We start from the raw sequence: 72089 nt of genomic DNA, 5'->3' as shown, positions 1-72089 counted from the left end.
TTTCCTGGTCATTTGTGGTATTTTCTTTCTTAATAGATTTCTAATTGATGCTGAACAATGTGAATTTTATTGTTGAAAATCTGATTGGCTTATCTTTTGTTAAGAATATTGGCTTTTGTTCTATTCATGAATAAATATATTTGTGGCTCATCTTGATTTTGTATAGGTCTGATTTATAGATCTTACTAATGTAAGTCTAGACCAGACTTCATTTTAAGTATATTCCTAAAATATAAAAGTGTTCTTCCCTAAGTATTAGGGAGATTAATGTAGTCTCTTGTTTTATTATTTTAAACTTGAACATATCCTGAACTTAGGCAAGCTCTAGGAGGTTTTCAGTTTGTTTTTCCATAGTCTAAAGCCAAAATCAATCTATATCATAATGGATTTCCAGGTGTTTTACTCTGTACAGCTTTCCACTATCTGTTAGTCTGCCCTTCAATTCTAGTTGCCTTAGACTCTGAATCTGGACCCCTATCTTTTAACTTCAGTGAAGTCACTGTGCTCAGTTCTCTCTACACCAGCTCCTAAAAGTATATCAGGGCAGAAAACTGGTGTGATCAAATGACTTGCTTCCCTAATCAAGTTGAAATAATAACACGCTATGTTGCTAATCAAAGAAAAAAATGTAAAGTAATGTAGAAATAAAAGTAATGTAGAAATAAATTTTTATGTTTATTTTCTGTTTAGATAATGCAGTGGAGCTGAGTATAACAGCCTACTGGTGCCCATTATTTTTGATACCTTACACATCTGCAGATTTAGCTTATGAATGCCCTAGGCATATTGATTTCTTTGAAAAGGTTAAAACACCCACACATCCCCAAATTGGCATATCTAAATGTAGAACGTTTTTTTAAATCAAACTTTTCCCAAACTAAACTTTTATGAAAGGAATAACACCATTTTGTCGTGCATTTTATGAATAAAAATTTTTACAGGAATATCTGAACATTTGTACCAAATAATTGTAAGCTGCCATTTTCTACACAGCTGAATAAACTAATATAAGCTTGGAGATAATTTTATGGAGTTAGATAAGTGGGTTATCTGGCAGCCTTTTCAAAAAAACAAATATTGACTTACTTTTCTTTATTTTTAGAATTAGGGAAAGAATATAAATTTACTAATCAAAAACTATGCATCAACCAATGTTCTGTTGACCTCAAACTTCATTTTACTTTTCCAACAAATCTGTGAGCCTTATATATTAATATATATTGTCTTATCCCTCTTTCCACATGCATAAACTTAAGATGGAAGAAATGTATTATTTTCGCCAGATCCACCGGTTGTGATGCTGGAATTTCACATAATTATTTTTAACACAAAATGTATCATTTCCTTCTAACATCATGTTTTTGATCATTACCTATTGATATTTCTTAATTGTACACCACATGTTGTAATTAAACACCCCTCATTCCTGTAAGTTTCAGTAAATGTTAGCTGCTCTTCTACTCCCCTCTACACCACTGTTATTACTGAGAAATGCAAATGTAACAGTAGAGAAACAAAGGAAGGAAGCAAGACTCTAGTGCCTAAAATATAAAATTTAAATATAATATTTTTCTTGGGATATGTGATGATGGATCCATCATTTCAGATTTATTCCTGTACTTATTATAACTCTAAGTGAGCGAAGGTATGGTGCACATGAATTGTGTCCAAGTCATTTCTATAAGGTCCTCGAGAAGTCTGAGACATTCTGAAGATGGTGTCTGAGTGAACAAAGAAACAGATGTGGGAATCCAGGGAGATCTTTGATGTCTCTAAATCAAACACTATAACACATTAAAAGCATGTTTGAAAGAGAAGAATCTACAAACTATATGAATAGAAAGGTACTTAAGAATTAAAGTGCTTAGCATTGGGAAACATTTAATTTGCTATTTCTAGAATTTCTGGGACAGGAAGTTCATCATAGCCCAAGGGCCAACTGCAGGATATTTTATGTAAATACTGCACTTGAAATGATTGGCATGACTGTTATCATTTCATCTAGCAACAGTTTTTTAAATAAAACAGAAAACTGACTCAGCTATGATGCTCTTAGAAATGTATACTTGAAAATTAGGCAATTTAGGAAGTATGACATTATATACCTTCAATCTGAGGAGAAATAATATAAAAAGTCTCTTACTTAAGACTAAAAAGGCCATTAACCAAGATTAATAATGGAGATAAAAGTATTAAGTGCTAATCTACAGGAGACCTATGAGACCTTCAATACACAGATAGCTAATGCCAGTCTGTTTTAATAACTTTTTAATTGTGTGTTAATTATTTATTCATTAAATTGTTTATTCTAGTACTTCATCTGTAGTCTCTAGTGGTCTTAGATGAAGGAATTCAAGTCCCTTGTTGCTTGTAAACAACCAAGCAGGCATTTTTATTGCATTTAAATTAGTTGTGATGGGAAAACATGTGAGACTATGCATGGAACATTCTCATACTTCATGAGATTTCTCCACCCCCAAATCATAAGACTCAGCATTTAAAGATTAACAATAAAAGTAATATAATTATGCCATTTTTGAACTTAAAAATAGAATATCTGAATTTATGATAAATGTTTACCATGGGAAGAATGGGGCAGATTATTTGTAATCAAGATTTTCTGTAAATTGGGCCCATACTTAAACAAGAAATATGCACTTTTTTCTGTATTACACTTAATTATTATGAGCCAAAATATTTTATAAAGTGAAAGATCTAGTGGAAAGTGCAAAAATGGTCAAAAACAAAGCCTTAAGATATAATAAGTATAAAAACATTACAGATTTACAAAGGAGAGGGCAAAGTTTTGGAGATTAATATTTAAACTTGTTTTTGAAGGATGACTATGATTTAACTAGACTAGAAAAGTTATTCCCAGGGGCATGTTAGTGTGCATTAAAGAATTTTTGAAGTGCATTAAAATGAAAGAAACTTGAATCTAGGAATAGATTCCATGTCTATAATATGGAGGAAGATAAAAACTGAAAGTAGGTGTGAAATCAACTAGTAAATAGTACAGTACATCAGGGTTAAAATTTTATACAGATGTTTCTTGATAAAAATGTGGTTGTGTGTGATAATTCCATCTGAAGTTGAAAATATCACATGTTGAAAATGAATTTAATGCACCTGTCCTACCAAACATCATACCTTAGTGCACCATAGTGTTGATGATTATCCTATTAATTGTGCAGCTGGCAGAGAGCTGCCAAGACCTACCATCACGAGTGTATCAAGATGTATAATGCTAGCTCAGTTACAAATTCAAAATTTGAAGTGTAGTTTCTAGGAAATTTTTATTGCTTTTGCAACATTACAAAGATGAAAATGTAGAACCATAATAAGTCAAAGGCCATCTCTATTTAATTTTACATGTAGCAAACGGAGAGTATCTTTTTTTAAAAAAAAAAAAAGAAAGAAAGAAAGTTGATAAAATTTATCTTCTCTTTAAAAAAATAATTCTGATAACAGAGTAAAATATGGATGGGAATATTGACTTCCTGGAGGTAAGAAGAACAGGGAGAGTAATTAGAGACCATAACAAGGAACCGTAAAGGTCTAACTAAGAAAAGAGTTGCGGGGTTGGCCAGGGGCAGGACAATTTCAAGAAACTTGCTGAAGTAGTTAACTGATAGGATGTGGGTGAAAAGATAATAAATTGCTAAATATGATTCTTAAAGTTTTAGCTTGAGGTTATAATGAATCTATTAACTAACATAAGAGATTTAATAGAAGTGGAATAAGTTTTAATCATTCTTGAGGTTCTTAGTTTATGTCCTTACAAATCCAAAAGTATATGCCTTATCATTTCTCATGGGTCCTGCTAAACTATGTGGGGCTGTCTTGGAATAGTAAAAAGGAAATTCACAAGTTTTCTTTGGTGTCACAAGTCTATCCCATCATATAAAATCTAAAGAAGGGGAAGTGATATAAAAAATTTTGAGATTTAGCTTCCTGACCAACTGGTGACATCACTTGATCCGAAGTGTCATGAAGAAGTTACATTTAAGAAGATAGAATGTCATCTAAGAAGATAGAATGTCAATTCCAAAGGAGTTTCTTAACCATGAAGGAAAAACATGAAACATTCAATGTAAGTCTGTACATAAGTGTCCAAAAATCAGAAGATAAAAGAGTCAACAAGGAAAACTAGGTATGTCTGCAAATCCCCACAGTCTGATAGTCTGCTTCACCTTTGTACAGTTTCTACTGCACTTGACACTCAGAAGAAGTGTTCATGAACTTTACAGTGACTTTTTGTTTGTTCATACCCACTGCTATATAATCAAGATGTCTGAGAAATGCATACATCTTTTTTGGGGAAAAAACTGGGTTTTTATCATCAACAGAATAACCATTTCAAGTATGTTAAATTCAAGAAAAAATTTTCAAATTTTCCTACTATGTCATTGATAAATTATTGAGTAAAGTGATTTTTGAAAAAAATATGAAGTAGAATAGTTTAATACAAATTATTAATTCAACTTAATTGACTTTCAAAATATACTTCTTAAAATATGCTTAGTTGTAAATGTCAACTATTATTGTGTTAGTAAACATTTCATATTAGTCAAGACAATGCAAGTTACAGTATGTAAAAACATTTTATGAATGTTGTCAAATAGATTATGAACCTTCCCCAAACTTCTGTGGATCCAAGAAATTCATTTTAAAATGATAGTTGATGTAGGTTACTTTTAGGACAAGTGGGTTTTTTACAGTGTCCTTCTTTCACCACTGTGCCATAGGTTAAAAGACACACACACACACACACACACACACACACACACGGAAATGCACATGTGTACAATGGTGTAAATGTATAAATATGATCCAGGGAAATGCACATATCTTTTTGGAAAGAAGTATCCTTACTTCTAAAAGTCATAAGATTTTAAAGAGCCAGTTAATATTCTTTTAATTTTGCATTTGCAAACTATTTGAAGATGCTCTGAAAGCTTCTGTTGTTCCTTAAATTATCAACACTGGGAGAACTCCATATCCTTGAACTGAGAATTTTTTAGTTATTATTTAGTTATTATTATTTTTTGTATTTTTACCGAAAAAAAATCATGAATATTTTAATGCCAGATAAGTTTTTGAAGAAAGTACCTAATTTATACAAATTCTAATTTGATTTCTAAGACATATATTCACATAGAAAAACTTTGGGAAAAGAGTGGTTCTTTCATATGTATATATATTTTAATTGTATATGGACACAATACCTTTATTTTATTTATTTTTATTTATGTGGTGCTGATGATTCAACCCAGTGCCTCAAATGTGGGAGGCAAGAGCTCTATCACTGAGCTACAACCCCAGTCCCCAAAGAATGGTTCTTAATAAATAAAGATCATGAATTTGATTGCATTCCTTGCCATCAGGCAGCTTGAGCATGTGAAACAAAGCTACCATGAAAACTTTCCACATATGGATGTGAAATGTCTTTTCTAATACTACTTTGGATATTGAGAAACTGATTCTAAAGTTTTTTTTTTTTTTGCCATTTAAAATGTATTTTATTTGTCCAATGTGGAAATAAGATATAATAACTTCTAAGTATCCTTGTTAGAAGTTTCATTTATTTCTCATGTCATTTTTAATATTTTTGAGCTAGGTGATTTTCTACATGTCTATGCACATAAAAAATGCCTAAGGTACATGTTTAGAGACACTCTCTTTCCAATTTGCTACTTAAGTACTTGAAGTGTTTTTGAGCAATTTGATTTTTATTTATCTCTTCAGATAATTAAAACAGTTATAATATAACTATTACATATAAGCTTCAATTTTCAGATAGGAAACAGAAGCTCAGGAAGTTTTTTCTTGTGCCTGAGGTTGCATAGCAAGCATGTTAGAGGAGTTCAGCCTCAGTTCTTTTCTCTGTAGCACAATATTCAGGCTTTTCATCACTAAGCTGTGCTGCCTTCCAACACTGAAACACAATATTCCAAAAATCAAGGCAGATGAGAAGTAGTCAATTTATAAGACATGTTGCTAGGGAACTTAGTAAAATATATTATGAGAAAACGCTTTTGATTGATATTATCAAAAAAATCCATGTAGACTTTTAAGAAATCCAGTAACTTGGAGATTTTCTTTGATTGTCTATAGTTTAGACTGGATGTAGGAATCTGAAATTTTCAGTTTAGGCTGTAGCATGCAACTTTTCCCACGATTTTATTTTTTTTTCCAGGTTATAATTACCATTTTGAGAAGTCATAATTTTTAAAAAATATATTTTTATTAGTTATTGATGGAGCTTTATTTATTTATATGTGGTGATGAGAATTGAACCCAGTGCCTTGCACATGCTAGGTAAGCACTCCACCACTGAGCCACAACCCCAACCCAGAAGTCATAATTCTAAAAAATTAAAATTGCTTCTAGAAATATTTTAACTTGAAAAATTGACCAGGACTTAATGTTTCCAATATAAATACATATAAATTCTACCTTTGGAAATTTAGTTGTTTAGCAAAACACAAAAATGTACCCAAACCACACACAAAAATTACGTTAATCTAGAACCTTAGGAGGAATGGGCACTTGCTATGTGCTTTCATAAATATGATAAAATGATCTAAATATTTCTTTGAAAATAATGACATTTATATTTATTTAAATTTTAGCTCTTAATGTTGTATTTGGCATAATTGTATCTCAATAATGATAGTAAGTACATAATTACATTTCATATACTCAAAATTTTCATATAAACAAAATTCAAATCGCTTGATTATCAGAAAACTTGTTTTAATCCGAATAAACTAGCTTATACTGAAATGTCTTAAAATCACAAGATTATTTATCATTTGCTTAAATGTCCTATGTGAATTGTCAGGATCTTCTGCTCTAGTGCTGTCTCAATTAATAATGCAAGGTGATGTCGTTTCTACCATCTGGAATACCAGTGACCATGGCAAGGAAAAGGAAGCCAATGAATTGTACCTCAGATACTTGGACATTTGACTTGAATGTTACATATGAGTCCTGATCTTATTTCTCAGTAAGCCACATGGCCTGCCTAATTCAAGGTTCTGGGTAGAAAATCTATTACTTATTCAGAAGAAAGAAAAATTATTTTTGAATAACCTAAAGAGCACCTCTTTCTTCTTTTCACTAAAGCCGAAACAACAACAACAACAACAAAACCTTAATGATAAAATATATATTTACATAAATTCAGTTAAAATGCATAGATTCATAAGACTCTTTTTAACCATTTCAGCACTGCTGAATCCAATCATGAGCTAGCTCCACTTTAATGTGCTTCATGGAAACTAACCTTACTTAGGACCCAGGAAAAATCTCTACATAACTTGCCTTTTGTTCTTGAAGAAAAATTGCACTTTAATGTTTTAAAATAAAAGTTGTATTACCTCCAAAGTTAGAGAAAAAAAACATACTTCAAGTTGCAAGGAAACTTTGAAAGCCAGAGTCTTTCATTAGAAAATTACTAATTTATTAATAAAATTATTTGCCTGTGATAGCTACATGAACTTATAGAATTTAGCATTATTTCCTGCTAATGTGAAGGGTCCATTTTTTTTGCTAATTTTACAATCCAATAAGTAGTTTTGAAAATAATATGAATTAATGTAATATAACCCAATTTGCATTTGGAACCGAAGAATTTTTTGCAATGTGATTTCACTTATTGTTAATTTTTTTCTATAGTCACCTAGAGTATAGTAACAATCCTTTACATTGACAACTTAATGAAATCTGAATAACAAAATTTTAACAGCATTATTTGTATAAAATTATTCAAAAATATTTAAATTTCTAAAAATGTAAAATGTCAATTTCTTTTACATATTTTTATTTTAAAATTGTTGATGAATCTTTACTAGAACTTTATTTTTCTTTTGTAATTTAAAATAATTTTTGTCATCTAATTATTTTAGGTGGTTTTGAGAATTATATACATAAATAATCTAGGAAAATAATTCTTTTGACACATATACAAAATGAGTTTGAGGTGACACAATAAGTTGATATGTATTTTTATTTAAAATTTATTGAAGCAGTAGAAAAAAAAAGAGGAAAATTTCTTGGTATTTCTCATTCAAATGCAAGTAAATTTTATTATAGACTTTATATTGTTATTATATTAACCCAAATGTGAATACTGAAACAAAAAAGTTATTGATTTTGTCAAAATAAAAATAATAAATGCACAATTCATTAATGTATTTGTGTGTATGTTTTTTACTTATTTAGTTGCTTGTTCAATAACATGAACAAAGCATCAGTAGAATTATGAATACATATTCTAATTACATTCTGTATTTATATTTTAGTTATTTATGGAAAAATCATGGTTTTATTTAAGTCTTATTTTGCTAACAGGGGTACTATTTTTGAAGGTAGGTGGATATGTCACTTTTTATATAACTACTACATTGATTTTTAAAATTATTTTTTGTTCTTATTTTTAAAAGTTTTATTGGTGTATTGTATTTATGCATACTAACTTATGCCATATGAGTACATACACATATTTTGGTCAATCTCCTTCCCTAGTACCTTTCCTTTCCCTCCCTTCCTCCCTTCCTCTGATCTGCTTGCTCTACTGATTTTCTTTCTCTTGTACTATTATTTCAATTAGTGCATTTCAATTAGTGCAATTAGTACACATATTTACATAAGTGGGATTCATTGAGATATATTCATATATGGACATAGCCTAATTTGGTAGATTTGTTTAAAATTACCTGAAGTGGTCATGTCTGTATTCAAGCTAGTATAGACCTGCTTCTAATTAGTCCCCATTTTACACTTTTCATTTTGGTGTTTCCTTCTGATAGTCAACCTCCCTAATTATTTCAGGCCCACTGAACTGAGATTTTGGATATCATAAATGCTCCATCGGCCACCAGTTTTTGTAAGGCCTGTGATTTCAGATGGTTTAAAGAACTCTGAAGAGGATATGAGGAAGCTAGAAAAGTTTGCACAAACTGCATCTGAATTTTTCTCTTATTAATGTGTTTTGACAAAAAATCATTAAGTGGCTAAAATGATCCATTTCTCAAAATACTACTGCTTCAATATTCAAAAAATAAAGCTAAAGAACTTTCTCATATTATTTTCCAAAACCATTACTCACTTGAAAGTTAACTTGGATATCACATGTTCAAATTATCTCAGTGCTTTAAATCCATTTTCTCTGAGATAAAATGCTTGGTTTATGAAATCAAATATGCTTCAGAATATTTACAGATGAAGGACATGTCAGACATGAACAACCTTATGGATGAAAGTGGTATACAGGCTGCCAAACAAGCTTCTGGATATAACTGAATGTACATTTTTGTAGAGTGTGGAACTCATTCCCGTGTGTCTAAAACTCTGTTATTTTTAGTAAGTGAAACATTTTTAGTGAGAACCAATTTAGTTGATATCATATTGCACTGATCCTAGAAATCATTATGTTGTGACTTTTATAAGGGCAGAGGTATATGCCACAGTGAGTTTACTTTTGACTATTCAGTTTTACAAATGCATAAAAAATATAAAAACTGTAAAATAAAACAAAACAAAACAATGTAAAGAAGGCAGATGTTCTAAAGGCTGTTGAAGGCTCACTTTATTTTTAACAAACAACAAATATACACAAAAAGTAAAAATAACCACAGGAAAAAAGCAACACACTTAAAAAAAAAACTGAATATAGGTAATATTTGCTTAATTATTCCTATTGTATTTATATTCTCTTTTTTAAAATGCTTACATGTATGATCTTAGGACTATATAATTATATAGGTCACCACATTTAATATCTAAAAAAGAGTCAAAAGGGCAAAAAGGAAAATTACAAATTATTGTTTTGCTTATTTCACACAAATTTCCTAATTTCCATTGTTAAATATTTCTACTTTTTAAGTAGTAACACAACAGAAAATTACATAACATAGTGATGTACAGTTATAAATAAATACATATTCTGATACATTTTTATTACACTAGTAAAATTTTATTATATATTATATGATCACATTTTGTTAAAATCTAGCATAGTCATTTTGCTTTTTACATATTAGTTGTCTTAAAGTTAATGTAATGGAGGTCTTAATGGAAAATTTATAGCTTTAACTTAAAGTGAAGCAAATTGAGAAATATATGACACAGGTGTTGAAGGAAAATACGAATTTGTACAAATTACCAATATCAGAATAGAAGGTAGTCTCTCAGATGATACATATATCAAATTAAAGAAAAATATTATGAATATATTTTTAAAAGTTAAAAACAAATTGAAATGTATAAACATCAAAATATATAACTTACCAAAAGTGATGTAAGGACACAAAGAAGACAAGAGCTATTTTATCATCAGTTTAATTTAAACATTACTTTTTCTACAAAAAATAATGTTCAGCCAATTTTAAAATCTACTAAATACTTAAGAAAAAATTTCAATTCTTGAATATATTTTCCTGGAGAATAGGATGGCATTCTCCAGGAAAAAAAAAAAAAGATATACTTTCCATCGCATTTGTTGAACCAATAAAACTTTAATAGCAATGATTTGAAAGAACACAAAGGGAAAAATCACAATGTTTCTTTCCAATAGGCAGGAATGTAAAAATTACAAAGTACTGGATAATTCAGAACATCAACATATGAAATGATAATTTGTGATTTTGTCTTTAGGAGTATAATGTTGGTTTAATATTAGATGATTGTTTTATTAAAAGATTTGTATTTAATGAAGAAAGCATTTGATCATTAGCTGTATACAAATATAAAGTCTGAGAAACCTCACATCTATTTGTTTAAAACATCTTGACAAACTAAATATGAAAGGAAACAGATAGTATAAGGTTAGAAAACAGAGAAAATTAACCATCATTTTTCTAAAATGATATTATTTTATACAAAGGAAATCTATGAGAATTTCCAAGTTAATGTTAGCATTAGTAAAAGAGTAAATATCAACATTTCTGGATACAAACATACAGGTAAAATTGAATCAAACTCTTTTCTATTCATTAGCAATAACATGAAAATAAAAACTTAAAAAAAACATATCCTTAAGAAAAATGTACAGATTACAACTACACAACTCAAATTTTTAAAAATGTATGAATAAATGGAGGAATTAAGAAATGGGTGCCACAAAAATAATACTGCCATGCTTCCATTGGTGTTAGCACAAAAGGACTGGGCCAAAGCAAACTTCACACATCAGCACAGCTTTTATTCAGGAATGAAGTGACACCTCTGATGGACTCACTTTCCTGGTAGAAAATGAGCCACTGGCCAAAGGGGGAGTCCATTCTTACATAGGTTACATTGAGATGTGGTTTTAATAAATGAGCATGTCAGTTTGGGCACTCAGGAATTTTGGGTCTGTTTTACTGGGCAGTATGGGAGGGGGCCTGGGGTTAGCAGTGAGTATCTATGAAAGGATTTGTATAGGGAAGTATGGATGCTTTGGCCTCTTCCTAGAGATTTTCATTTCAGATTTGACAGATATTTCCTCCCCAGGGTCTGTCTTGTCACTGGGGAAGAATGTATTGGGGAAGGATTAAGGTATCGCCTTCTCCTACATTCCCTGTCCCCAGGCCACATTATTTGGGGGTTTGTAATTTTCAATATTCAACAATTGCTAAATAGCTCTAACTAATAAAATGGACAAAAACAAAGTTTCTGAAGTGTAATGCCATTTTATTTCTGACTTGGTTGTAGCTACATGGTTTTTGTTTTTAGTGTTCAACTACACTTACATGTTTTGTACAATTTTCTGATTAACATTTTTGCATGTCACATTTCACATAAAATTTTAAAGAAAGAGAGAAAATAAAAAGTAAAAAAAAAAAAAAGTCCCTTGAAAGTCAAGTAAAGCAAATGTTTTAAAAAAGAGAAAGGATATCATTGCTGATGCATTGCTGATTGTAGTTACATTAGACTACATGACTTCCATTTATGGGGAATTGCACTTTCTAATACAAAGCAGAGAGTTTTACCCTCTTAGAAACTGAAGAACTTGACCTAGGTAGGCATTTTCTCCCATGGACAGCAGCTTTTCTGGAAAGGAAAGAAGAAAAGCATCCTCTTTGAGAACATATAATTTCAGACAGAAGAAAGGGTTCCATACTCTACATCTTCTAAACTTGCTACCCAGTTATTCCACTGGCACTGCTGCAGCAGGATTGAGCATCTAGAAGATTACAGCTAACAGTACCACTTTTTCAGGAGGGGATTTTCCTGAAATTAATTGCAAAATGAATAAGCAATCAAAGATATGGCCATCCCTAAAAAAAAATGGGTAGGAAGGCCATGAGACCCCTTTTGAGTGTCCCTCTTTATTTTCTAAATAAAATCAGATGAGGGACATTGTTAAGATACAGAATTAAAAAAATGTGAAATATATATGATATTGTTTACTCATTTTGCTTGGAAAGTAATTGTAAATATTGTCTCTTCACTTATTTTAAGTCTTATTATGTTTACATTCCTGATCTGACGCACATACTATTTCTGTTAAGTAAATATTTACATATTTCATATTATTATTTTTTCATTCAGCAGTTTTTATTGAACTCCTAATATAGTCTAGGAATTATTTATATGAACATTGCCAGTTTTTTCTTTTCAGGTCAACATTTTCTTACTGTAAATTTTACCAGGGCCCTTTTGTTAACAAATTATTGCTTTAGTTTTCGTAACACATAAAACAGATGTGAAAAAATCAATGTGGTCCTAAAAATAAACAGTGCCTCTCAATCTTAGTTCCTATCACCATGTGAAACCCATTCCTAGAGCACAAGATTAAAAGATCATGAAACAACTCAGTCTTAAATATACTTTAGCTTCCCTCAGAACACAAAGGGAAGGAATATAAAAGACCTAAAGCCATGGTTGTTACTTTTTAATGTGTCGTTCCCTCCAATTTAGGTTTATTGATGTCTGTTAGTCTAAAGTAAAGTGCTTACACTTTCTATTGTCCTGAACTATATTTTAATTAAAATGTAATGTATACTTTCCCAGTGTATTAAAAAAATGGCTTTGGAGAGGTAAATCAGTATTTTTAAATATCTATAACTACTAGTACACCCTAATATTTTATAGTTAGTAATGTTGCTACTAACAATATTTTCAGAATTCTGTCTCATGAATACTATTTGAATTCTATATTGGACCATCATTAAAGTTTACTTACAATACATAAGTATTTATAGAAAGGTATTAAGGAAATGTGTTACTTTTCTGACACACAGTATTCATTACAAAGTAATGTTTAAATAGATTTTAAAAATGAGTTTACTTAGTAACAGAATCCAGAACTTCTCTAGGTTTTTAAGCCAATATTTAGAGTCCAAATTCTTGTATTTTAATGTCATTGATTTAATATTGAAATCTGCATAGTTAATAAACATTACAGTCGATTTTTTTGCAGGTGTTACTTGCAGCATATTGAGAAATAAGATTAGTCACTGTTTTTTTTTTTTCCGTTTTTTTTTCCTATCTAAAAATGTTATGTAGGGAATCACTGGTTCAGACATAGGAGAGATGAATTCGACATGAGATATATGTTAAAAATAGTTGCTTCAAAAGAGAATCACAGTAGGATGTGTTGTGAAAAATCTTGATTTCTTTGTCAACATCTACCTCATTTGCAAAGAATATTATTAATGTTGTCCAAAGTAATTTGTTCACAAATTACCAATCATTTATTTTATAGCAAACTTTGCTAGGCTGACTGTCTACAGAAAGCACCCAGCATCACTATTTTAGTGAGCGTTGTGTCTTGTGACCCAATACCTTAGAGGAGATAAAGTTTATTTTGGCTTACAGTTTCAGAGGTTCAGTCAATGGTCCACCAACTCATAGCTCTGGTCCCAAGATGAGGCAGAATATCATGGCAAAAGGGTGTGGCAGCTCAAGTCATGGCACCAGGAAGCAGAGAAAGTTGACTTCACTATGGACAAAATATACCCCAAAAGCATGCCCCCTGTGACCTACTTCCTCTAGCCATACTCTACCTGCCTACAGGTACCACCCAGTCAATTCCTATCAGTGGATTAATCCACCAATTAGGTTGAAACTCTCATAATCTAACTATTTCACCTCTGAATATCCTTGCATTGTATCAGACAGGAGTTTTGGGAGACACCCCATAATCTAAACCATAACAGTCACCCCTTGTAAGGCTTGATCATCTGAGAAAATAATGTATGCTTTTATATAAATGTTGATCTAAGCCACATATTGATAACAAATAGGTAAAAAGAGAAAATATAGTATTATTTGGCTGTGGTAAAGTGAAATATCATTCAAATATTACCCAATGACAAAACAGCTAAGCCTATTAGGGAAAAGTAATGTTTCAGTTGCATCCACATCTATAAAATTTAGTAGCATGAAATAGTCATAACTGGTAATTTGGTCCTGATTTGCATTTACATGTGTCTGTGTGGAAATTCAAATTCTAAACTCCTGCTACAAATCCATTAAAAAACTTATGTTTGTAAAACCTCATAACATTATAGACCCACTTCCATTTATAGTGACAAATGCTTCCATCTGATTCTATAGACATGCTAAATGATCCATCTGTGTAAGGTCCCAGATACATACAGAAACTGAATTACACTGTACAAATGTTCATATTTATATAAGTAAGCATATAAATATTCTTTTGAAAACTTATATATAAAAGCCCATGAGGAAAGAAATCATAAATATAAATTCATATCCCACTTGAATCAAAGTGTGAAATATGATATATCAAGAACTATGTAATGTTTTGAACAACCTACAATAAAAATTAATTTAAAAAATAAAAAAAAATTATGATTATATAATTTTCTAAAAATTTAGGAAAATATATAAGAATGTACTGCCCTACAGAAATGGTTCTCAAATTGAACTTAAACTAGAGTAACTTTTAGGGTCTGTTAAAATATATTCTGGGTCCCATCCATAGTTTCTGATTCCTTAGCTCTAGTGCAGAGCGCAAGAACATATATTTCTAAAATGTTGCCAGATAATGCTGAAACTGTAAGCTAAGAAACTGTATTTTGAATCAAACTGCCTTAGAAAATTCAAATGTAGTCCATTTTCAGAATGCTGCTTTGTGTACAACTTTATACAGGATATTAGCAATATAAGGAAATTTGCAGATAATCTATCACGGTATTCTGGAACATATATTTCATTTTGGAGATGGTAAAACTGAGGCACAAGGATGTTAAGTGATGCTCTGAATGTATAACTCCCCATATTTCCAACAGCCATCGCACCATCGGGCTCTCTGCAAGTAGTGTGAAATTCTGCTTGGCCTGGTAGACTCCTGGTGGAAGCTGCCAAGACATCATAACTCTTACATTTCTGCACCTGTAAAACCAGTGTTATGGTTTGGATGTGAGGTATTCCCCAAAAGCTCATGTGTGAGACAACACAAGATGGTTCATAGGAAAAATAATTTGGTTGTGCAAGTTTTAACCCATTCAGTGAATTAATTCATTCATAGGGATTAACTAAGTGGCAGCTGAAGTGGTAGGGTGAGGCTGGAGAGAGTGGGAATTAGGACATGGCTTTAGGTATATATATGTATCTGGTGAGTGGAGGCTCTTTCTCTCTGCTTTCTGATCATGACATGAGCTGCTTCCCTCTGCCATGATGTTCTGCCTCACCTAGAGCCTGAGGAATGCAGGGTGCTGTCTGTGGATTGATACCTCTGAAGCCATGAGCCCTCAAATAAACCTTTCCTCCTCCCCAATGATTCTGGTCAGGTCCTTTAGTTGCAGAAGGAAAAAAGCTGACTAAAACAACCAGAATCATGTAGATGGATGACATCAAGGTCTGTCACCTGCATAACCAGTGCCTGAGCTCACTAAAATCAGGGAAATAGACACAGTGTTCATCAGAAAACAAGGAGTAGAATCCTGAGGTGGTCCTGGGAAGCAAGCCTATGAAGAGGACTCCACAACCCTTTCTTGAAACAATGCTGCTCCAGCAGGTCTCTCAACCTGAGATGAGAGGGGAACCTCCAAGTGTCTTAAGTGCCCTCAGGGCCTCTTTCCTATTATTTTGTCAATCAGCACATGGCTCCCTATATTTCACTAATCTTTTAAACAAGCATCTCTCAGCCTCATACTAACATATTTTTTCTTCTTTCCTTCCTTAGTCAGTTTGTGAATTTTCCAAATCTTTCTGTTCCACTTCCTTTGCTGTCAAATTGGGCTGAAAGTAGCCAAAAGTACCAATACATCCTCTTCCATATTTTATTTTTTTTAAAGAAAATTCTGCAAGTCTTTCATTGTTCTTAAATTTGGCCTTCCATAAAAGTCCAATGCATGAATCTAATGCAGCTACATTCTTTGCTACAGTGTCACAAATGTATCCTTTTCTCTAATTCTCAATAGAATTTTCAAATCTGAAAGCATTTCCCCTACTCTCCACATATTCTGATCCCTCACTAGAATTGCTTGTAGTGCTCTGCTTACAGCTTTCACAGCTTTTTCTGGCCTGCTTCTCCAAACTCTTCTAACCTCTGACTGTAATCAGGTTTCAAAGACATCTTCACATTCTTAGTTAAAGGTCTAGGAATGGCCCCACTCTCAATACAATTTTATGTATTTTCTTCTTTTCCTTACTATAATGTAATACCTGAGGCTCAGTAACTTTTTACAAAAATGTGGTTTAATTAGCTCATAATTTGATTCTAGTGGTTCAAGGACATCGTACTGGCACCAGCTTGGTTCTGCCAAAGACTTTATGGCAGATGGCGTCACAATGGTGGCAGCATGTGCAGGTGGGAGAGATCACATCATAGGACAGGAAGAAAGAGTGAGGGGAGAGGCCAGGTTTGTTTTTTATATGGCAACATTGTTTTGAGAACTGACTTGAGGTACCACAAGAATTATTTTAATCCTTCCTTAAGTAAAAATTTAAATGACCTCCTAGATTCTACATATTAAATGTCCTATGACCTCAACACTGCCACACTGAGGATCAGTCCTCTGAAACATGAACCCTTTGGGGATAAACCACATCCAAATCATGCTAGGGTACCTGAAGATTATTTGTTCTACCTTCTTAGTTTTCATGTGTCTTAGTCTGTTTAGAGTGATATAACAAATTATCATAATGGGCAAACAATAGACATCTGTTCTTCACAGTTCTGGAAAGGCTGGAAAATATACAATCAAAGTACTGTCAGATTCCATGACTGGTGAGGGCCACTTCATCAATGGGCATATTTTCCCTATAACCTCACATGGACAGAAAAACAAATGTGCTTCCTTGGGCCTCTTTTATAAGGATGCTAATTCTATTCATGAGGACATCACTATCATGTCACTTTCCAAAGGCTCAACTGACTAATACCATCACCTTGGCATTGAAGATTTACCATACACAATTTGGAGGGGCATAAATATTCAGATCATTACATTCTGTAATTCCAAAACTATTTTAAAATGAAGTTATTAAGAAAACATTTCAAGTGTTTATTAAATAATTACACTTCAATATATTTTTAAATCTAAAAGGTCTTATTATTCATGCCAAGGTTAAACTGAAATCAAATCTGGCTATACCCCTAAATACCTGCCATAAATGACAGTAAAATCTACAACCAGCTTCTTTAATGCATCTTTAAATTCTCCTGAGTTCAGAAATGAGTGGTTAATGGATTTGCTTTGCATGTCTCTGGCTTTTTTTAATCCTCTTTTCTTTCATACTGTAGTCCTCTAACCCTTTTAGAAGCTAAATTTTGTCATTTTAATATGATGGTAATTGCTATATGCTACTCTATTCAGTATCCGACAGCATTGCCTCAGGGAAAAAAGAGATAAGTGCCCTATTGAGTTTAAATAGATTTGTTCTGCAGATATGCCAAGATACATTTTATTTTAAAAAAAAAGAAAGAAAAAGAAAACTTCTATAAAATATATTCAATCTATTTGAATTGTTTCATTTTACTGATGCTGATACTTTTGAATGGGTTTTATTTTTGACCTAGATGAAAAAATGAAAAAAAAAAATAATCTTTCTGTATCAACTACACACATTTTGCCTTATTTTGCTGGAAAGTTTATCTAGACAGCTCCACAATTATTTTCCAGGAATAAATCGGGATATCCAAATGAAAAACAGTTGTACAGTGACCTATAGCACCTTGTTCTATAAAGAAGTAAAGGTATAAATTTACAGGTGAGTCTATGTGCTATAATCATCCAAATTATAAAAATGTTACCCTAATTACACCAGCATAACATATACTAGATTTAATAGTCAAAAATAGTATATGTGGAGAAATGAAATCAGTACAATATGCTCCATTGTTTACAAGTGATTCAGATTTTTGGGAACATCTAATGCAAAGCTTTCAAATTTAATCACAAGGCCCTTTCATCTATTAAAACTTTAAAATATATAAATAGTGTAACTGTTCAGGTGGAGAAGCAGTGGAGGAAATGGATAAATGGAGCCCTTTATCTTTAAGGCTATTAAAGAATCATTTATTATTCTTACTAACTTCACCATCTCCACCATAACAGATTTTTTTTTTAACTATCAGAGAATGAACTGAAGTTAATTACACTGTTCTAACAACTTCATTTATCAATATGCCTTTAAAGGGGTCCTTTTGAAAGAAATGTCTGAGAGAAGGAGACCATAAGATTTTGTGACTTATTGGAGATTTCATAGAGGATGGCAAAGTATGCTTGATAAATATTCAGTAATATTCAAAGAAAATGGAGACCTTGATTCCATGACTGCTTTTCTTTCCATGGTATCACACATCTTCAATCACAATTACGCTCATGAAGGAAAAAGTTGAAAGTGTACTAAAATGTATTACTTAAACAACTGGATTGTACACAATGTATTTGAGCATACTGGTTTCTAGTACAAACCTTCACTTTGTCCCATTACATTATTTTAAGGCTTACCAAGCTATTGCTCATACTTCCAGGCCTTTATTATTTTGAGAATCTTTGACCCATCTACACTGTTATTTAGCATTGCTCTTGCACCACTTTTTAAGTTTTAAAAAATCTATTTTAAAAGAAATTTTTACTTTATATTAACTACAGACAAAAATTAACCATAAACATTAAATCATTGGTGTCAAGAAAGTTGTAGAAACTGTTTATCAAAAACTTCTCCTTACGGGATGTCATGGTACTCCAGTAATTCTAGTGGCTTGGGAGGCTGAGGCAAGAGGATTGCAAATTCAAAGTCAACTTCATCAACTTAAAAGTCAATCTCAGCAAATTAGTGAGGCCCTAAGCAACTTAGCAAGAATATATCAAATATGATTTTATAATTATATTTATCCATATACAAACATTATTTTTACTTTGAAACATGGCCTCTAAACATAAGTTCAAAATATGTCTTTGTGTGATTACACAACTTTTACATAAAATCACGTAAAGAATTTTTGTTTCAGTAATTTTATACTTTTTTGCCAAATAAATTAAATGAACAAATAAATAGGTAAGAAATTTTAATTTTTTAAATTTCGATGGCTTTCTGAATTAAAAGCAACCATTAATCCACTAACAGAGAAATTTTACCCTACTCTGTAAATACTTCTACTGCTATGATCAGAACTTTTTAAGTTTTTATTAGATTATATATAAAATGAGATTGTTACACATATCATCTTAAATTATTGAAAGAATTGAAATGATCAATAGAGATTTTTATAGTAAAAATAGAAGAAAATGAAACTGTATTAAGTAGAAAACTAATAGAAATGATATCAATAAGCCATGAGACTCATGGGAAGGTTGGAGAATCAGTATGGAAACATGGGCAGAACTGGCAAAACCTGAATAGTGAGGGTAACAGCACTGCTGCAACTGCTTAGGATTCTGTTTTGGCAACTCTCACTGGATTCTTGCTGCTTCTGGACTCCCACATTGCTATCCCTGTGAGTGGCCTCTCCATTTTGATGGTGTCTTGTGTTAGTCCAACAGCTGTTCAGTCCTGGGAGGGAACATCTCACTAGTTGAGCAGGTGTGCCCAGTCTCAAGAGCTACAGAAGCAAAATGTTGTGCATTCATACATTAATACTACTTAAATGAAAAACAAAGAAAAAATATATAAAAAATTGCTAGTACAAAACAGCATGGATAAAACTCAAAGATATGTAAGGCAAAATAAACTAGATATATGATAATACATATCAAATGATTTTGTTTTATCTGAAAGTCAGGAGCAGGTAAAACTAATCTAATAGTAAAAGAAACGAACATAAAGGTTGTCTATGAGCAGTAGAAATTAACTAGATTATAAATAAATGTTGGCTTGATGGATATACTTTATATTGTTTATTATGACAATTATACATATGCTACTAGGAATAACAATAAAACAACCTTAATACGTGTTTGACATTTTGTTCATTTTATGCTTTATTATAATTTTGTTCTGATAGGCCATATTTACTAATACCAAGAGAGTTTGAATGGAAACTTATTGTAAAACATATGAAATATCTTTATTTTCCAAAAACTTTGTCATAGTTCCGTTAACCTCATTTAAATAATCAATCACAGTTATTTTTCTCCCTGATATACAACATGTTAGCCTTCTATGCTCCAACTTAGACTATTGGCTGGGAATTCTAGCTCTGTTATAACCAACTGTATAAGCATTGCTGAGTAATGTAACTTCTTTTTAGCTCAGGTTCTTCATTTATAAATTGATAAAAATATCAGTAGCTACATTTTGTGATTCACTTCATAACTGGAAAAATTGGAATATTGTGTTCTAATGGATAATTCATGTTTTATTGATTAAATTTTCCCTTCAGTATCTGCTAATCTCCTTTCTTCAATAAAGAGGAAAAGCAATGGTTTTCTTTTATCCACAAGGATTCATTTTATACTTAATGACAGTCATCATTTTGTCATTTATTTCACTTATTGTTTATTGATAAACTCAAAACTACTAGTTCCAGTTAGTGCCACACAATACCTCCATATAATTACTCATAATTTCAATCTCTGTAGGTACACACATAAGCTTTTCTCCAAAACTATTCTATAGAAAATTCTGTCACAAGATGCTACTCTACAAGATTAAAAGGGATAAAAATGTTTCTTCCTCAAATGAATTTGAACAAGACAGATTAAAACACATTATCATGTTTCTTTATGTTAAGCCTTTAGTATAAACAACTTGAAAATATATCGTTAAAATCACATTTTTATATTCATATTTTCTTTCTTTGCATTTAAAAAGGTTACAGTTAAAGATATAGGATATAAAGGGGGAGATAGATTAAGTATGCAAATATCTGATAATCCTTTCCAAAATTTTTGGTCTGAAATTTAATTAAGTTGTTATAATATGAAGTTTTTGGCACAGAGAATGTACTTTGCTAAAATCACAAAGGAAACCCAACTTTGCCTTTTCTAGAATCAGATTTCTTTAGATTACAATAGTAAAGACTTGTGGTCATCCTCACACTTGTAGTCAGTTTTGTATTGCTGTGATTAAGGATTGGACAAGAATAGTATAGAGAAAGAAAAGTTTAACCAGCCATCTTCATTGCTCTGGATCCAAAGTTAAAGCAAACATCATGGTGGAAGGGAGTGGCATAGGAAAGCAGCTCAGAATATGGCAACCAAGAAACAGAAGGGGAGCTCTGCTCACAAAATATAACCTTAAAGGACAAAATATAACCTTAAAGGCATTCCCAGTGACTGATTATCATCATATTATACCTGTCTATAATTACCAATCAGCTTATCTATATCAATGGATGATACAACTTTCATAATCTAATCATTTTGCCTCTGAACATTCTTGTATTGGCTCACACATGAGCTTTTAGGGGGCAACTCACATCTAAACCATGACATTTACTAAGTCTAAAAATTTCAGATATAGCATGATAAATCTAGAGAGATATAGTCACAGGCCTCCCTAAATCTATTTTATACTAATTAAGGCAAGGAAATGCAGAAAGATCTTGAGCTCTGACTATCAGGTAGAAAAGAATAGCAACACTAAAGTGCTGCTGGGAAGGTACATTAGCAGTGCTGCTAGAGACTCTATAATTGTTTTTATCAGCTACCTTAAAGTCCACTCAAACAAAATACAGTTCAAATGAAAAACATGTGTTCTCTGTGCAAATCCAGTTTCAAGAAAAATTTCTTAGCATTTTTTTCTTCCACCAAAATGGTACCATTTTCTCCCTCCCATACGGAAATTAAGATTTTAATTTGAATTAAGATTTAATTTAAATTAATTAAATTTAAATTAAGATTTTAATTAAGCCATTTCAGAGGGCCAGTGACTATATTGGGGCAGAAGAGAAACACTGGACATAAAAGCCACATGGACATATGGGGACAACAGATACTTCAAAGACAAGCTGGACTCAAGGTACATGTCCAGATCTTCTTCCATCACTTCAGATTTTTAGAATTATGAAAGAAGAACTGAGAATTATAACATGACCTATATAAGGTTAAAGTCTCTAGAAGGTTTGAAATGAACTATTTGCCACCTATGTCATGTACAGACTAAAAGTGCATAACTAATACTTTATAAAAAAAAAGATGTTTTATTGCCATTTGAGTTATTGATTATATATTCTTAATATTGAAACATGTTTCTAGAATATTGTTTCTAGAGAAAGGATTTACTATAATGAATTTTCCAAGTTTCTTTCATTCATTCATTTACTAAAATTTGACCAGCTACTGTGGTTATGCCCAGTGATTGGGATTAAGAATACCAAATTAAATAAAGCAGATATCAGTTTTTTTCTATGAAATACAAACCACTTTTCTTTGCATGGCAGTGCACATACCCTTGGGGATATCTTCAGTATCAGCTTTTCATGAGAAATAAATTGAGGCATACTAAAATTATGCATGAATCAAAAAATATTTGCAGAGCAATAGAGCAATATTGTATCTACAGGACTCTTCCAGGTTTTTCTTAGGTTTTGTCTTTATGAAGAATCTCATCTCCAGAGCCTATATCGTTTGATTTGTAAACACTAGTTTTTCTCTTTCACAATTACTTCTTTCCTTATTCTCTCTCTTCCTCCCATGCCCCTCTGTCTTACTCTCTGCCTTCATTTCCTCACTTTTTCTTTCTATTAAGATTTCTATAATTACTTTGAAAGAAATATCTTTAGAAAAACCTGTTCTGGGAAATATATGAAATAAAAGCATAATGAGGAGAAACTGTTCATATTCTTTTTTTATAACCATAATTATTGTACCTCTTGCATTTCTATTAAATTAATTTTTGGATTAGCTTATCACAGTGACAAATTTCATTTGAACATATTTATTATTTGAAATTAATTTTTATCTAATTTCAGAATCTTAGGAGGTGGGCCATTATCATTGAACCATTCATTTCTCGTTTATAAATCCATAATCTCATTTTTCATATCTGACAAAAAGTCAGCCTTTCTTTTCTGCTTTTAATAAAATATTCTTCTCTATTTCAGTAGTTTTAAAGACTGCACAGTACCAAATGCTAAGAGCAATATTATATTGTGGAAGGTGATTTTATTTTATTTTTTATCCTTTGCAAGTAAAGCCATACAAAAAACACAGTGGGATAACCCTTCTTTTCATGCACAGTGTGCTGCACAGTCTTCGCAGACTCCTATTTACAGTAAATGATGATGGACTGAAAAAAGAATCTTGCTGAGATCAACTCCTCCCTTTCTTACTTGATTGATTAATAGAGTACATGTTTGGCTTAAATGCTCCATAATAGATTAAAAATAGATGACGTTATACATTTTGTACTTTGTGACTCTTAATTTTCACTAAAAACTAGAAAAAGTTCTCCTTTGTCAAAACTTTGTGAACATACTTCCAATAAATGAAACCTAAAGACCAAGAAACATTTTGTATGAAAATAAATTGATTTTTCATGAATGTCTATGTATATACATAAGCACACATTTCAATTTTAAAACCATGCAACATTTTCCCTTACTGTCCATTTTGAAAACTGAATACTTGTTTTAGAATTCAGAACATAAGTTTTGTGCTTTTAATGTATTTTCAAAAGAAGTTAAAATAGCAGATTAGATTTAATAACTACTTACCCAATGATTCTATCTTCTCTCTTACCCCCACCAAATACCCAGTTCTTTGTGATATTTTCTCCATTCAAATGGACTGTAAAGAAATTCTTATTCCTCTCTCTGATAACAAAGGGGAAATGATCACTTCCTTAAGGAAAATAGGGGTGTCCTGTGATCTTGTGACAATCAATGCCTCTTCCTCAATATAGGATCTTCCTGTAGGTATTCTCTTGGAGGGCTGACACTGAAATTGTGTTTGTATATAGCTCTCAGACTTAGAAACAACTCTCTGGGGTTCTCCAATTTGGGATCAATCCTCTTAAGTCAGTTTTCTCCAAAAATATAGAAGTTATCTCTTATTTTTATATAAAATTCCACCTCACTCTTTCCAAATCAAGTGACAGATTATTTGATTCTCCCATATTATTAGAGACTGGATCACATGTGATTCAAGCACAAATATCTCATCAACCTTTTTTAAAGATAATACAAATTTTAGAGATAATCCTGTTTTTATATTTTAAATACTAATTTTATATATATATATATATATATAAAATGTGTCACTATGGTCAAAATTATAAAATAAGTTCATTAAAATGTGAGTTTGAGTGTACATGTCCTTGCTCACAATAATCAAATATTTTAAACCATTATTACTAAAAATAAATATTTTATCTGTCATCAGGGAATTCTTAGAAATATCAAAATTCACAACTAGCATGTTATGGTCAAATTAAGGAGTGTAGAATAGATTTCCTACTGATACCACCTTTTATCAGTGAGGAGTCCTGCTTCCCCACATGTTGAAGTTTGAACATTAGAGAAGCATGCCGAGGCAAGCATGTGAAACAGGGTTTATTTAAAAAGGGGTAACATAGACTTCTCCCTCAAGGGAGAAGGGGGCCATAGCTGGTATCCTGGTATCCCAAGAAACAAGGTGTTCTACCCTTTTTATACATCCCAGGCTTCCTTTGTTCTCCTGCCTTTTCTCCTTCCTGCATAATGACTAGGCCCAGGAATGCTCAATGGGATGGCCAAAAGGTGAGAAATAGGTGGGCTGAAGGGGGAAGGGCAGAATGGAGTAGACAAGGACACATTAACAACCTTAGAGCTCCCTGTAGGGAGGGGAAATTCCAGGAACAGGTTACCTTGGCAACAGGTTGGAGCGGAGGCAGGTTCTTGATAAGATCCCTCAGGGGACAGCCCAGACTTGCTCAAAATTGGCCTCCTAGATCCGACCTGATTCGATTTACCTATTCACACTGACTGCCTGTCTAATTCTGGCTTCATTACCTAATATGTTAACCTAGGTAGCCTGAACATGCTATAGGTTTTAAGTGAAACGAAAAACAATTGCACAATAAATAAGCCCCTGGCACAAAAGAAAAGTGAAATGTTGTTCAATATTGGGTCTTATGTGCAAAGGAATTTAACAAGGTCAGAGTTTGGTACTAGAAAGTTCACGTATACAGGAGTGTCTGTAAAGTATGCCATAGTTGCCAGGGGAAAAGGGGTATCAGCAAAAAACTTTTTCCTTTTCGGTGCTGGGGATTGAACCCCAAGGAAGGAAGCTTGACCCTTGTCCTTGGAAAAACCCTCAGAGCACTTTTAGGCAGATAGCCACCCTGCTGAGTTGTTTGTCTGTAAATAACAGGTGAATTTAAAAGGACAATGGCTTTTTGCCTTTTTAATATTTTTTAAAAACTGAAACAGATACAAATCCCTTAAATTTGTATCTTGACATTATTTTTTATCCAAAAATATATGATTTGAAATGTTATTTGAAGGATTAGGAATATCTCCAGTAAACCACAAAACCAGCAAAATACATCATCATAAATATATATTAGTGATAAGCAGCATATTTTATGGTCCTAACTTAAAATATTTAAATTCACCAGCATTGTCTTTATCTGGTATTATAGGTACCTGGATCTGAAAACCATTACATATAAGTGAGTGTACTACATTGCTAATGCCATATTTGTTAGCTTCTCATGAAAATAAATGCAGGACAAATAAAGTAATGCAGTTTCCCATGGAGAAAAAATACAATTGGCTAAAGAGTCTACCTAAATATCAAGGTCTAGCCCAATGTGCAAATTCTGAGGAAATTACATATTCCAGTGCTACCAGTGTTATCCCTGAAGATATGGAAAACAAGTACAGTATTCAAATCTTACCATTTAAAAGTATTCTAAGAGACTAAGTTACTATTTGGATTTCTGATAAAACCCACTTGAGATTTTTGTTTGATTCACAAAGTCATTAAAATTAAATCTAAATTAAATTAGTTTCTGGACAGAAATCCTTAAAAAATTAACAAAAGCCTGTTGTTCAGGAATTCTTACTGGATCTTTATAACTCAGTGGCTCAAAAGATTTGAAATGTATTTGTAGCCAGATCTTATGTAGGCAGATCTCTTTGGCAGACATTAAATATTACTATTCATCTAAAATATTTTATGTTTTGAGTTCTAAATATGCCCAACACAGTCACTTTTATAACCCATTTGTTATTGAGCTTTGAAGGAGACTGCTGTAGCCATTGAAGGATATCAGATAATTTTGAGACCATAAGTATCTCTCATGTGTTTGGTACCATAGAGAAAAGAGTCTGAAAAAGACAGAGCAATACAATAAATGTCATTGATAAAATGAAGATGACATATTCAAAATCAAGCATCAAAGGAATTTTATTATGAATTCACACATAAGGGGCCAGTTTTCTTCACTACCTTTAGAGATAGGTGGGGCTCTTGAGAGATGTCTTGACTCTTCTTCAGTATAGTCTATCATAATTTGACTTCACCAAAGCCAATCATACTATTTGGTTCACAATGTGGATGGGAGAAGTTTACACAGAAGGTACATGAGAATAGTGTTTGGACATTTATAGACCCTGGTGTTGTAGCTGATCTCCTTGCATTGTATTGAGACAAGGAAATCCTAGCTGACTATTTGACAAACAACGCTTCTGTTTGGGTTACACAGTTTTGGAAGTGTCACTGAAAGGAACTGAGACAATTCACTGAGATGTCCTTCATAAAAAAATATTGCCACCTAAGAAGTGATTGGAACGCTACAGAGAATGACTTAATTAATGATTCAATACTAAAACTAGTTATCAGAGTTCATGAAATGAGTGGAAATGACATGTTCAGCCCACTGTTTGGCTCAAATCCAGTAAAATACAAACGTGCTCAGAAATTGCTTGCAGCAAAAAGAAACTATTCTTGTTAAGTTGGCTTTATGTAGAATTCTTTCTTCTCTGCTCAGGGCCTACCACCTTGCAATGAGCCCCTTTCAATAGCCACACATAAGTATAAATGGGTATTATTTAGAATCAATAATAGTTTTACTCAATGGTGTATTTATGCTTTTTTATTTTCACATGACTGTGGTAAATACAATAAAGTTTTGGGATAACAAACAGACTATCAATTTGCTCCACCAAAATATTTTCTTCTGATCAACATACATATTTTATGGGCATGCATGTATAGCAAGAAGCAATAGAATATAATAGTAATCATATATATATATGCACATATGTTACAATCTTAATTTCTTCACACTAGTGGTTTCATTGAACACACAGTTTTAAATAATGTGCTAAGTAAAACAAGTGGTGAGAAAGGTTTGAGAGGTTGTTAGAGTCTATTGAATGTATTTGTACCAACAATGACTTTATGAAACCTAGAGGAAGGTTCCATTGGAACAATTAAAAGGATCAGGATATGAGAACCAATGTTAAGAGAGAATAGAAAAATATGCAAATTCTTATTTCTCCAACAATAGAAATTTTTCCCCTAAGTCAAGCACTATATTTATATATGCCAGGATAGAAAAACAATATTAATGGATATAATACACTATTTATTAGCTAAATTTCCCAGTGAATAGTCCTAAGTAAATTTTAAGGTGGAACAAAATTTAATCCCTTATATTTAATTTAGGTATAATAATGACTATGACCCCATTACTAAGTAACAGGATCAGTTCTAAATAAATTTTTACGTATTAAGTCCTTACACTTTTTTTTTTTTCTAGAAATGCAGTAAAGAGAGGACCTAGTAATGCAATTATTATTAGTGCTTCTATCTATGGGTAAGGCATTTTGTTAAAACCGGACCATCCCATCAATGAAGGAAGAGATGGAATAAAGCAGATAGAAAAAGGAAAAGAAGAGTTATAGCAAAGTAGAATGGAAATCATTTGTGAGTTGTAATCCCAGAGAAAGATGCAATAACTTTATTTTCATAAGAGTATTTCAAAACAAGAGAATGATATTCATAGCTATATCTATGATATTGTGATAATTAATGAGAAATGTGGGAAAGCCATCTGGCCTGCTCTGTGTAAAGAAGGAAGACTCACTTTTACTGATTTATAAATTCTGCTTAAATAATCAACTGGATAACAGAGAGAAAAAATATGTCATAGTGCCTCTGATGAATGAACAAGTTGAAACCAATGTTGGGTTCATGTATTGTTTCGGTGTTTTAAATCTATTTTGAAGTGAATATTATACTTGAATCATGTTACTAAGCTTCTGCACATGGTATGAGTTGGAAAGAAACTGATGAAATTTTGCCCATATATAATAGGAAGCCAATTTATTTTAGGTTCTCAGAAGTACAGCCCTTGACTTGTTTCTTTGTATACAACAAATGTGAATGTAGATTAAATACCTTTAAGAAAATTGCCTTAGAAACTAAGTAGTCTCAAGAGATTAGAACTTTGGAATTATATGGTAGCCATATATTACAAAAACTTTTACTTGATAGATACAGAAATATTATTTATAGCAACCATACTGAGCTGTATTTAGGACAAGATTTTGCCCTATAGTTTAGTGGACTACAAAATTGTCCTATAGTGTCCTCAGCCTGCCCTATACCACAAATATATCATGGTAACAACTCATGTGGAAACTTGATTAGAACTAGATATGTCAGGCTAAATTTGATGTTAGGGTTTTAGTTAACTACCTCTTATTTTTAGGATTTAATGTGTGCACTGCCTCAGGAGAAGGACATTAGCTAGTTGTTAGGGAAGAAAATTAACAACTTGAGAGTTTTTGAGGAAATCATCAAACTAATGAAACACAGAATCCATTAATAGTTTTGATAGACTTTTATCTTTACTCAGGAAGGATAGCATGGATTCTGGTATTTTTAAAGATATATAGTCAATAAATCTAATAACCAAGGCTAAGTAGGTACATTTTCTAAAAACAACAGAGAGAGCATAAACTATGACAAAATACCATGGGGATATGTCATTATTGATTTCTAAAGTTCCCAGTACTAAAGAAGAAAAGAGAAATTCCCCATCCTGTTATTCAAATGTGATCAAACACATAAAATATCAATATCATATTGTCCATATGGAGAGACAGATGGACTATGCCCCATAGTATCTGGAAGCTTATATCTGCAAAGAGTATAATAAAGCATCTATAATATGCTTAAACAATGGCCTGTTATCATCACCACCACATTTACTAGAAATACTGGAAAAGGTCATTTTTACTCAGAAAAAGCAGAACATGATAGTGAATAATTTTAATCTATCACAACTGTAAAATGCAATGATCAATTTATTATTACTAGAATTAAATATAGCAAACACCACTTAGATAGTGTTTTCTTTTATTTTTTTAGAGAGAGAGAGAGAGAGAGAGAAAATTTTTTAAAATATTTATTTTTCAGTTTTCGGTGGACACAACATTTTTATTTTATTTTATGTAGTGCTGAGGATCGAACCCAGTATCCTGCGCATGCCAGGCAAGCACGTTACCGCTTGAGCCACATCCCCAGCCCTTAGATGGTATTTTCTCCACTGCAAAAATAAAAAATATTTCAGCAGACAGATTTCAAGTCCATAAGTGATATAAAAATTATTTGCCTGAAAAAGAAATGGATTTGACCTTAAACTACATAAGAAATAACAACAGTACAGAATTTATTTTCTTTAGTTATAGAGTATGAATAATGAATTTAGGACTTATGTCCTGTGCACATGCTTTGAAGTTTACCAGCAGAAATATAAGAATGATTTTCTACACTTAAAAGAATTGTCTTTTTATCAGAATGACCAGTATGTATAGTTTGCTTATTGCATGCATTCTCAGAGTTTAAAAACATTTGGGGGAATAGGTGACTGCAGAATAATAACTAGATATATTATTATAGACAAATGCTTGTTTCTCCCCAAAATGTATAAGTTAAAAACTTAACCTTGGGACAGGGCTCTAGCGCTAACTCTTGTCTTACCTGTATTAAGCACTAGGTTCAATCCTCAGCATCACATAAAAATAAAGATATTATGTGTCCATCTACAACTAAACCCCCCCCCAAAAAAAGAAAGCTTAACCTCCATTGTGATAATATCAGGAATGGGGGGCATTGAGAGGTAATTATGTCTTGATAGTGCCATTATCATAAATGTGATTAGTAGCTTTATAAAAGGGACCCCAGAAAGCTCTTTGTCCTCTTTCTACAATGTAAGAATTAAAAAAAAAAAAAAAAAGTCATCTGCAAACAAGGTTATTCACTATACCTGAGATCTACTGGCAGCCTGACCTTAGAATTCCCAGACTTCAGAACCGTGAGAAATACAGGTTGTTTAAACCATCACCATTCTATAGCAATTTGTTATAGCAACCCAAACTGAATGTCTTCTATATGTGAAACTGATGAGTCCTTTTGAGAATGTCTCCTTTTGAGAATGTTTTTACATACATTGTACAGAACTTGTCCATTAATCCAAAACCATAATAGAAACTAAGGGGGAGTTATCATATTTTTTCCTGAAATTATGACTGAAAGACTTGGGCTCTTTCAAAATAGAGCATGTTTATCTGTACCATTTGAATTATCATTTATATTTTACATTATTTAAGAACTATTATTCATATCAGTCTCTGATAATCTACCTTTTGTATTAAATCATGAATTTAAATATTGTCTATAAACTGAATAATTCTACTTTTTCTAAATGCAGAGCTGCAGTCTCATAAATTTTGTTTACTTGATGTAAATTATTTAAATTTCTCAATTAAATTAATATGACTTCACTTGATTTTTATCTTTCCAACCACTAGAAAACCTTATTTTGTCTCTCTCCATTTTAAAATGATGTTGCTTCTTATAAATTAGTAATATGCATTTATTTCCCTTTTTTCATTACCGACCATACAGAACCCCATAAACTATAAATCTGAAGTAATTGATTTGCCTGTTTTTTCAGTATCTCAAATTTCTATCTTTTCTTTTATAATCCAAAATATGCCTATCTGTCAAATATCACTGATCATTAAATTTGACTTTCTGAGTTCCCTTTTGTTCCTGTGTTCATCTATTATGCATAAATTGTGCTAAATATCACCTGAAAACTGTAACAGGTGTTCAGTTATTATAATCAACCTGAAGTAGTTGTACCACAGTCCTACAATTATATATAATATAATATAATATAATATAACTACAGACTCTTTAATATTAGAAGGAATCTTAGGTAAAGAGGGTAAAGTACAGGGTAGAGAAAGTCAATATGAAAACAATAAGATCATTTAACACCTTATCTTACTTAATCTTGAAGCTTCTTAGACACTGTCATTGTTTCTGTTTGTAAATCAGGTAATGATGGCTTCTGGAGGGCAATAGTGATACCAGAATTCAAAACTGCCACAAAGGCTATTGCAGCAGATGGAGGTGGTAAAGGAAGATGGAGAGAGCAAGATGCACAAAAGTAGAGAGATCCGAGAATCTGAAGTAGAAGTTGGAGTAGCAGAGACAGCATTTATCTATCCACTTAAAACAACCAACACATATATTAATATAAACAATAACAGTTTAAAAGCAGTGAGCATCAAAATGAATGACAGTGTCTTCTAAACAGTAAGAAATAATTAAGGCAAATTCTGTGATTGCCCCAGTTTATTATCTTGTGAGAGTTTGTAGGCTATGGTGGTGGAGGAACTAACTGACTTAAAGAAACTGTGGTTCAAGAAGACAGAGGCAGCAAGAGTTTGCAGGAGAGAGTACCAGAAAGACAAGAGTTGCATTGATAGAGAACTCCAGAAATACAGAGATGATGTCCCAGCAGTATTTGGCTAAGTATTGACTGACTCATGCATATGTAGAAAATATATAAAACCAAGAAAGAAATCATGAGAAAGGGTCAGTAGTAAGGGTTCTTGGCATTTCTACTGGGATAGAATAGTACCTACATCTCCAGTAAACTTGAAAAACAAACAAAAATCACAAAGCATTTTGTGTTGTTCACAGAAGAATCTTGTCTTAGTAAGATGAAATATTTAGCTCTAGAACAGTCATTGCTTGAGTTAAGTTCATACAAATCCCAAAATATTAGAGTGTGATGATCATGCTTATTATCTTAATTGCAATAATGGCTTCACAGGTGTGTGTATGTTTCATAGCTGAACAAATTGCACACACACATTCCCATATATACACACATGTGTGTTCTTCATTCAGAACCTGTGATCACTCTGTTAGCCATTTAAATCTGTAGGGACACTGCCTTCCATACCTGTACTCCTCCCTAAAGGAAGCTATGGTGGGATCAGCATGCTGAGAGCAGTTGTTTTCTGAGGAAGCAATTGTTTTCTGAAGGTTGGATGCCATTCTTGGGGTGACAAGAAAAGTTATCAGTCGTGCTTGGCATTTCTGGGAGTCCAATTCCTTTCAATCACTACATGAATATCTACAAGTGTTTCACTGGAGAGAATTATCAGAGTGTATCTCTTTAGGGAAGAATTGGGATTTATCGTCTTCCTAAAACCACAGCAGATCCTGTAAGGTTTTTTTTTGTTTTTGTTTTGTTTTAATGATGGCTGAGAGCCATTTGGTAAAGAATTTAAGTGTTTTTTTACACTCACCTATATATTTGCATGTTTGGAGAAAGTGATAGAAAGATCACTTGAAAGAGGATTCTTCAGGGATTTTGAAGAAAAAAATAATTAAGGACAAAATTCAAATAGATAAAATTCTAAGATGACCCCTCATAACCCTTGTCTTTGTAAAACCTCCACTTAAATGTCAGCAAGAGTATGAGATATTACTACTGTGAAACATATTTTGAAAGGATTTTTGAATACATACGAAGTTTCCTAATTAGTTGATTTTTAAGTTAAGCAAAAGGGAGACTATTAGGATGAATTTGATCTCATCACATGAGCCTTTAAATCTAGATCTACAGATCAGATAGAGAAAAATCAATAATCAAAAAAAAAAAATACAGTTGTTCTCTTGTTGGCTTTGAAGGCACAAATGGTGTATTGTGAAGGGAGTTATGTGGGGAATGGTGAACATATACTAGACTAAAAACAGTCCCTTGCTCATATCCAGCTATAAATTGGTGACCTTAGTCTTAAATCTTTAAGAAACTGAATTTCACCAACCATTAATATGAACTTGGAAAGGAATCATGAACGGACAATAGTACAATTTCCATCATATGATACCCTGATCTTAGACATGCCAGACTGCTGATGCATGAAAACAGTGAGATAATAATTTTGTACTGTTTTAGATGCTAAGACTGTGTTAATTGCTATGCAGCAATAGAAAGCTAACTAAAATCTGTCTTCATTGTTCTAAAATAGTAATTATTTAAGGCTGCAGAGCCTATCTGAAGGTAGCATGACATGTGCACTGTCACGTTGGATCATCTCCAGGTATGAAAAGACAATTTTCAAAACATTAAAAAATATAATCCTAATATAGTTAGTATATGACTACATTTTACTTAACTTGTTAGGCATGAAATGAACAGAGAAATATCTATAAAAATTAAATATGGTTTAAATGAGGATATAAATGGAGAGCAAAGAAAACTGGAAAAAGAGTACTCAAGAAGATACAAAACTGGTGGTATCCTAGAAGGCAATTAAACCATGATCTTGAGTGATACTTCCTCTATCTGATAAAAAAAAAATCATTTTCATATTGTCATTTCTCTACACTTTAACCACTGATGTAGAATTTGGTTTCTAATTGATAGCAAGTAGCAAGTTAAAAAAAAAAATCCTTCAAGTCCAATGGCCCTTAGATGATTTTACTGGGCAGCAGTCTAGGGTGACATAGAAAGTGTGTGCACACACTTTTGCCCTTAGTTCTATTCTAAACAACTTTTATTAATGAATGAACTATTGAATGTAAGATAAAGTGGTGACTGAGGGCTTCCACTTTTGAATTATAGGCCTGAGTATTAAGGTGACTCCAGACACATTGTACACTAAAATAAGTCTAGGATATAATAATAATATGAAAACTCGCCATATTAAATGGATTTGTGATAACTAAATACACATAGTATTACAATAAAACGCTTTTCAAATTGACTTATGTTTATACATATTTATATTAAGAAAATAACAATAAAAACTTCTTATTTAACTCTTAATAAGTTGTACAGAGGCTTGTAATTCCAACTATAAGCTGAAACAGAAGGATCACAATTTCCAAGCCAATCTTAACATCTTAGCAAGACCCTCAGCACCTAGTGAGATCCTGTCTCAAAAAAATGAAAAGGCCTGGGGATGCAGCTCAATGATAAAGCACCCCTGGGTTCAATCCCCATTAAAAATAAATAAATAAATAAGCAAATAAAGAAACAGTCAAATAAATAATAAAAACAAAAAAGACTCTAAAAAAGTTGAATAGAGTTTGTAGATAAAGTGGTTTTCTAAATGACTTGCTTTAGGATTGCAGTGAGTCATCAGGCTCCCCTTAGTGCCTTAAGATGTCTTTCTATTAATGTACCCTTCTAAAAGATGCCACTTTGCTTTCTTTCTGTTATTGTTTGGATAAGAAATGTCCTCCAAAAGTTTCTGCATATATTTGTGCAAGAAATAAATCGACTGGCTTATGAGAATTATAGACTCATAGGAGGATTAATCAATTTAATTGATTAATAATTTGTATGGACTAACAGGGTAGTAAATGTAGGCAGGTTGGGCATGGCTGGAGGAATTAGGTCACTGGGGGGCATGCCCTTGGGGACTGTATTTGTCCATGCCTCCTAGTGTGGGCACTTACTCCCTCTCTTTCTTTCCTTCTGCTTCCTGGATCATGAGCTGAGCAGCTTTCCTCCACCCTTTAGCTATCTTGTTGTGCCTCAATTGGGGCTCAGAGCCTGGATTCATGAGACCATGGCCTAACCCTCTGAATCCATGAGCCAAAATTATCAACTCATACTCTTAAGTTGTTATAGTCAGATATTTTGGTCACAACAGTGAAGAGTTGACTAACACACTTGCAAAGTCTTTATTACTTTCATCTTCATCCACTTAATCCAATTCCACAACATCCAGGTGCAGGACCAGCAACTGAGTCACATTTCTCTGGGAAACTTGTCGTCTATTAATTCATTGCTAAACAAAATCAAAAGAATATAAGAATCTGTTCTTAATCCACTTCCCTTCTTTGCTCCTGAAATAAGTTGTACCAACCCCCATGAGAATATACAGTATTTGGCTTTGTTTGTTTTGTAACTGTTTTCCATAGGATGTGTCTGATAGGAAGAAAATATACATTACTCTTTTTTCTCATCATCTACCATAAAACTGTTAACCAAGCAGAAGTTCATTCAATGAAGACAATGATTTAACAGACAACTTAGTTAAGGACAAAAGCTCAAATCTTTTGAGAAAGCTGGAACAACCTGCAATGAACTACTTAAACTTAGGTTCTAATTTGAGTTTTTAAACTTGGGAAGACTAGTTTCTTCTTTGATTCTGTAAATGATATTATTTGCACTACAATTCTTTGTTTTCCTTTGACCTTAGCACCCTGTTTGGAAATCATATGCATATAATTAATTGATGATTAAGACAGGAAATATATTTACATTAAATTTTCCTCTATTTATTTATTAACATTTATTATTTTACCTCATCCTGACCCTGATTAATATATGTCTTATATATAAGGTTTAAATATTATAAGCCAGCTATTTGCCTATGCATTATAATGGAAATCTTAAATATAATACAAATTATTTACTTGTTCAATAGTAATCAGGTACATAACACAAAGAATACAGTGTAAAAATTGTGGTGTTTGGTCTTGGTTTACATATAAATTAATGTGATTTTTTTCCTGGGAGAATTTTGAACCAGTGTCCCTTCTTCAAGCCCTTTTCACCTTGTCCTAAATGAGAACATCATCCCTAATATTGCTTTGCTCTTTTCTAATTTCTGAAGAATGAATAAGCCTACCCTTTTTCAAATATGATTACCCTCTTCTTCAGTTTTACTATTCCTGTGGAATTAGATCACCTTATCAAACACAGCAGTTCAATAATAGCTTTCCTTAAATAGGTACATGAAGGTCAACTTGAGACTTCCTTCTCCACAGGGATCAAAAAGAGGTATGAAATGCCATTATAGCCTAAATTCTGATTGTCTCTAACCAAGCTGAAGGTGTTCTTATAAATAAATCTAAGTTTATAACAGATGGCTTAGCACAAGCAGAGAAGGGAATCAATAAGAAAAATGAAAACAACTATAAAGCAAAGAATATTAACAGCTTAATATTAAAAGGATCATATGAATTAATAGCAACCACATACATTATTATTTCAAAACTTTATTTTTAATATAGTATATATTATTGTTATATGTGATGCACTTTGTTCTTTCTCTAGACACCTCTCACATCTGTTTTCATATAATTTAAACTAAAGGAAATTACAGATAGGACTATAAATAAAAAAGGATGCCTATATATCTGCATATTTTCAAAGTCCTGTGAATACACCATTTATTGCTCATAATTAGAATGCCAAGAATTTTCAGCTCTAGCACCTGCAATAGAATTTGTGTAAAATTATCTTTATAATTTTCCAGATGGCAGGATAGAGATTTTTGAACATGTTTATGAATTTTTATGTCCTCTGATATTTTTCTTTAAAAAAGGACTGATTTTTTTTTTCTTTTCAGTGAATATTGTGTTGCAAGAAAAGAGCTTACTGGTAGAAAATTTCTTGCAAAAGTAAATTATATTTAGTCTCATTTTAATTTATAGGTCATGCTAAGATTTAGGTAAAAATATGATGTGTTAAGCTCATAAATTTACTGGACTGAATTTCATGTTGGACTTACTTTTTTTTATGAATCTGTAAGGATAGTTGCACGCACACTGCTCCTTTCCATATTCTCTCATTAGACTACAAGTCTGTGTGTCTCATATAATTAATCACATGACTCCAACTCTTGTAAAACTTGACTCTAACTCTGAAAACAACTCTGACATTAAAAATCCCACCGTAAGATGTATGTAACTTGGCCCATAGAGCCATAGTTAAGTGATCAGTCAAACCCATAAGGTCTAATCTCAACAATGCAGACAGGGTAATACATTTAAAATACAGGAATCCCGTGAATTACAGTGTGCTCATGGCCCCGTGAATCAATTGTGAATTGAAAATAAGTTAAAAGGAATTTAATACGTCTAATCTACCAAACATCATAGCTTAGCCTAGTCTGCCTTAAACATACTTAATATACTTACATTAACCTACATTACCCACATGCAAAGCCTACTTTATCTGTTGGATATCTCATGTAATTTATTGAATACAGTACTGAAGAAGAAAAACAATATAGTTATATGAATACATTTTTAATCATTGTAAATATGAAAAATACATTTTTAATTATTGTAAAAATGAAAAATAGTAATACCATCATAAATAAGGGAATGACTATAAATCCGTCCTACTGTTCTGCTCAAAATCCACTAATGGTTTCCTGCATTCCTACAGCAAAACTTCTCAGATAAACTCCTTATGACTGGGTGGCCTTTACCTCTCTAAACATCTGCCAGTATTCTTCACCTTGCTTGTTCAGTTCTATCCACATAGGCTTCCTCAGTTACACAAGGCATTCTCTGTATTTCCTGGTGTTTTCATAGTTGTTGTTTGTTTGTTTGTTTGTTTTTATATAGAATGTTCATCTGAGCACCTTGCCTCTAATAGTTGGACCCATCACTTCTTCTGGGGCTTAGCTCAAATATTACTTTCTCTTGAAGGCTTCTGTGTCCACACCCTATGTAAAATTGCATGTTGTTTTTCAGTATTTTTTTTTTTAATCCTATGCAGCTTTATGGATTTCTTGTCACTTATTATTTAATATAGTGTTTGTCTTGGATTGTGTATGTATTTTAATTATGATTTATTTACTTCCTGCCCACTAGATGATAAGGTCTGGGAGAGCATGAATATTAAAATGGTTTCTACATGGTAGAAACTTATTAAATGAACTAATCAGTAAATATCGTATCAACATAGTTTTAGCTACAGTACTAGGGTCAATTTCCTTATGTAAATATGTGCATATATAGACATAGGGTGTATGTGTGTATGTTGTTTATTTTTTTACTGTACCTAAAGTAATATACATTTTTGAGGGTGTGTACTGGGGATTGAACTCAGGGATACTCTACCACTGAGCCACATCCCAGTCCTATTTTGTATTTAGAGATAGGGTCTTACTGAGTTGCTTAGTGCCTCTCTGTTGTTGAGGCTAGCTTTGAACTCGTGATCCTCCTGCCTCTGTCCCCCGAGCTGCTGGGATGAGAGGTGTCCACCACCATGCCCTGTTATACATTTTTCTTTTCCTATTCTAATTCTCTTTTTTCTCCCCCCGCCACCACCTACCCCTCTTTCTCTTTCTCCCTCTCTCCCTCTCTCTCTCTCCTAATATTCATTTTCCTGAACTATGCCCCACCCTGTTATTCATTCTTGGTTTAAGAGTAGTAAATATGCAGCACCAATAGGTACCTTTTGATATATTAGTTAAATGTCAGTTTCTTACATGTCCCTGTTTTAGCATAGGGCACCAGGGGTTTATTCATATGGTGATTTTGTTCTTTCCTTCACACCTCTTGGCTGAATGTCACTTGTAGGTTCCCTGTTTGTTGTTGACTGTAGGTTTATCTTAAAACCCTGCCTCTTGCACCTAACTCAGCCTCTATGCTCTGCAACCTGATTCTTACATGTGGACTCATGGGTACTAGGAAATTTAGTGATTTGATGAAATGAAATTAGGCTGGGATAACATTATACTGAATATTGTGATGAGGGAATAATCACTGGTAGTCAAAACAGGTGCTAATGAACAGTAGTCAACAGTCACCCCAGAATTCCATATCCTTAGGATGACCTAGTGATCTACCATAATCACTTTCAATAAAATCATAAAAAGTAGCATAATCATTTTCTTTTATTGTTATCACAATAAATTCTAGTCTATAAGAGTACTATTGCTTCAGTTTTTCAAATTCAGTACTTGCTGCCTGTTTTCAGAATCTGTAGCCAATCTTCCGAATTTTCAAATATCAAAACATATACTTTATGAATGTCTCTTTCCATCTGAACATGGAAAGTTTTATTTTTTAATCCCTTCTTAGAAAATCAGTTGGCTTTTTTCAAGGGCATGGATGATGTAAAGAGCAAAGCTGTTGTATATAATGCAGGTCTCTTTCACTCATGCCTTCTGAGTTTTAGAACTGCAAAAACAGATTTAAAAAACAAGGAAGCAAACCATATTTACTTTCCCTAATGTTTCCAGAGGATCTTACTTATTCTGCCCTCTTGCCTCAGAGACAATTAATGAAAAGAAACTCTATGTGATGTTGTAGGTGATACTAGCTGACTTTAGAATTTGGTCTTTGCAAATTTCTTAACAAAATAATTTTTTCTTTTGTAAGTAACAACCATGAAATTGAACAGAATTCTATTTGAAGCTTCTGCTAATAATTAGTAAAACAAAGATATTCTGTATGTGAATTTAAATAGCATACATTTTCTTTACAATGGTCAACTCATGATGAATATAGAGATAATTTTCCTCAAAGAAAAAAAAGTATTATTATTTATTAAAACTGCATGACTTCACAGAAAAAAAATGCTGCATTTAATTGTATTTACCTTTTTGAAATATGTTGATGTGCCTTTATTTTATTCATTTACTTATATCTGGTGCTGAGAATCGAACCCAGTGCCTCCCATGTGCTAGGCAAGTGCTCTACCACTGGACCACAACCCCAGCCCTTACTTTTTTTCTTAAGGAAGGGTTTTAATTTGACAAATATGAATAAAAAAGAAATTGAGAATCTAATTATAGAATTTTTAAAATACCAGAATCTCTAAAAAACTATTTTATCATTCTATATGGAAGTGAAAATTTGAGGCCTCTGAGTAATAAACATAGTCAGTAATAGATGCATGTCTAAAATCTACATACCCTGATAGCTTGTTCCTGCATTTTTTATTTTATGCAGGACAAGCATGGGAATAAAAGAATAGTTCTCTAAATTAGATACATTCAAAATCAAAAATAAAATGTGATACCTTTTTATGTTGTTGTTAGCATAATGTGCTAGAGTAGAGTCCAATAGATACATTGAATGTTTTGGAAAATAAACCCTATATATTTAGTAAGAAAGGAAAGATTTAGATTAAGTGAAGACTCATACTGAAAATAAAATAAAATAAGCCAAATATAGCTCTTACTGTGTTGACTGTATATTTTTCTTTCCCTTTTTACTATGAATATATAATTATTTTCAGTGTACCTTTATCTTAGGACTTTTAAAAAGCACATAATATGGTACATTTTCCTTACGTGCATAAATAAGGAAATAAATCAAAGAAAACTGTTGTATTGTTTTCTCAAGAAAATACTTGAGTCTCATTTCTTTAATGGGATTATGCTATGCAGTAATTTGAGCATAAAGATTTTTAAAACTATGAATCATTATATGATATAATAGGCAAAAATAAAATTTTGATATGAATGTCAGTAGTGTACATGTAATTTTAATGAGAAATAAAAGTTATATCAAACTCAATTTTTAATTTAGATGTTTATAATAGTAACTTCTACATGGTAGAATTTGAAGACATAATATAACAATCCTTTCATTCAGAACAATTGTGGGGAACTAGAGTAGAAGAATTATTTGATAGGCATTTACATACTGAGAATAAGGAAGTCACTATATTATTTCAATTTATACTTAATATAAAACTGTCTTAAATTTTTAGTTTCTTAAGAATAAAACTTGTAAAATTTTTATGTGAAAGATGTCAGCAAGAGAGAAGATTAGGAAACCCTATACCTCTCCTTTTCCCAGTAAAAGAATAATTCATGAATGAATTCCCGTGTGAGCAATACAAATTAATGAGAGACTTCTGAACCTTGGATGAGTACAAAACCATACACACTGAAGCTGGTGGCAAAATTTGAGTTATTGTCTCAAGAAAATGCCTGCCCCCAGTGTAGTGGAGCTTTATATGACAAGGAGGAACCCTTCTCCTAGATCTCAGTTCATGCTTTGAAACTGAAAGAATTGGACTGCATGTGAGCTGCTCCAACTTTTCCAGGGTCTCTAGAGACTTCTGAGCTGTCTGTCTCAAAGATTTGAAGACATACTCTAATCAATTAGGAGAAAACAAAGATGGTGGCTGCCAGAATTCTACCTATGGCTTAGTACTTAGCTAAAGGATGGAAAAATCCCAGCTTCCAACCTGTTTCTGGGAAGGTCAAGATTGATTTCAAATTTCAGTGACTCAACTTTTCTGGCCAATCCAAAAGACTGCCTTTTGTTTTGCCTTTCTCAAAGCAACTGCAAAACCTGGCATATTCTAGCCAATTTGGGGAGTGATTTGATCAAGCATACAACTCATTGCCACAACCCTATCCTTAGCTTAAGACAGAGCAAACAAGTGAAAAGGTGCAGATTGCAGCTTCTTCCCAGAAAGGGAAAGGCTTTGGTACAGTATCTAATGACTCAGCTTTTCTGCAGACTGCATGAAGAGATACCTTCAGTCTTAGCTGAAATCATTGACAGGGCTCAGCATACTCTGGACTCACAGGACTATCAAGAACAAAGAAAGCAGGTTGGACCAGCACAAAAGCTTGAGAGGTCTATAGAATCTCAGGCCAAGCTCCTTGTTAAGAGTCTTATCCTATGTAAGGCCAGTCTCTGAAGACTGGGAGAGGAGACTGCTTTGTCTAATGTGCAGTGGCCAATGCAGAAAGTCAAGGAAAAAGAATAAATGGGAAAATATGCTCTACATAAAAGAACAAGAAACTCACTTTGACAAATAAATATATGATTTACCTGAGAGAGAATTCAAAATAAATGTCATAAGATACTTCCAAGGACAGGAGAACAATACAAGAACAAAATAACGTTTTAACCAAAGAGAAAGGAAAATAATAAGAGTGTCAAACAGGAATCATGTGGTTGAAGAATCTAATGTTGTCTTTCCCTAAAACACAGAGAGTAGGGAATATAATGAATAGTTCTGAATACAATTAGTATTTTAAATCTAAACATGAATCTGTTTCACTTAGTAGATTAGTATCTCTATATGTTCTCTTTAGATCACTTTGAGGTTCCTATTAAGTGTATATGTTGCCATCTTTTCAAATTTCTACCTGAAGTGTTAAAATTCTGGGAAAATTAGAAAATAAGAAATTTATTTTAGATGAATTCATAGTACTTCTTGTATGAACTTGCAAGACAAACTACTTCAAATTTTTGAGATTCTTGGTCCTCCTCTGCTTCTTTATTTTATTTTATTTTTTAACTAGTACACCATTTATAACTGAACACAAGGACAAAACAGAAATTTATGCATAGCTTAAATGTCATTTATAGATACTAGTGGAGGTGATTTAGACTCCCATCCCCAATTAATAAATTTTTTTTTTAAAGGAAAGGAAGAAGGAAGGAAGCAAGCACCAAAGATTCAGTAATCATTTTTTTTTAAGAGAGAGTGGGAGAGAGAGAGAGAGAGAGAGAAAGAGAGAGAGAGAGAGAGAATTTTTTAATATTTATTTTTTAGTTCTTGGCGGACACAACATCTTTGTTTGTATGTGGTGCTGAGGATCGAACCCGGGCCGCACGCACACCAGACGAGCGCGCTACCGCTTGAGCCACATCCCCGGCCCCCCAATTAATAAATTGACTATGGAATCTAATGATATTCCAGATATCAGGAGAATATCAAACAGCTTTGGGGGCCGGGAATGTAGCTGTGTGGTAGAGGCCTTGTCTAGCATGTGTAAGGCTCTGGATTCAACTCCAGGGCAGCAACTAAACCAAACCAAACAAACACACAAAACAAAACCAGAATTTAGTACTGACACAAGGGAATCTTGAGGAAAATAAGGCAGGAATTTAGATCCAAGCAGCTTAAGTGCGACTTTTTCACATCTAGAGAGTGAAACAGGGAAGTTTCCACTAATGAGTCAGAGCCAAAGGAAAGAACCCAAGATCTTTCTTATCAGCCTGTTCAGCTATGAGGCAGAGGGGAGAGAAGAGGCAGAGCTCCAAAACTATCCACTGTCAAATATAAAAAAGTGATTATAGCAATGATATTAATAATATTTTAGAATGAATTAAATAGGAAGACATACAAAGTATAAATGTTATTGAACTGACCTGTCTCCTGTCTGAAAATGAATTAATGTTTTACAAAATAAGGATGAAATCAGGATCTATAACTTTCTAACAAATTACACATAACCTTCATTCTAAGTCAAAAAATTATGATACCAAGAAAGAAATAAGTGTGAAAAAAATAATGTTGCAGATGTTAAAAGGCAAGAGGCCACTAAAATGGGACCTGAAAATTGTGAAAGGTCAGAAAGGTGAAGTTTGAGTCTGAAATTAATGCAAGAGGCTTAACATTTATTTGGAAAATTAAGGAATGATGATTGACATTAGTGCAAATAGTATAGTTAGGAGTATAGAAATTAGGAATAAAAGAAATAGTGCCCTGCTATCTTAACAATGGAATCCTCATACATATTATTTTTTTTTAAAAAAACTACAGAATAAGAATGATTTATTTTTTTATGCAACCAAATTCACGAACTAGATTCCTAATAACAAGTTATTACTCTAGTGTTTTTTGCTTTTTTCCAGACCAATATTGAAAATCTGGTATATTGTTTGTGCCATGTCTGTATGTTTAAAACAGTCATCTTGTTTATAAATTTATATCCTGAAGATACAAAAATAATAGAAAAAGAGTACTCTAAATTCCTAAGTGATTTTTGACCCAGGTTTTTATATAAACTTGCCATTAAATATAATTCAAATTTATTTTGCCTTCAGGTAGCATTGACACAGTCTCTAGAATCTGGCCATCATTGGATGAAAAAATTATTAAGGTTCTTGACTTTGATTATTCAAAGTGTATAAGCTAGACTAGGATGACCTCACTCAGTTTGGTAGCCTGTAAATCCGGGCATTACAAATGTCATAATATATTTCTCATATTGACTTTACTTTTAATACATCAAATGTAGGTCAGGATTAGATCATGTCTACTTATGTGATTATTATCAGTTTTTCTTTTAAATAAAATTAACCAGTAAAGTCAGGGAAAAACTGCGTTTATATATTTATTGGTCATGATTTAGGAACAAAATGCTTTGTAATTCAGTCAGTAGAAAATAAATGGAGGCCATGGATTGAAATGTTATGACAGTCTCTCTTTCATAAATTAGATTATTGTAATGAGATAATAGATGAAATGCTGTATTTTGTTTCAAACAATTTATTTTTGCTCTAGCCCAATGCCAAAGGAATTAGTCCCAGATTCACATCCAATGTTCATAAGTCCAGTTTCCCTAATTGTTAGGAGTTACTAAAAAAAAAAAAAAAAAAAAAAAAAAGTAACAACTGTTATCAAAAATCTCCCACTGAATAATCACTGAATTTCAAGTCTTTTTTTTTTTTTTTTTTTGCCTTGTCTTCTTTAGCATCACTAATTTGCCTAAGAAATTGTTCACAAGTTATAGAAATCTACCAGGGTTTTCTCCTGTTACATCCTTCTGAGAACAACTGCTACATATTTCTCCCTTTGCCTCTTTCTTTCTTAGTTATAACTAAGTTATTTACTGTATGCCTTGGCTTATGCAGCTATAATGAAATTTGGAAGACTGGGGCATCTACTAATAATAAAACTTACTTCTCATAGTAGAGGAAAAGCAGTCCAAGACCAAGATGGCAGAAGCATCAGTGTTTTCATGAAGGCTCTGCTCTGGTTCCAAGATTGCACTTTGCTGTGTTTTCAGAAGGAAGAAATGTTGTGGTGGAAGGAATCACACTTGGTGGAAGGAACAGAAGGTGTGAAGCACCCATTTCATAAGGGAGCACCCTTTTCATAAGAGTACTAACCACATGTTTAATCACCCTTCTCGTTCCCAAGAGTACCCCTCTTAATAGTGTTGCATTGAATACAAGTTTCAGTATGAATTTTGGAGAAAGCATTTTCATTGAAACCATACTACTATATTTTCTCTAACCTAATTTCCTAATGTCCAGCTAATTCCAAGCTGAATCACCACACATGGAAAATTCAGGAATACTATAATTAAATTTTCATGAAGTCACAAAATCCAGTGTATTAACATGAATATGCATTCACATATGTAATAGGCCTCACACTGCCTATGAAGTTTGTGCTCTTTACCTCCTAACATTGCACTGTCCATATTCCCTACATCATTAAATCATATTCAAAAGCATTACATTAATACTGACTAATTATTCCATAAGGTACAATTAGGAGGAACATAACCTTTTAGAACCATTTTCTAACAGAAAAAGTAAAATTTCTTTATTAAAATAAATAATGAGATTTGTTTTGTCTACACATTTTTTTTTTTCAATTTTGATTATTTCAGAGAATCCACTTTAAGAAGAGGTAAAAGAATAAAGATGTGATGGGAGAAATTTTGTCAGTTGCCTATGGTAAAATAATTAATGTATTTGAAATTCAGTTAAAGTACTAAAAATAACTAAACTATGAAATCAAGATTAGGCTAATTATTTTGAGAATGCTTAACTGGTGTACTGGTTGCTGCTTATTTTTTGTGTACAAAGAATAATAAATGATAGGAACTTGTTCTAGGTTAATAAGTATCCATATACAAAAATCAGCAGTTTATCATACCCAATATGTATATAGAAACTTTTTTTATTCCTCTGGCTATATTTATATGAGTAATAAGTAAATGCAGAATTTAACAGAAGCTCAGAAATTGAAGATGTATAATAACCAAAAGAAACAGCCCACATTGGCATGATGAGATTCATGGGTGGCAGAATTTAACTTCTCTATCATTTAGTATAGAATTTTTGTTATGGTAATCCCATATTGATAGTAAAATTTTGGTCATATCTGCAGATGTTAGACCAATAACTAATAATTCTAAGTGTCATGGGATTTCCCTCAAATTTTAATGAAATATTATTTGTTTTTCTGTTATCTCTACATTAATCCAGTTCTTATTAAAATGATTTTTTTAAATAAGTTTCATTGTGTTCAAAGATGTATAACATCTGCACAAAGAAGAGGCAATGCCTAATTCTAAGCAGGTTTTTGGAGGAGTTCACATTCTTCTATAAATACTTTTTAAGTTCTCATTTTCTATAAGTATATATTTTTTTCAAATATGAGTCTTTGTTCTGACATTGTGGTATGTCAGTGTTATTTTGTAGTATTATATATACTGGAGTTTCTTCCTTTAAAATATTTATCTAATCTTGTTGCTTCTTGCAATCCAGGAGTTTATAAAAACAATGAAATGGAGTGAAATTTTACTTTTGAAGATAATTCAAGTTTTCAGTGTGAAGGTTTCTAAGGTTTCTTGAAGGGGAAAATATCTCACTCACTAGTTACTAGGATGAGATGAGACTTGGTGTGAAAATCACTTAAGAAAAGTGAAAAAGCAATAAAATTCCAGCTGTTTGGTTAGAAAAAGTTTATCACAGCTGCTTCAGACTTACTCAAATAAAACTCCAGGGTTCTTTGTGGAGTTACTGAGCCTGCTATAATTGAGAGGTTATTTCCAAAGTACATCACAATTTAGAAAGAACACAAGAAGTCAACATATTTTACTTCTCAAGCTCGGATATGATGGTGAATGAAAAATGAGGATTTTAGCACCATTAAAGACTAATCATGGTGTCTGTTCCCCCTCCCCCCTCACTTCTTCAGAATTGCAAATTCTGACCAACACTTTCTTTCAGAGAGTTCAAATATCTAACCAGTTGTCTTTCGACTTGAATTTGGAAAGTTGTAGTTTGGAACAGGGAGAATATGACTGGGTATTAGAAATGGCAAAATTGTGTATTGTATAGTACATATACACATATGCATATATATATTAATATGGGAATTCTGTCTACACTACATCAAATTCTGATTTAAATAAGATTTATTGTTTTATTAAAAAATTTTTAGTTTATATTTTAAAATGTAACATTTTAGGGAAAAATTATATCATTTTCTTGGAAAAAATTTCATGTTTCTAAACATGGGAAATGGGAGATTGTTTTTGATATTAACTATTTTGAATTAGGAAACAAAGGCAAGGGTTGGGAAGGAAAAACAATAAGGCAATTGTTGGTGCTTACTTTCTTATGCTTAGTTTAAGGAAATATAATTTTCACTGGTATTTTCACTGATAAAACACTGAATTTTAGGAGTGTTACACTAACCAAAGTTTTTATTATCTATTTAAGTAATGATAAAGTCCTTGAAGCATTATTCCTAAGATCTATGTTTGTTGCTCAAAGGTAAAAGTCCAGATTATCATAATTGGCTCAATCACTGATCAAAAAGAAGAAAACAAAACATGTTAGAATCACACACACAGAAAGACACACACACACACTCATACAAAATTCATATAGGTACAATATCCCTGAGAACCGTGTTGTATTTTCTGTTGTTGTTGTTTTAATTGTCAAATGGATAGAAGGAAAATAAAAATAACTTCAGTTAGATCTAGAGTTTTGAACATCAATTTGCTTTAGTAAATGCACTCTTAATATTCATTTGTAAAACCTAAGGGAGAGAAAATCTGTCACAGAGGTAGAATTATTGTAAAATGATGAAGTCAATGTGTTATTTGAATATTAAGATTAAACTCCCAAGTTCTCTAAGTCATTTATTTAACATGACGTGTGTGTTTGACTTTTCTGTGTAATTTAATATACTCCTTTATGATTCTTCAGGGTCAATCAGTGTACTATTCAGCTATAAATCTGCATACTATTCATATAATTTTATAATGTCCTGTTTGGCTGTGCTATAAAAAAATAAATACAATTATTACAAATAATATATTCTAATGTCACAGCCATAAACACTTAACTAGCACACAGATTTTACATTATGAAAAGTGTATAACACTACACATTCTGCGTTGAGCCATCTTTTGTGGTTGGTCAAAGGTGACATTTAGAAGCATTCATGTCTTAGCCTCAACCACTGACTGGCTTAATTTTTATAGAAAAATAAATCATTTTAGGTGGGATGTGAAAAGGTGAATTATAATGTTTGATTGCTGTAGAGAAAAGTCAATGACAATAAATTCTCCAGGTGAGGGAGTCAAGCATAAGTTTTTATTTAAAGTAGTGAAAGGAAGGCCGTAATAGCAAAAAAGACTGGGTCTTTTAAATGAACCATGTATTATGGTTGACATCTCAAAAAAAAAAAAAGGGGAGTAACTTTGTTGTCAATTTGAGAATCACCTTAAAAGTGAAACACCATGTGCTTAACCTTTACAAAAAGTATATAATGTGGAGGATATCTATTTTTAAAATATTTTTGTGAAATACCAACTTTGAAGTTAGAACTGTGCAAAATGCCAACCTGAAATGTTGGGTTAAATGACTCTGCCAAACAATGTAGCTCAGCAGCATTCGCCTTTCCTTTAATCACTAACCTGATATTACACTAGTTGCCCAGCTGAGCATTAATCTCTATACAGACCAAAAGAATAAGCAAGAAATGTAAACTCCTCTTTCAGTGTTGTTTATATTTGAGTAAAATTAATGCTACATCTAAATATGAACTGGTTTATTGGGATATAATATTAGTGGTTTTTAAAAAATAAGCAACAGAAATGTTTCTTAAATTCCATGAATTATCCTAATAAATGATTAAGTAAGGTAGAATTTTAAAAATTAAAAAATAAAAATTCTGCCCTTTTTCTTTCTTCATTTTCTCTGCCAAACGTGTACACATCATTGAGATCCTGAGTTTGATTCACTATAGCAATGAGAGTAACTCCTGATTTTGAATACTTCCTCAGTATCCCCAGCCCTAATATTTTCTCCCACATTTCTGCCTATGAAAATATGTTTTCAATTTATTGTACTGATAAACATTCAAGACACCGTGAAAAGATTATGAGGGATGATGAAGGAGATCTACGAGGTGCTGGAAAGATAGTTTTGAATTTGCCAAAAAAGTTGATACTTAGCTCTGAGTCAAACAAGTTCTGATAGAAAGCCTGAAGTAGCTGCGAAAGCTAAGAGAATCGATTTCCAGGTGTTCTTTTCCAGCTGAATATAAAGAAGTATAGTTTCTTACTAAGACTAAATTTGTAGAAATACAGTCAAGTGATTCTTACCCATGAATCCAGTTCTAAAATGTAATTGGGCATTCAAAGTCTTTTGTGAAGCTTCATCTCAAAGAACAAAATAAGGTACTTATCATAAAAGAAGACAGAAACTCACTCAAGAGGCTGAGACAGGAGGTTTCCAAGTGTGACTTCAGCCTGAGCAACTTAGTGAGACCTAGTCTGAAAATAAAATTTAAAACTCTGTGGAAAAGAGCCCTGAGTTCAATCTTCAGTACCAAAAGAATAAGGAGAAGGAAAATAAGAGGATAGAATCTCCTATGATTGTCAGACTGCAGAAGTATCATATACTCATTCAGATCAATAGCTCTGTTGAGAAGTCGGTTGGAGAAAGTCATTTTGAGTTTTTGATCAAGACAAACACTCAGACATCTGACTACAATCACGAGAGGCCTCAAGTAAAATTTTTCCTGTCAAACTTTCCCTAAGTTCTGAGCTACAAAATTGTGAACTAAAACAGTGATTATTTTAAGGCACATTATTTGAGATAGATTGTTTTACAGCAACATATTTTACAGTCACATCTACTTATACAAGTATAAAAATTAAACTTTCTTTTCTATAAAAATAAGGATGATGTGTACAGATAAAGACAATTAAATAATCAGATTCTTTAACTATGAACCTCATTTAAAAGAGATTCTAAATTTGACAATTTTATTTAATTGCAAACCTACTAGGTGATGAGGCAAAAATAAATTAAGATGTTGAATTTATTTTATATTGCCTGACTAAAGGAAACATACTACTAAACCTTCACTTGGGATCTCATAGCCTTGGGACTTATGTGAGTAAGAATTAATTTTTCCACTTTTTATTTTAAAATAGCTCGAATTCACTGAAAAAGTTATAATACAATAAATATATTTATCTTGTCACCCTTACATAGGCTTACATAGGCTCATCAATTAGTAGTTTGTCAAATTGCTTTCTCTTTATCCTCATCTTTTTCATTATTTCATTTCATCTTTTTTTTTTATTATTTTCCTTCTTTTCTTTTCTCTATTCCAAGTTTTTGGAAGATGTGGGAATGCATTCTAAATTAGCTGCTTCTAGCCATTAATGAGATAGTAAGGTAAAGTAATTTCAAATGTAAAAATATGTTCACAAATTAGGTCAATTTTGAAGGTAGTAAAGAGGATATAAAATGAAAAGCTAAGATGAAATACGTGACCAGGGAAGCCCTAAGGAGTTGTAATAAAGCCAACCTGGCTATGAAGGCTTCCAGAAAGAGGAAGGTTATGGGAAGACAGCAGAGCAGTTTGCATTCAAAGATTTGAAAGGTATATGCAAACATACAGGGCAAAGTCTTAGAATGGCTTGATAGGACATTTGGAAATGTTAAGAAGCAGTCAGGTAAAATGTGGCCTTGATGATTATTTTATAAAAAGTACATTCTATTCCAGATGTTATTAGATGTCATTGAAATGTTATAAGCATTGTGATTTATTTAGCAGTTACTTAAAGAACACAAATGCCATAACAGCAAAATCATTGGAATAGCCAAGTGCATAAATGATAGTTATTATTATGATATTACATGGTTCAAACTGTTCTGTGGATAGAAAAATGGAAAAATATCTATTTTTAACAGCTTTATTGAGATTTAGATGGCATAACTTACAATATACCAATATAAAATGTGTGATTCAACTGCTGTTAATATACTCACAAGTAAGTGCAACTTTCACCAGAGTCAATTTTAGAACAATTTTAGTATTACCACCCAAAATGCAACACTACACACTTAGATATTACCCCTACCTCTACAACTTCCCACTCTCTCAGCCCCAGGTAACTACTTCTCTATGCTTTATTTCTCCAGAGTTCCATATTTTGAAATTTTATATGAGACGAATCATATAATATCTTATAAGTGGACTATTATGAGTTGTTTCTTTCATTTAGCAATACATTTCAAAGTTCATCCATGTTGTATGCTAGTCTGTCATTACATTGTGTGCATGAATAACATTCCATTATATATGCATACCAAATTGGCTTTACCTATTTATTCACCAAATGTCCATTTGGGTTATTTCTATCTTTTGTTTATGATGAATGCTTTTTCATTTATTTCTATTATTACATTCATTTTCTTGACATCTGTATAAATTTGTTAAGACATATGTAGATATTTTTCATGCATTTCCTTTTTGTAGTTATGGCCAAATATATCACACATAATATATTTCTATATCTCAGGCCAAACACTATATTATATACATACTGTTTATATACTTGCTTTTAAATCACTTAATAAGAAAAGAAAAAATTAGGTATTAAATAATAGTTAATTTAATAATACTTTTTAATGTGGATTGTATTTGTCATCTATAGTCACTGCTTTTATCATGAACATTCATTAGTATTTTTTTTCTTAGTTGTAAATGGACAAAATACCTTTATTTCATTTATTAAATCTATATGGTGCTGAGAATCAGAACTAGTGCCTCACACATGCCAGGTAAGCACTCTAACACTGAGCCACAACCCCAACCCCTCCATTAGTATTTAAAAAAATTTTTTGTTGTTGTTAACAAACTTTTATTTTATTCATTTATTTATATGTGGTGCTAAGGTTCAAACCCAGTGCCCAGTGCCTTGCACATGCTTGGCAAGTGCTCTACCACTGCATCACAACCCCAGTCCCATCCATTAGTAATTTTTAAAGAGAGTTCTGCTAGAAAAATCTCTCTCAGAGATGGTTTTATCTAAAAACTCTTTATTTTCACATCACTTTTAATAGTTAATATTACTCCTAGATTCTTGAGAGTTTTTTTTTTCTTTGAACACTTTGAATATGGTATCCCACTGCTTTACGCCTTCCATCATTTCTGTGAAAAGTCAACTGCTGATCATATTGTAAGCAGTGATTCAATTTCCTGCGATTCTTTTCAAGATTCTATACTTGTCTGTGACTTTCAGACTTTATTGTAATATTTCTGTTTCTAGTACTCTTCATGCTTATTCTATTGTAGCTATTCGAATTTTCTCGATATGTATTTTATCATTTTTTCAATAAATTTCAGAAGCTTCCAGTAATTATTTTATTATTATTTTCCTGTTCACTTATTTCTTCTTTTTATAATATTCCTATCAATGTACAAATTATGCACTTAATAGTGGCCCTTATTTTTCTGAGTCTCGCTTTTTCTTTCTCCAATTTCTTGTCTTTGTAATTAAGCTTGAGAAAATTTCCATTTTCTTCTTTTCAATAGTTTCTATCTTTTAATATTGATCATTTGATACAATATTAACAGCATGAATCTCTTTATTTTTTAAAGCACAGTTCCTTTCATTCTTCGAACATGTTTATAATGAACATTTTGAAGTTTCTCTCTCTCTCTCTCTCTCTCTCTTCTTTGCATGTTTGTTGAGTTTAATATTTGGCCACTCTCACAGGAAGTTTCTACTTTCTATTTTTACTGTACATGGGTCACATTTTTTTCTTTTATGTTTCAAACTTTTTTATTAGAAAACTGGAAATTTATGACATATATTTTAGAAATTCTTGCAAATTTCTACAATACTAAATGAGAAGAGGAAGACAGAAAATAATGGCCTTATTCAAATATAGATTCTTATATCTCTTACCAATTTTGGAGTTATTCTTGAATAGATATTTGTTCATTTTCTGTTTATCCTAATCACCCAATTTCATTTCCAAAAGTTTTAAATTGTTGATTTTTATAACTTTCACCAATTACAATGGGGAGCAAAACAAATTCGCTATGCTGTAATGCTAAAGTTCATTTCCTAAGACACATCCATAAGTTAGAATCCTCTAGAATGTTGTGTTGGTTGGGATTAAGCAGAAGGAGATGATAAGGAATTAATTCCATGTTTATGCCTGAATAAGTTATTAAATATCAATGCCCTCTACTAAAATATGAAGACCTATGGGCACATCAAATTTGCAGAGAGGTAATAATGGTCAATAAAACATTTTAAAGGCATATATTTCAACTCTTGTATTTTTAGATAGATACATATGAAATATATGAAGGGACATAGCTATCATTCTTCTGTTTTTTTTTTGTTATGGATGATATAGCATAAACTGGCCTTCTATAGGCTGAATTTGTCCTCAAATGTTTTATAAATGGCAGTGTTCAAGCAATGAAATGTAATATCTATAAAAATGTGGATGTGTAACCCATGTGATTCTGCAATCTCTACTTGGGGTAAAAAAGGGAGTCCATAACTCACTTGAAGCTAATGTATGCTAATGTATGAAATATGATATGTCAAGAGCTTTGCAGGGTTTTGAACAACCAATAAAAAAAAAATATCAAAAACTCTAAAGTTGTGCTTATCTTCATCACTGTGCACCCTACACCTAGCCTCAAAACAGTTAGGAAAAAAAAAAAAAGGTTTTCTGTCCATGAAGGCATTTTTGTTTACATTTCCTTTTCTGGAGTTTATTTGAATATACATAGCTACAACTCACACACATATACACCCCCACACACACACACACACAAACACACATGCACACACACACACACACACACACACACACCAAGTGTTTATCCTAAACAAGTAACACACTTTGTTAAAATAGACTTGTCCTAGATAAATATCAAGTCACACAAGAAATATGAGAGAGAGAGAAAGGAAGGCCTGTGAAAATTAGCACTCCCTAGAGATCCAAGTCAATTACACATACTCCCTACTCTTGGGTTGCACTATTCCCCGTTCCCCTAACCGCCATTATATATGACCCTGAATCTGGGAACTTAGAAAACATTTTCAATTTTTGTTTATATATATTGGGGGTGGGAGGCTGTGGTACAAACATGGGGAGTGATTTTCCTTTGGGATACAGCAATCAAAAGAATCAAAGAATAATGATGAGAATAATATTGATCTTATACCAAAAACATTTTCATAGGAAAGTGACAAACAAGTCTTCTTGTTTGTCAAGATTTTTCAAAAATTCCAGCAGAAGAGACTTGAACAAAATTTAAAAAAACAGAGGAAGAAAAAAAAGGACTATTTTATCTTTTTTTCTATTTTATAAATATTTGCAGAATTCTTTTAAAGTATAAATAAAATTATTTTTTCTACATATAAAATTAGAGTATTGACATGTAGGGAAGATAGAAAACTATAATGATAAACAAGATAATCAAAATTCTACATCAAGAGATATTTATATTAATATTGAGAAAAATCTCATGAATATATGTTATTATAAACTCACTTTGCATATATGTAAATGATCATATATAATAATGGATATCTGAATATATCTGAATGTATCTTTAAGTGCATATTTTGTATATGCATTTAAAACTGCTTAAGTTATTCAAACAAAAGTAAGGTTTTAGATGTGATAATTTTCAGTATACTGCTTGAATCGAATGTATGAAATATGATATGTCAAGAGCTTTGTAATGTTTTGAACAACTAATAATAAAAAAAAGAAAAAAAATTTCAGTATACTGGGTTAAATGTTTAATTTAGTATATTTAGTTTAATACTTTCCTTTGTCAAGTAATTTAATGAGGAATATTAAAATATTCTGTAAAAGATTTTTACAATGTTTTGTAATCACATATATTGATCTATATTTAACTGATTTCATTGTTTAGTACTTATCATTGTATAGTACATAGTTACATTTTTCCTATTTTTGATTTGATTATTTTTAATAATATTTAAACAGAAAGCTATTTTCAAGTAGTTAGTTTAAGAAGATATAAAGAAATTACTTTTATGAAACTATATATATGTAATATGTTCACAAAAAATGATCTTAGGGCTTTAAAAATTGTGATGTGACTTAATTTTTCAAATCTAAAAAATAAAATCAAAGATCATTCCTTCATTTCTTTGTAGCGTTAGTGTTTAAGGGGACACTGGAAGGTGTCTGAAGACAAACTGATTGTTCTATCAGATATAACAATTTTTTTTCTTCTAAAAAAATAGACTTTTGAAAATGTTCTTGGCGAGTTTCTTTACCTCCTCTTTCTTTTCTTACCTCAGGTCTAGGTTAACAGCAGGGAATTGTGACACATCATGTATGGGTCACTGATTGTGAGGAATTCATTGCTGATGAATCCAACAGGGATACTAAATTTGACTAACCCCTCTTTACCCTTGAAGTTCCCCTTCCCTGAAGGTAAAAAAAATCAGAATATTATTGCGATTAATAGCAAGTTATAAAATCAGCCCATCTGCCTGTCAAAAGATGAGTGGATGAGGAAAATCTGGTAAATATGATACCACCAGTTGATGAGTCCTGCTTCCTTAAATGTATAACACCAGAGAAGTGCACTGTGGAAGTGTGGAGTAGAGAGTAAGATGCTTTATTAAAAGATAGTAAAAAGACTTCTCTTGGGTGGAAGAAGGGGACCCAAAGGTGGAATCCTTGGGATGAGGAAGTCCTGTCCCTTTTATACATCTAAAGTTTTCCTTGTTCTCCTGTATTCTTCTCCCTTATCTTGTTCATTCCCCCTCATTCTACATAGTGACTGGGGGATGTCAGTGGAATGGCCAGTGGGTGAGCAGGTGGGCTGGAAGGGCCAACATGGAGGGCTAGGCAGGAAGGGAGCAGCAGCCCAGGGGGCATTGATTACCAGCTCCCTATCTGCTTAGTAGTTGCCTCATTAATAACCTTTTTGGGAGGGGAAGTATCAAAGGGCTATGGAGACAGGAACATTCCAGTCCGCCAGGGATGGTTTCCAACTTCCCTGACTCAAATAGGCCTCCATTTTCTCCATGGGACTAGTCACCTATTCTACACTATCTGCTGTTTTTAATTCTGGCTTCGTATATTTACAATGGAATTTTGCTCAGCTGTAAAGATGACTAAAATTGTAGCATTTGCTGGTAAATGGATGGAACTGGAGAATATCATGGTAAGTAAAATCCACCAGACTCAGAAAGTCAAGGGTCATCTGTTTTCTCTCATACACAGAAGCCAGAGGAAAATAAGGGGAAGAAAAGTGTGAGGGGGGTGGTCCCTGATAATATAAAGTAGATGAGCATTCAGAGGAAGAAGATAGAAGGTGAGGAAGGACAGAAGGGAAAGGGCAGGAGGGAAGGAAAAGGGAGAAAATGTCAAATAAAATTGACCAAATCATGCTATGTATGTATATGAATATATCACAGTGAATTCCACCTTTATGTATATCTATAAAGCACCAATTAAAAAGACACTATAAATAAATAGAAGACAGTAGAGCAGAGAAAGAGGAGTAGGGGGAGGTAAGAGAGTAAGGAAAGAGGAAGTACTGCAGACTGGAGTGGAGCAAATTGTATTCCATGAAATGAACCCCAATGTTATGTAAAAATACAGTGCACTAATAAAACACTAAAATACATGCAACACATGCAAAAAAGAACATAAGTTATTGTATTTACTTATTGTATAAAGTCTAAAATTAAACTTTAGTGATATACTGCCTTAGCATCCAATACAGTTGAGAGAGTGCAGAAGGAACTAGTGGCAAATTCTGCTCTCTACTCTGGTCCTGCAGAAAAGATCCTTTAGCCATGTAGCCCTCCTTGTCAAGGGTTATCAGAATTCCCGATTATCTCCACGGTTGCCATCCAATCATGTCCTCCTGTAAAAACCAAGAAGTACCTCATCTTTTTTATATCACAAAGCCTGCTTCCCACTGCCTCTGGCTGTTCACTCTAAAGTGACACCTGTATGTGGCCAGTGTGTATGCAGAGTCCCCTCAATCTGGGCTGTGAGGGTATGTGACTAAGTTCATATTTGATTTCCTCTGTATGGCTTTGGGCAAGTCACTTAAAATCTCATATTAAGTTTCTCTTCTGAGTATAATAACAATTTAAAACTTTCTTATTAAAATATAAATGATGCATATGAAAGCATTTTTATAATAAATTACTACAAAACTTCTAGCAATTATTACATCTTATGAAGAGACCTAAATGTCCCACAGTCATCTATGCCTGGAGAAAATTATGCACAGTATAAAACTGTGAGAAAGTGAAGAAGTTTCCATTCGATATATATTTTCAAGTGGAGAGAAAGCAAGACGCCTGTATATTTCCTCTGTAAGCCAGAACAAATTTCCACTTGTTGATATGTTGTGTAGGGTTATGCTGGGACTTGGGAGTGAGAAACTGAGGAAAATATTTACATAATGTGTCGTGGGGAATCCAAAAATTCATAAAAATAAATGAAATAGGAAAAACAACAACAGCAGCTAGAGAGCAGGCAAAGTGTTTAAGAGAGATTCATTTTTCAAAAACAAAAACTTCCTTGTTGATAAGCATTCAAAATCAGAATATTCCATGGGTGTAAATCACAATATTCCATGGGTATTGATTTTAAAGTCTTCTTTGCAAATGCAGCACCATAAATAGAAACTAATGCTGATGGATTAATCTAAATTTGTCTCCAGTACAAAGTTATTTGATGCAAAATGCTTTTATTTAACAGACTAAAGAAAACGACAGCCTTGTTACTGAGTGTGGCTACTGAAAAACTAATCAGTTAAAATGCCCATCAACTGATTTAACTGTATTTCATGCTAGTACATCAGGTAATTACACCCTGCAACCTTACAGGAGCTGCTTTTACTTCTGTGGTTTCATCCTCACCCACTGGATGTGCTCATTCAATTGCTTCTCTGAGTGTCAAAATGGATTGTGCTTTGAAACTTGTTCCTGCTTTTTTATGAGGGTATATTTAAAAAACCCTAAAATAAATCATCAATGTTTGTGTTTCATTATACAGTGTACACTAAAGTGTTGTATTTTTTCTTTTATCTTTTTTCACTCTAAATTTTTCCTGATTAGTTGCTGACCCTTGAAGTTTTGGAAGTCGCATTGTGTTCTGCACAATGGCATCTTCACTGTCCTTGTTCATCTCTATCAGTTAGGTTTATTAACCATCAGCTTTTTTGGCTTTTTAAAATTCTTTATTATTAAATTGGAATCACTCATTGCCTTCACAAAACTTATTTCCACTAACCAACATGTATCCCTGACTTTTAAGTAGAAAGTATGCTTGCCAGATAAATGACAGGACACTCAGTTTAATTTCAATTTCAGAAGAACCAAGTACTTTTAAAAAATATACATTATGTCCCATACAATATTTGGAAAAAATGTACTTTGAAAAGAAAAAAGAAATTCTTGTTCCAATTTGAAATTCAAAACCAAGTGGGTGTCTTGTTTGTATTTATTAAGAAATATATCAAATAGAGATGTAAATTAATAAAAAAGTCAAAGTAAGAGAATATTATTATTAATAAAATATGTATGTGTAGACTACTTTATTTCTATGTCACTCTCAAAATGTCTGTTTAGTGTAGGCAATGCTAAGATTCCTCCCTAAAAGTTAAACCATGGTATCATACAAATAAAGATTGAATTTCACTCTTGTACTCATAAAATTTTCATCAATCTGAGGGGCAGAATGCTGGAAATAGTTGATTTACATCATGAAGCATTAAGCAGTGATATGTTGGATCTTCAAGAAGTTGAGTTTATGTGAAGTAAAAATGAGTTATAACTCTAAAAACTGACTATTCTACTTTTAGGGTACATGTTGTTCTTACTACAAGAATCTTGAAAGGCCAAAAATCTTCTACAAAATGTATCTGCTTAAAGGCACCAGATGGTTCTGAAGCAAAGAGTGAAGCTGACTTTTTGGAGTGGAAAGACATGGAGATATGAAGTGAAGTTCAGTAGTTGGTTTATCATTGGATACAGTAAAAATTTCAAACAAGTTATAGCCTGAATTAGTTTGAATACAGGGGAAAAGAGGCTAGAAATTCAAGTTTTCTCCAGTTAAATGTTTTTTACTGGGGAAGGAAGAATAGCAGAAATTATTGCTCTTATATGGGAATGGATAGGAAATGTGGTTTGTGAAGCCTGAAGTGTTGGGTTTGTTTTTTATTTTCCTTTATTTGTTTTTCCCTTAAGGCACTTTCATTTATCTTGACAGATTTTTGTTGATCTGAAGTACACTGAATAAATCATAAGCAAAAAGCCTATGGAAATTCAAGATATGTGCTCTCCCCCCCCCAAAAAAAAATGCCATAACATTGATTAATGGAAACAGATATATCCCTCACCTAAATTTCTCCTGATTTTTTGAAACACCCTGTTGAGGATGTCAAGGTGAAAGATAGCAAATCCTGCACCCATAAATAGCTAGCTCCCCTTCTTCTGAGGGTGGACTACATCAGGGAGTCAAAGATGGAGCTAGGTAAAGAAGATAGAATTCAGAATTGCATATCAGACTTCAAGGAAGATAGCAAAAGTGTCCCCACAGAGCAGCAGGATAAGTGAGAAATTAGCATTGTGGGGTATTTTACAATGGTTTTAAGTCCTATCAAATTTGTGGGATTTTCAATGATAAATATTTTTAAAATTTAGAAGCTATTGTAACACAGGAAGACTGGATAATATGCTGTTGAATGACCAATGGATAGCAGAAGAAATCAGGGATAAATTCAAACAATACTTAGAGACAAATGAAAATAGCCATACAACATATCACTGTTAAGGCAGTGGTAAGAGTGTTAAGACTCATTGCGTTGAGCTCACTCATTAAAAGAAAAGAAAGTCAATAAATAGATAACTTAACATTACCTCTCTAAGTCCTAAAAAAAGAAGAACAAATCAACACCAAAAGCAGTAGAAGACAGGAAATGACTAAAATTAGAGCTGAAATTAATGAAATGGAAAGAAACAATCCAAAAAATAAACAAAACAAAAAGTTGGTTCTTTGAAAAAATAAATACATTTGATAAACCTTTAGACAAGCAATGAAGAGAAAGAGAAAACTCAAATTATTAAAATTTCCAATGAAAAAGGAATTATTACAATGAACTCTAGTGAAATACAGATGATAATCAGAAACTATTTTTGAAATTCATATTCTAATAAAATAGGAAATCTTAATAATATCAACACATTTCAAGAGATATATGACCTATACAAATTTAATCAGGAAGATATAGGAAAGTAAAACAGATCAATTTCAAGCAATGAAATTGAAGACTCCATCAAAAGCCTACCAAGAAAGAAAAGCCCAGGACAAGGCAGATTATCAACATTCAAGGAAGAAACAACACAAATTCTCCTCAAAATACTCCATGAAATAGAAAAGGAGGGAACCTTTCCAAACTCATTCTATGAAGCTAGTATCACTCTGTTAACAAAACTAGACAAAGACCCATTGAGGAAAGAAAATTTCAGACCAATATCCCTGATGAAAATAGGTGCAAACATTTTTAATAAAATACTTGAAAATTACATACAAAGGCATGTTAAAAATAGTGCAACATGATGAAGAGGGTATCATCCCAGAGATGCAAGGTTGTCTTAAATATGGAAATCAATAAATGTAGTTAATCACATCAATATACTTAAAGAAAAGAATCACTTGGTTATCTCAATAGATGCAGAAAATGCATTTGGTAAAAAATAGATACAGAAAATGCATTTGTTCTTGTTCAAAACACTGGGAAAAAGTAAGTATAGTAGGAGTATACCTCAATATCGTAAAAGCTATATATGCTTAATAGAAGGCCAACATCATTCTAAATGGAGAACAATTGAAAGCATTCCCTTTAAAATTTGGAATACTACAGGAATGCCCTTTTTCACCACTTCTATTCAACACAGTTTTGAAAAAATCTATCCCAGAGCAATTAAAGAAAACAAAGAAATTAAAGAGATATTAATAAAAAAACTCAAAGTACCCCTTTTTGCTGATGACATAATTCTATATTTAGAAGACCCAAAAATTCTACTAGAAAACTTATAGAACTCATCAATAAATTTTGTAAAGTAACAGGATATAAAATTAACACCCATAAATCAATTGCATCCCTATACATCAGCGATGAATCAACCGAAAGAGAAATTAGGAAAACTATTCCATTCACATAGCCTCAAAAACAAACAACAACAAAAATGAGAATCACTCTAACAAAAGTGGTGAAAAACTTCCACAATGAAAACTACAAAACACTAAAGAAAGAAATAGAAGAAGACCTTAGAATAAGCCCTATACTGATTTAATGCAATTACTATTAAGATTTTGATGACTGTCTTCACAGAAATAGTAAAAGCAGTCACAAAATTCACTGGGAAAAATAAGAGGACCAGAATAGCCAAAGCAAACCTCAGCAAGAAAATTAAAGCATGGGGATCAGAGTACCAGCCTTTAAATTATATTATGAAGCTATAGTAACAATTGGCACCAAAACAGACACAAGAACTAATGGTACAGAATGAAAAAACACAGGGACAAAGCCACAAAAATACAGTTGTCTCATACTAGACAAAGTTGCCGTAAAAATACATTGGAGACAAGATACCCTCTTCAAGAAATGGTGCTAGGAAAACTGGAAATCCATATATAACAAAATGAAATTAGAGTCCTATCTTTCACCCTGCACAAAACTCAATTCAAAGTAGATAAAGTTCCTGAGCATTCGACCAGAGACCCTGCGCCTACTAGAATAAGAAGTTGGTCCCACTATCCATCATGTCAGCTTAGGAACCGAATTCCTGAACATGACTCCTAAAGGGCAAGAAGTAAAATCAAGAATCCATAAATAAAGAATCCATAAAATAAAAAGCTTCTTCACAGCAAAGGAAACAAGAATGTGAAGAAAGAACCTACAGAATTGGAGAAAATCTTTGCCACCTGTGCCTCAGATACAGCATTATTTCTAGGATATATAAAAACTCAAAAAATTTAATGCCAAAAAATAAATAATTCAATTAATAAGTGGGCAAAGGAACTGAACAGATACTTCACAGAAATATATTAGGTCAACAAATATATTAAAAAATGTTCCCCATCACTAGCAATAGAGAAATACAAAGGGGAGTGTGGGGAGTTGAGGAGGCAGGGGGTTGGAAAGATGCTGTAATGAGATGGGCATCATTACTGTAGGCACATTTATGATTGCACAAATGGTGTGACTCTACATCATGTAGAACCAGAGAAATGAAAAGTTGTGCTCCAACTGTGTACAATGAATTGAAATTCATTCTACCGTCATGTTTAACTAATTAGAACAAATCAAGAAAAGGGAAATACAAATTAAAACTGTACAGAGGTTTCATCTCACTCCAGTCAAAATACTAATTATCAAGAATAAAAGTAACAATAATTGTTGGCAAGGATGCAGGAGAAACAGGGACCCTCAAACATTGCTGATGGGACAGTAAATTGGTGCAGCCACTATGGAAAGCCAGTATGGATAATCTTTGGAAAATTGGAATAGAATCACCATTTGACCTAGTTATCCCACACCTCAATATACACCCATATTATAGTGGTGTGGCCATCAATGTTTATAGCAGCTCAATTTACAATAGCTAAGCTATGGAACCAGCCTAGATGCCGTTCAACAGATGAATGGATAAAAGAAATGTGGTACATGTACACAATGGAATATTACTCAGCTTTAAAGAAGAATGAAATTAAGGTATTTGGTGGTAAATGGGTAGAACTGGATATCATGCTAACTGAAATAAGCCAATTCCCCAAAACAAAAGGCCAAATATTATCTCTGATATGCAGTTGTTGACTTAAAATAGGCAGATTGAGGGGAAAGGTAGAATCAAAATTTCACTGGATAGGACAGGGCAGAGTGATGGTTAGGTGGGGATGGAAATGAGAAAGATAATAGAATGAATTGGACATAACTTTCCTATGTTCACATATGAATACACAACCCGTGTAACTTCATATCATGTACAACCACAAAAAGGGAAGTTAAACTCCATGTATATATGATATGTTAAAATACATTCTACAGTCATGTATAAAAAGAACAAATGGGCTGGGGATATAGCTCAGTTGGTAGAGTGCTTGCCCTGTATGCACAAAGACCTGGGTTCGATCCCAAGTACCACAATAAATAAGTAAGTAAGTAAATAAATAAATAAATAAGAAGAAATGTCAACTTTTAAATAAAATAAATTATCATCTTAAAAAAATAAATCTTTTTGACTTCCTGCCTCAGTCTCCTGAATTGTCAGGAATACAGGTATGACCCATCATGCCTGACTTATTGTGTACAGTTTTTTTAAATAAATGACAGCAGGATGAATTATAATTCTTATTACAAATATACAGCAGAACTTTCCATATCTCTGGTTGTACATAAAATGTGTTGAAACCAATTCATGTCTTCATACATATACTTCGGATAATGATGTCTATAACATTCCACCATCCTTGCTAATCCCCTGTCCCCTCCCCTTCCCTCCTACCCCTCTGCCCTATCTAGAATTCATCTATTCCTCCCATGCTCCCCCTCCCTATTACACTTTGAGTCAGTCTCTTTATATCAGAGAAAATATTCAGCATTTGTTTTTTTGGGATTGACTAACTTGACTTAGCATTATCTTCTCCAATGCCATCCATTTACCTGCAAATGCCATGATTTTATTCTCTTTTATTGCTGAGTAAAATTCCATTGTGTATATATGCCACATTATTTTATATCCATTCATCCACTGAAGGGCATCTATGTTGGCTTCACAGTTTAGCTATTGTGAATTGTGCTGCTATAAACATTGATGTGGCTGTGTCCCTGTAGTATATTGTTTTTAAGTCTTTTGCGTATAGACTGAGGAGAGTGATAGCTCTTTAATGCAACAATAAAAATATGGAACAAATTGTGTGATTTTTAAATGTCTTGTTTAAATTTACTTTATGTATCTTTTCTTTCTTATGGTTTAATTCAGTTGGTTTGTGATAGGTATTTTGATAAATCATTAATTATGGTTTTATTTTTACAAAGTAGATTATAAATCCTTTTTAATCCAAATATTTATGGCTTAGCCATTTTTAAAGAAATATTTTGTATGAACTTTCAAAAAGTTTATAGCATACATATCTATGAAAAAAAACTGCATTTGATTAAAAATGTGTCACTTCAAAAAATTATGATAAAATATAAATATATAAAAAATTAATATATAAAAATTTAATATTCGTGCAGAAATAGATATTAATTATGTATTCTCAACTTTTACTTTTATTTCTTTGAATTTAATAACTGAAAATCCAAAGAATGCTGAACAATCAAGTGATCAAACCATAATATCCAGATGATTAAAAAGTTCTCTATAAAATTACTTCATTCTTTTGTTGATGAAGAGAAGAAACTATAAACTTTTTTAAAAAACTAGTGTTTAATAACTGCTGTGTGTTATCTCACATACCTTTTTTTTCACAGTGAGTCATTACAAGTGATCCTTGTCAACTTCTTGCTCAGTTAATTAATGTGCAGCATTAATGTTCTAAATCAGAATCGAACATTGAAGACGGTTATGTAAACCCATTTGAATCTTCAAAATTCTGTGACAATTAAAAGAAATATGTAATATTTTTTGTATTTTTAGTGTGCTGAAAAATAGCAAATATGTATATTTCTTTATACAAAATTAATGTTTTAACCTATTACAAGCATGAGAAAAAAAAAAAAAAACAACTCCAAAACACTTAGAAAGTTTTACTAAGAATTTTCAGAGGCATTTCAAAAGTCAGGTTTATATTTATGTACAATGAACTGTAGCCTATTATGAAAAAATTAGATTAAAACAAATCATCTCTAAATTGAGATTTCTTTAAAATGAATTATGTGAGAATAAAACAAACATTAAAAAAAACGTATTTTGTGAGAGAAGGAAAATAATGAGAGATGGAGATAAGAAACCCAGATGGTTCGTTCTTAACACTAGGATATATTAGGCCCTGCACTGTAAAAAATAAATAAGTATGTAAGGAAATAAATAAATAAGGAAAGATAGTAAGTGAGTGGAAACTAACATATATGGAGCATGGGGAAATGTTCTCATATATGCATCATTACAGACTCAGAGAAGAACAGAGAAATAATGAGACAAAATAATATTGAAGAAAAAGTAAGGCTTTAAAAATGCTAATTAAATATATAAAAGCACAGTGTCTATAAACCATTTGAACTCCAAAAAGGACAAATATAAAGGAAATGACACAAAGACTGATCATAGACTGCCGATAAAAACAGGAAGTATAAAAAATTTTTCAAAAGTAATCCTTAGTTTTAATAGTGTTGAAAAATAATCTGGTAGCCTATACATAGCAAATATACTTGTTTTAACTGAAGGAAAATAATATTTTCAGAAAAATTAAAAAATAAGGAAGCTGATAGATATTAAAAAACAAAGGTCGTTTTTCTGATATAAGGAAAATAGCTGACATAACAAATTCATATGCTCTAAACAGCAGAGGCCAAATGGTAATACAGAAATTATTGTATGGCCATTGGAAAGCCTGTCCTATTTCCACATCCAGATGTTTAAGTGGAAAAAATAAAAAAGAAGAAATAAAATAATTTAAAAAATTGTTTTTTTCTAGTGCAGCTTGGTTTTATCTCCACCTTTCAGTATTGTTGAGCTATTTTAGAAGACAATGGTCATAGAAAATTAACAGCAAGACAAATTATTTGTGTCCACTAACTTTCAACCTAGTGTGTCCCCTGAAATGCAATTGCTTATTTGTCTGTAAATAGTGACCAGCTTGGCATCTATTTTTAAATTTATTTCAGATTTCATGAATATCTGTTTATGCACATTCATTGAATAATTTTTTTCTTTCTTTTCTTGTTTTTTTTTTTTTTTTTTTTTTTTTGTACTGAGGATTTAACTCAGGGACCCGTGGCCATTGAGCTACTGAAGCACTTGACCACTATCCCCATTTTGTATTTTATTTAGAAACAGGGTGTAGGGGTTTTGTGTTGGGGATTATGGTCCCTGATGACTTCATGGCTGTGGCATGCTTGCTGCCTGGGAAAGTTTCTGTGCAAAAGAATAGGATGCCCGGTTGCTATGATAATGCCCTCCATGCTAGAGTCTTATCAGCTTGGACCTTAATCTTAGGCACATAACTCCTGGGAATAAAGGAACTTGCTTGCTTGATAACTACAATGTTTCACCAAGCTCTGGTGCTCCTGGACCTGCCGCTTAACAGTAACTTCAGACAATGGACCTTCTTGAGAACTGTACAAAGCTCCTAACATTGCATATTGTAACTATGAAATGTAACTGCAGAATAAGCAACCTTTCTGATACTCTAAACAATACCGTGCTTATGGTACTAATGAGCTAATATAACCTATTGTTATAAATAAATGTGGCCACTTGGACAAAGACCCACTCTGCCACCTTCCCTGCCTCTGCACCTTATCTCTCTGTCTACTCTTATTATTATTCTTTACAATGGGGTCTCACTGAGTTGTTTAGTTCTTTGCTTTTGCTGAGGCTGGCTTTAAACTCGTAATCCTCCTGCCTCAGCCTTCCCAACCGCTGGGATTACAGGCATGTGCCACCATGCCCAGCTTAATTTTTCTTTAAATCACTATTTAAGAGGTAAACAAAAATATCTGGTATATATACATTTAATATTTGCCTAAGAGTCATGATTATATCTTTTCTAAGAGAAATATACTTTAACAGATGAAAGATTAGGCTTTTAAATTTTGAATAATAAAATTGTGCTTTAGCACAAATTAAAATTGGCAGATTAGAGATGCATCTGCCTTGCTCTTTTTAGTCATATAAAACTCTACGAGAAAAATAAAAATAGGGATGTAAGTTCTGCTTTAGAAGCTATAGACATATACAAGTGCCTCTCCTCAATGCAAATATAAACAAAGGCTTAGGAAGATGCTGCTAAAAGATGCCAATAGAAAAAATCAAAAGATAAATTTCCAAAAGAAGGGTTGTCATAAATAAATTTAAACTGTGGAAGTAAGCTAGGTATGTATGGACTATTTTCTGAAAACTTCTGTTAACAAACAAATAAAAAAACAATAACTAGGCAAAAGAAAATACATTGATTTGGTAATAATAATTAGTACAACAACAAAAAAATTGGTATTTGATTCAGGGTAGAGAAGAAAATAAACTGGTCAACTGTACTATAGTTGCTTACTTTTGATAAACAGATAGACATACATGTTAATTAGAGTTCAGATATAAAATACACATACTCATATGCACATGCACACGACATAACTAAATGGACACAATCCTGGGTCATGAGTGTTCTACCATGAGCTAGGGAAAATTACTGCTATTCATGAACATTGTGCGGAACTTCCCCAATTCAAAATTTTTCACATTATAAATCTAGGATAGAAATTGTATCTCAGAGAAAATTAAATAAATGAAAGAAAATAAAGATAGTCTCTATAATAAATCTCTGTAAGAAAACAGAAAAAGGAATAGGAAAGAACAATAATGCATAAATAACATAAAAGAGGAAGAGCCTTCCACAGGCAGTATAAAAATTGAGACAAAATGCAGTTAGGAATTTAGGAACGTAATTATAAAATCAACACTTTAAAGCAAGAGCTCTTAAGAAATAAAAAGGTAAGAGAAAGAATTGAAAGCATAAGCTGGCAGTGTTCTGGAATAAAATAAAATAAGTAAATTAAATCATTAAACAAATATAAGTTTAATTTGAAATAGGTCAAAATTCAATTTACCACAAAACAGTATAAAATATTAAGGTTATTATAATAAAATCCCAATTGAAAAAATTGATATAAGAAAATAAAATGAATTTTTATAGATTTTTCTATAAAGATCTATATAGATATATATTTATCTAATTTAATTACACACATATGTATGTAATGTCTGTTTCATTATACAATGAAAATTTACAGATTAAAATAACAGAAGATGATTCTTTAAGTATTTATTATATGATTGATTTACTTATATATTAAAATATAAAATATTTGAAAATGAACTTAAAGACAGAAAGCTAGCCATATGAAGTATTAACATACCTCACTAGTAAAAATGAATTAAAACACTGTGATTATATCTGCATGTACAATTATATAGAATATAACATTCTCAAACAAATATGAACATATAAGAAAATGAAAAATATTGAGTGAATAATATTGATACAATTTGATAGCTCTTTATTAAATTAGACGAGTTATATACATAGAAAAATTTGTCTACTTGAGAAATTTTGAATAGTCATATACTAACTATTAAATATATAATTCAGTAATTTCCCAGAAATTAATTTTTACTCTTATGACTATAGCAGAATTTGCTATGTATTCAGAAGCTAAATAGCTCCACCTGAGGAATAAACATTTATATAATATGAAACGAAAGTAGGCTCTTACATCTTGTTTCCCATATCAAGATGAATTGATTCCAAATCTAAACATTGAGTTTTATACATATAAAATATTAGCAGACCAAATTAGCCATGTATAATGATGAAAATAAATCATGATCAAATTGATTTTATTCTAGGAAATTTTGTTAACATTTGAACATTAATCATTTTGATTTTTGCATTAACAGATTTAAATAGAAGCAAGACATGGTAACCACAGCTGATAAAAAACTGGCAAGTTTATAAAATAGATAAAATGAAAGCTCAATTTAAAATAAAAGCTTTCATGAACTGAAATGCATAAGAAACAATGTCATTTGATAAATAATGTCTACAACTTAAAGAAAACATGTTTATTTAATAATAAAATGTTGAAATATTTCACTTTGAAATAAAGTTAAAAAAGCAATAATAACACCACTGTATCTTCAGATACAGTATAGTTACTATTTTAAAGACACCTCATTGTAAAAATGATAATATACTGAAAATTTATCTGTTGGTTTATTGCACTTCTACTGACTAAATCTTTTTTTCATTTTTAATAATTTCATATATTGTTTCTTTTGTAGGAAGGAACAAGTTCATTTTGATTTATAGGGAAATGAAAAGGCCCAATGTATGCAACGTATTTCTGAAGATAACATAAAGAGGCAGTGACTTGCTCTATGACTCATGACTTGCATATCACTTCCTCTCTTACTATCTCAGTATTTAGCATGGTTGGGCAAGAACAGACAGATCAATGGAACTGAACAGAGGGCCCAGGAAAAATATGCAGATGTGATTAGGGCATTTAAGATCTAGTATAATTCAGTCAATTACCATCTGAAATAATGTCAACTTTACTAGCAAAGAGGAAAATATAAATTAAATTGACAAAAATAGATTTCTGTATATCATTCAGGAGAGGTATTATCTTTTTTTGCCAGAAATGCTAGAATTAACAATGTTAGTGATAGTAAGTATTGGCAAGGATTTAGAGCCACAGGAACTCCTATAAAGAAACCGAACTATAATCAGTACAATATTTTGAAAACAATTTTTATCAAGAAATATTTTTAAAAAACTTTTACCCATTAGAAATTTAAATTTACCTAAGAAGTGGTAGCCCATAATTCCACTTCTACATGTATTTCTAACTGAATTATGTGTATAAGCACATAATATCAGATTTCTGTTTGACAAATATATCAGATTTTTGTTTCCTACATGCCTTGTGCAATAGATTGCACCAAGGATATTATGTTGTTGTATGAATGAAGCACGTTATCTTAATTCATCCTTACTACAACATTGTAAGATGTTATTTCATTATTTTTAAATTTGGGAGAAACTGTGTAACTACACTGAGTTCACTCTGCTTTACAGAGGTAAAGGGCGTTCAGCTCCCTTAAACATACTCTGCCTTTCCATTTACTATGACTCTTTTATACAACTATATTATGCAGGAGGTTCTAGGCTGATTTGACTATTAATGCTTATTAGTTTTAGGGAAAATTGATCTATTCACATCATAGTATTCCCAGCTTGCTTTATGAGATTATTTATTATTATATATACTCAACATTTTGATAAGAAAAAAGCAGATTAAAAATACTGACCACTGATTATGTTGAACTAAATAGATAATTTTTTGAATGCCTAACTATGATCATTTTGCACCTTTTAATCTTTTATTAAAATAAAAAAACTTTTATATCTATGTGCTTTTACTCCAAATTTGTTCTTTGTTCAACATCTGTGACTAATTTTCTAACAAAATAACAAAAATTCTAAAGTCAATATTTTGCATTGCATTTGCATTACTATCACTGTACCAAAGACAGCTTCTGTCAATTTGGCCTATTGATCTCTGTATTAGCTGAATTTATTAGAATTCAAGAGGACTGCCCTCCAGTTTTCTGCCCTCTCTTTTTGATGTTTGTGGGGCTGAAATTTGATCTACACGCACTCCCTAAGTGTGAAAGATGATTAAATGCTAAAACATTTACTTTGAATGATATTTGAACTATTCTTACGTTTTGACATATGTTTCTGCTTTATTTAAATTGTGTGTACTCTCCAGAGGAGAGGCATAAAAGAATGATTAGAAATTCTTTGCTCTATCTTGGTAAAAGGGTGATTTATCAAAAGTCATTTTAATGTGCATTATTTTGAAATGATGAGTTCAGAAAAGCAGGCATGACATAAAAACCCTTATAGAAATTTGACTTCAAAAATGATCTCCAAAAGGAGCATTTTTTTTTTTCATTTGGATCTTTTCCCCACCTTCAACACCCTCATTTCAGTTTCTCTAAAATGTCTCTTTGTAAAAACTTGTTGACTGAATCATTAATGATTAATTGATTCTCACACTTTGTTTTCATTTGCATAAAATGAATTATTCAATTCATCTGAGTTTTGGTGCTCTCTCTGTAAAACGGAAATGAAATCTATTTCTAAGTAGAGTAATGAAGACTAAATGAAGTGGCACAGGAGAGTTACATTTAATAATGTAACTTTCACACTTAGCTTCAACTATTAGGATCCTCCTTTAGATTTGCAATTTTCTGGTCCTTCATTTAAAACCTTTCATTTCTTTCATGTTCACTGAAGAAGTCAGAATTTCATGTCCTTCTGTTACTCTCTGATATACTAGAAATTTTAAATGACTTACAGAACTTGGACAATGAATCGTAATAAAAAATAAGACTGTTTACTTCGACATCATTGTTAAAAGGATATCGGAAAATATTTTTCAGTGCTTTAAAAATAGAATAGAAGTTTCATTTATATAATATTTGAATAAATTCATTTTCTTTAACAGATTATTATAACAAAACACCTATAATGTTTGGTTCTGTACTTATTATATATCAGAAGCTATTCCACTTAAATTGCTCTTAGATAACAACTTTGAATTCAGTATTTAATTGAAGAAAGCCCTCTGTGAGCCCTGTGTGAACTGAGCAACCTCCCAGCCATTAGGGGGGCAGCTGTGTCTTGGGAACTCCCAAGCAGAACCCCCTGGTGTGAAGCTAAGTGTGATAGAACTCCCCCAATTCATGTTGGAGTTCTGATCTAGCTCACACCTCAAGTTCAAACATAGCTCCACAGATGGGAGTAACCTGCTAGAGCCAAACAGCCTCCCAGAGGTGCCTGTAGTTTGCCAAACACCAACCTGTTTATAGCAAGACCCCTGCCACACCAAGATGCAAGCACCCAAACAAGATTCCCCCACTGAAACCATATCCCTGTATTTGATGTACTCCCCCTTAAATAAATAATTGGGGCCTTTTTTTCCAGTTGTTCAGTTCCAGTTCCTATGAGGACTGGAAGACCCATCAGGTACTCTGCTTTTTAAATCTAATCTTTGGCTTTGTCTTATTTCTTGCTGAT

The sequence above is a fragment of the Callospermophilus lateralis genome, chromosome 10 (assembly GCF_048772815.1).
Source record: "Callospermophilus lateralis isolate mCalLat2 chromosome 10, mCalLat2.hap1, whole genome shotgun sequence".
In the NCBI taxonomy this organism is placed as follows: domain Eukaryota; kingdom Metazoa; phylum Chordata; class Mammalia; order Rodentia; family Sciuridae; genus Callospermophilus; species Callospermophilus lateralis.
Note: the sequence above shows the minus strand (reverse complement) of the source record.